Source organism: Eschrichtius robustus, chromosome 12 (assembly GCF_028021215.1).
Source record: "Eschrichtius robustus isolate mEscRob2 chromosome 12, mEscRob2.pri, whole genome shotgun sequence".
Classification (NCBI taxonomy): domain Eukaryota; kingdom Metazoa; phylum Chordata; class Mammalia; order Artiodactyla; family Eschrichtiidae; genus Eschrichtius; species Eschrichtius robustus.
In genome coordinates, this window is record NC_090835.1 from 44,968,467 (window position 1) to 45,039,860 (window position 71,394).

Genomic DNA, 71,394 nt, shown 5'->3' on the forward strand with positions numbered 1-71,394 from the left:
AGATGTGTTTGGATATAGGAACACATGATGCAGGGCCTTGTAGGCCAGAATAAGGAGTTTAGATTTTATTCTAAATACTGTAGAAAGCCACTAAAGCATTTTATTTTATGTATTTATGTATTTATTTATTTTTACATATTCTGGACACAAGTCCCTTATCAGATATTTGATGTGCAAATATTTTCTCCTATTCTGTGGGTTGTTTTTTCATTTTCTCTTTGTTTTGGCTGTGCACCGCGGCTTGCAGGATCTTAGTTCCCCACCAGGGATCAAACCTGCGCCCCCTGCAGTGGAAGCGTGGAGCCATAACCACTGGACCACCAGGGAATTCCCTGAAGTACTTTAAAAAGAAAGTGATGTGATCTGATTTATTTTTTAAAAAGATCCCTCTGACTCGTGAGCAGAGAACAGAGTAAAGGGAGCAATGGAGAAGGCAGGTCACTTAGAAGGCTGCTAGAACAGTCCTGGGAATATACACTGGCAGAGAGCTTAGAGGAAAGGACTGAAATACATTTGGGAATTGTCAGCACAATGATCAACACCTTAAGGATGAAAGTTAACATTGCCATATTGGGACAAAGATATATCCTGCAGGTGTTCTGATGTGATGCATCAAGGACACGGCATTTCTACCAAAAACTGCATAATCTGAATCTAATCATGATGAAAACTACAACAAATCCACATTGAGAGACCGTCTACAAAACCACTAGCCTGTATTTTTAAATGTCAGTACTGTGAAAGACAAGAAAAGGTTTACTAGAGATTTTAAAAGACTAGACGTGATAACTAAATACAAATTGTAACCCTTCATGAGATCATAGACCAGGAAGATATTTTTTCATTTGCTGGAAATGACATAAATGGAACAACTGATAATATTTGAATAAGGAGTGCAGATTAAATAATAGACTATGTAGGAATTCCCTGGCTGGTGAGGATTCTGGGATTTCACTTCTGGGCCGGGTTCGATCACTGGTCATGGAATAAGATCCCTCAAGCTGTGCTGTGGCCAAAAAAAAAAAAAAAGAATGTTATTATTAATTTCATGAGTTCGACCACTGAACTGATTATGTAGAATAATGTCATTGTTTTTAGGAAATATCACATTTAAGTGTGTAGAGATAAAGGAACATCATGTCTGCAATTTCCTCTCAAATGGTTCAAAAAAAAAAAAAGATTAAAAGATAAAGCAACGGTAAAATGTTACCACTTGGGAAATCGAAGTGAAACGTTCATGGGAATTATTTGTACCAGTTTTGTAACTTTTCTGTAAAGTCTGAAATATTTTAAGATGAAAGGTTAATAAAATTACTGGAGTCACTTACGGAAAGAAAAAATCTAGTATTAAGCCATCGGTAACATTTAGACAAAAATCGGGAGAGAACGTACTAAGTAGCGGAAGGAAAGATGGAAGAACGTTAAAATAGAAAGTCGAAAGGAATGAGGACAGAGTCACAGTGGAAAGCACAGCTTCTGCGCCTTCACCCTCAAGCCCTAAGAGACAACCTTCCTACAAATTACCCGCGGTATCAACTAAGCCAATCCCGCGATTCCAGTCAGGGAAAAGGAGCGCGGCTTCGGCACGCTCCAGCAGCCTCCGGCTTGTTTTCCCAGTGAGCATGCGTGCGCGTACGGGCGAACGTCCCAACCAATCGGTGCCCACGTCGGCGTCTCGTTCATCGCAGGGGCGGGGCGGCTTTCTACACATGCGCACGGTTGGGGGGGTTTTCTTCCTTTTCGCCGAACGCCGCCAATATGGTGAGTGTCCGAGTCGTGGGCTCCGGGCCTGCCCGCCATGCCGTTCCATCTCTGCTTGGGTTGGGGAGTGGAGGCGCGGAATGGCGCCCAGTGGGTCTTAGGTAGCGCGCGGTGAGGGTCCTCGGGTGGGCAGGACATGGAGTTGGGAGCTTTCCGGATGCGCGCTTGACGAGCGCGTGTGGGGCCCGGTAGGCCCGGCGCTGCCTGGGCCACGCGTGCGCGCTTCGGCCGCCTGCCCCGGACCGCTGGGGTGGCCACCGGGGCCAAGCCGGGATGGGGCTGGTGATCCGGCCGTGCAGGCCCCATAGGCCTGGAGGCCAGCGGGAACTTGGCTTTTGCCGCCGCCGCCGCCTCTGCGGATTTCGTCCATCTAGGTTGCTCCATGGCACCTGGGCGTGTTACCCTCAACATTCTTTTTCCCTGTTTTTAGCCACACTACCTTTAAGCTGCAAAGCCTTGCAAACTAGGGAGTATATTTAATCAGTTATTCTCCCCCACCTCACAATTTTAGGTGTTCAGGCGCTTCGTGGAGGTTGGCCGGGTGGCCTACGTCTCCTTTGGGCCTCATGCCGGGAGGCTGGTCGCGATTGTAGATGTTATTGATCAGAACAGGGTAAGTGCAAAGGAAAAGCGTCACAGCTTCACATGGCAGTGGATGGTATGCAGTGTAGATGATAATGGTAATTGTCCCAACAGCTGTCTTAGGATAGGATTACCACGGGTGGTAGCTTTATTTTAGGAAACAGCCAGCGCAGATAGGGGTTAGGAGTACAGACTTGAATTGGCGCATACTACTGGGTTTGAGTAATACTTCCGCTCCTTCAGCTAGGCAGAGTTTTTAACTAATTATGGGCTAAATAGGTGAGGTTTAAATCAGTTATTATGTTTAAAGCAAGTTTAGAACAAAGCCAGGCACATAGAAAGCCGTTATTTGCTATTGTCACTGTTTGAGCACCACAACTAAGGGATTGACCAAAGGCTGTGAATAATCATAAAGTTATTTGTTGGGAATGCAAGGGTTAAAGACTTTAAATTATATGTAGTTGGGTTTTATGTTGTGCTACTGTTGCTAAGTCTTTTTAACCTTTAAAAAAAGCATTTAAATATAAGAATTTGATGATTCTGAAAGGACTAATATATAGAATGTCTGCATTTTGAATGCTGTTATATTTTTAGACTGAGTTCCTTGGTTTTACGTCTTCTAGGCTTTGGTGGATGGACCTTGCACTCAAGTAAGGAGACAGGCTATGCCTTTCAAATGCATGCAGCTCACTGACTTCATCCTCAAATTCCCACACAGGTAACTATCCACCAACCGTCACCCCTCCCCTAGTTTTGTTAATGCTAGCAAAAGTTTGCTTAGTTTAATTTAAAAATGTTTTTGCTATTTTGTTGTTTTTCTCTTGAGAACATAGTAAGCAGTGTGAAAGTGAGAGCAATTTAGGAGAGGGATTTACATCGTAGAAGTGGACAGGCATTATTTACTTCTAAAATGCCCTGCGGTCCCGTAGTTCTCTGGCTTTCCCTTTATCCAGATTTCCCATCCTTTTTCTCTTGTCCCCTTTTCTTTCACGTTTTACACAACAAAAGCCTCCCTATATGTGTGGTTCCCCCAACATATGTTAGTCCATTTTAGCTTCAGAACAAAAATAGCAATTGTCTCTTGCAACTCTATCATTAGTTGAGCTTTTTGTATGTGTTGGCTATTAAGTATTTAATGTACATCATCTCCTTATGACAGCCACAAAGAGGTTGTATTCCCAGTTGTTTATAAGGGATTAAGGCAGTCATTCTGTGATTCTTGACGTGATTTAGGTTATAGAAGTGAAACACTATGGTGTGTTGCTGTGAAGTGACAGTTGTTTGCAATGGAACATGTGCTGTGACATATTACTAGTTTATTTTCTAAGCATACTGGGTTTTGATATTTGAAAGGAATTTCAAAATGATTATAATTCCATTTTATGGTGTTTGAACACATCTTTATAAGTGTTATTGTACAAAATAAAAGTATAAGGCATAAGGATTAACTTTACATCATTGTTTATGAAAAGGAAAATGCTTTTTACACATCCACTATTTGAGTGATATTATATACATGATCAGGTGATTTTTAAACCCAGAAAGTGGAATGGTTTGCATATTTTTATTAAAATTGTGTGTTTGAGATTATAAGACATTCTGGCTTAGTGAACACCGTTCAAACAAGTAAAAGATACTGATACATTGTGTCAGGTGGTGTGTTTTCTATGGAGACAACTAGAGCTGGAAGTAGAAAAAATGAGAAGGGTTCTTTTGGCATTTTCCTTATGCTTTTTTAATTTGAGGGGTATAAATTGTGCCTTTTCAGAGGACGAAAAGCTGTCCTTGGATCTCTGTGGCTTCAAAGATGATATCTGTTTGTTTATTTATTTTATTTTTTGGCTGCACCGGGTGTTAGCTGCGGCGTGCGTGTGGGATCTAGTTCCCTGAGCAAGAATCGAACCTGGGTCCCCTGCATTGGGAGCACGGAGTCTTAGCCACTGGGCCACCAGGAATGTCCCAAAGATGATTTCTTAATCTATGGTCTTGGCTCTGTCTAGTGCCCGCCAGAAGTATGTCCGAGAAGCCTGGGAGAAGGCAGATATCAATGCAAAGTGGGCAGCCACAAGGTGGGCCAAGAAGATTGAAGCCAGAGAAAAGGTAATGATTTAGAGTCATTTGAACTTGGACCTTTCCTGGGGAGGATTACAAGGTGGTATGACAGGGATTTTTTTTTTTTTTTTTTTTTTTTTTTGACAGAAAGCCAAGATGACAGATTTTGATCGTTATAAAGTCATGAAGGCAAGGAAAATGGTAAGTTTTTAATTAATTCAGGATTGTTGTATTCCAACCCTAAACTTGTTTGTCTGGTTAATTCTGCTTGCCTAAGCTTATAGACCAAAGTTGACTTCATAGGAGTCTTAGACATCATAAGGGTTGTCTTCTATACATACATATTCCATACATATAAGATAGATATGTGTTTTGTATGCATATATGATAAACATTTCTCTTGAAATTTTTCAGAGGAACAGACTAATCAAGCTTGAAGTTAAGAAACTTCAAAAGGCAGCTCTCCTGAAGGCTTCTCCCAAGAAAGCACTTGCTGCTAAGGGGGCAGCTACGGCAGCTGCTGCAAAGGTTCCAGCAAAAAAGATGGCTGCTACGGGTAAGAAGGCTCCAGCCCAGAAGGTTCCTGCCCAGAAAACTGCAGGCCAGAAGGCTGCACCTCCTCCAAAAGCTCAGAAGGGTCAGAAAGCTCCAGCCCAGAAAGCACCTGCTCCAAAGGCATCTGGCAAGAAAGCATGAGAGCATAAGAGGCTGTTATAAACAGAATAAAGGTTCTTTTTGACATGTTGGCAAATCTAATATATGGATTAAAGTCTGTTACTGGGGCCGGGATTAGGAGGCAGATTGATGGTAGGGTTGTTAACGTCGTCACTGGAGAATCAGTTCCTTAGTCCCACTCTGCCCAGATTCAAAGTCATCACACAAAGTCATAAGTAATGTTCTCATGGGAAATCATGATAATTAGACCACTGGGTTAATTTTTTTCCCTTGTACAAATATATTTCCCATAAATAAGTAAAATCCCAGCTGCTTTTGATGCTGGAATTTAGTAAATTTTCTTATAAAAATAAACTAGGAAAACAAATACATTATACATTGGTTCCTTAAAGTTTCTGGTTCCCAATCATTTCTAATCAAAAGCTGGCTTCTGAGCCTCACTAGGACAAGGAGGACAGCTCATTTTTGCTTGGTGGTATTAATAGGCAGGTGATACAGTGTAATAGTTTCTGTGATAGAGGAAATACAGGCAGTTTTGGGTTACCTGTCCTTGGCTGAGGGGGTTGTCTAAAGTGGAATCTTCAGCTTCCAGCCAAAAGAAAGATGATGTACATCAGGGGAAGGGTGGTATGAACCTTAGGAATATAGAGGACTGGCCAGAGGCCACTGGACCCGGAAGCCAGCTTGGGTCTGTGTTGGGCAGGTGGGGTGTAGGAAGCCATAGGGTGTTTTTAAATGGAATGATACCTGAGATTCAGATCGTGTGCTGTTGAACTGAATGAAACAAGGGAACAAGAGTGGGAAGGTCAGGTGGTGTCAAGCTTGGCAGTATTCCTTACCTTGACAAGAGTCCAAAACAAAGTGGCAGTGGTGATGCCATTTGGTAGTCTTCATATTAATGTAAATAAGTGATGTCTTCTACTAGTGTCTTGGTTTACCACTGGTGCTTCTGTCCCACCTTTTCTTCTTGGATTAATTTTTTTTTTTTTTTTTTTAGTTTCATGAACTGCATTCTATAGTATTCCAGGTAGCGTTCATGAGTAATAAACTTTTGAATGCTTACTTGTCAAAGTATTTTTATTGTGCGCTTATGAGTTTTTACTCACAGCCATCTGATAGCGAATGTATGGGGTTTTTTGTTTTGTTTTTTCCCCCACACCATTTCTCTAACTCTCCACACTTCAGTTCAATTCTGACCCTTAACTACCCAGGTGAGCCTCAGGTTAAGGGGTCTGCCCCGACTTCAGACATCAATTGCAAGTCCCAGGCATCCTGTACTTCTCACTGTGCAGCTGAAAATTGGAGTTCCCATGACTCCCTCCTTAGGTTTAACGGTTTATTAGAGCTAAGGCTCATTGCAGAACTGAGAAATACTTCGTTACCAGTTTGTCACAAAAGATAAAACTAGGGAACAGCCAAGTGGAAGTGCATGGGTCAAGGTGTGGGGGGAAGGGGCATACAGCTGCTGTGCCCTCACTAGCTTAGCACCCTGCCAGCACTTTCATGTATTCATCCTGGAAGCTCTCTGAGCCCCCCATCCCTTGAGAGTTTTTATTGAGGTTCATTAGGTAGGCACGTTTGTTAAATCATTGGCCATTGGTGATTAGCTGGATCTCCAGCCCCTCTCTGCTCCAGGCGGTGGGGCCACGTGGCCCCAATCCCCTGGTGGATTCCTCTGGTGACCAGGCGCCCCCAACTGTCACCTCGAAGTTAGGAGCCCCCAGCTACCGACGTATCAGAAGACACAAAGGCAGTCTCACTACTCCGGAGACTCCAAGGATTTTAGAAACTTCTTGTGTCACAAAGAAGTGAAGACCAAATGTGTATTTCTTTTTTTTTTTTTTAATTTGTTTAATTTTTTAATTCTTTGGCCATGTGGCATGCGGGATCTTGGTTCCCCAACCAGGGATGAACCTGCGCCCCCTGCAGTGGAAGCGGGGAGTCTTAACCACTGGACCACCAGGGAATTCCCCAAATATGTATTTAAATCACAGTATTACAGCCTGTATCTATGTGATAGTTTAGAACCAGAAGTTGTTATAAGTGCTTTGCATGAATTGACTGAGTCAGTTAATCCATGGAATTTATGAGTTTGAAACTATTACCATTCTCAACTGAAAAACTGAGGAAAAGGTTAGTAATTCGCACAAGGCCATACAATGAATAAATGGTGGAGACAGGATTTGAACCTGGATAGTCAGGCCCCAGACTTCATGATTTTAGGTCACAGTCCAGGCCATCAGCCACTAAGCGGGAGAATGGGGCTTTACATTCATTAGGTTAAGCTGCTGCTAGCAAACCTTAGCGCCAGAACTCGAAGCATCACAAGAAGTACAACGTGGTAACTGTCCTTGAGGAAGTGATCGTCAACTTGGGGTGAGCAGCCATAGGGAAGAGCCAGTGAGGGAGCAGTAGTCTGGGTTCTGGCTTGGGGGAACCATGGAGAAGGGCCAGCCTCCCGGCTTCCTAGAGAGGCGCCCAGGGCGCCGGCCTGGAGCGCTTCCGCTTTGGCTCTGTTCGGCTGGGCTGCCGGCACTCAGGGAGCGGCTGGGGATTCCGCGACCCTGCTCCCCAGTAGCCCAGCCCTCCCCATCCCGGAGCTCGGGCGTCAGGGCCTGGCACTCGCCGCGGAGGGGCCCTCGGGGCGCCACGAGCCTGGTCCCAGCCCTCTGCCGGAGAGGCGCCATAGACCTTCCTGCCTCGAAGAGCCGGCTGGATCTCCTCTGATTCGCGGTACTCAGGGTGGGGTCAGGTGACGTTTGGGGTCGCCTGCTTCCCAGGGTGGAGTGTTAAGATGTGGATGTGGTCTCTGGTCCCCATCGCCCACTGGGACGTTGAGCGTCTTACCTTTTCCTCCCGGGGTCAGAACACCCCTTGCATTTTTTTCTGCAGCCGGTGCAGAGGTCCACGGACCCCCCTTTACCCTACTTTCTCTTCAGAAGCTTGTTTAGAGTCTTTGCCATTCATGATCAGTAGAAGCATTCAGTGCAGACTACTTAGTAACCCATTCACAGTGGGTCAGGGATTTTCTTAAAAGCCATGAATACACTGCAGTCCTTGACTTCAGAGATTCTTTCTAGGAATTTCCATCCTCACCAGGCAAATTTGTAGAGTGTACAAAGGAGCAGTTGCAGCGCACAATGAATCCCTAACGAGGGTGCAGTGAGGCCATCCACAGTGTCCTAAGAGTATGTTTCCAAGGATAGTGGCAAGGAGACTGAGGGAGGAAGAGGTGGCAAGTGTGGGAAACAAGACAGGGTCAGTCTCATTGTGGTTCTTTCTCCTTTTAGCTCTGCAGGTTCTTGCTTTTCCAAACAGGGCACCGCGTGAAGCCAGGGGTCATCAGCCATGCTCCAGACATGGTCCCAGGTGAGCTGAGCTTTCTTCCAGCTTTCCATATTCAAAACAGATATGAAAGCGCTTTACAGGACCCGTAGCCTGCCTTGAACAGTCCTGTGCTTAGCTTTGCATCCATCAGAGTATGGCAAAGGAGTGTGTTAGGGCAGTTGATGAGGGAGAGTAGGATAAACTTGGGAGGATCAGGTTGGGAAAGAGGGGAGCACCAGCCAAGAAATTCTCCTAGAAACTGAGAATCTACGTCCATGCAAACTGCAAGTACGGTGCACCGATGAGCAGCTTTGGTCTCACTAGGGGGCTCATTAGAAAGGCAGAATCTCAGATCTCCTGAATCAGAAGCTACATTTGTACAATATCTGGGGAATTAATGGACAAGTTAAAATTTGGGGAGTGCTAGCCTGCGTGACAATACACAGAGGAAGGCTGCCTCCTAAGATTAAACAGGCACACCCACAGGAGGAGTTTACTCTGCAGACCACGGAGTCAGGGTACAATGAAGCCCAAACTGGGAGCATTGGAGGGTGTGGATTGATGAAGGAGGTGAATTCTTGGAGGAATGCTGAGTTTGGAGCTGAAGCCAGTGCCTCTAGCCCATTGCAAAGACTGCAGCTTAACCTGTGTAAGAGGCTGTATCCATTGTTGGCACAAATTCATGCAGCATTGGAGGAAGTTTTCCCTCCAGAGTTTTCTTAGTGGTACAGGATAATTTCAGTAAAGTTTTCTCCAGAGTCCTACATCATGTAATGAGAAAGCTGGGTATATCATGTAATGGATGTATCATATAATGAGAAGGGTCCATCCCAGAAACTTAAGAGCAATGTATATTTGGTTCATTTTTCTGGACACTGGACCATCCACTTCTGTTTCAGCACTTAAGCCAACATTAGTTCTGTGTCAGGAAATGTTTAAACATCTTTTGGGACAGTCTGTTCTCTCCAAGTGCTTTGCCTGGACTATAGTAGTCATGGGGGATTATGTTCCACTAAGAGAACCCCAAGTGACAGTGGCTTAAACAAGATAGAAGCTTCTCTCTCACAGCAAAGAAGTCTGGGAGAGGCAGTGTAGAGCTAGTGTGGCAGCTCCACTGTCATCACACATCAAGGTCCTTTCTTTTTTTAATAAATTACTTTCATTTTAAAATTAATTATTTAATTATTTTTGGCGGTGTTGGGTCTTCGTTACTGCGTGCGGGCTTTCTCTAGTTGCAGTGAGCGGGGACTACTCTTTGTTGCGGTGCGCGGGCTTCTCATTGCGCTGGCTTTTCTTGTTGCAGAGCACGGGCTCTAGGCACGCGGGCTTCAGTAGTTGTGGCACGTAGGCTCAGTAGTTGTGGCTCGCGGGCTCTAGAGCGCAGGCTCAGTAGTTGTGGCGCACGGGCTTAGTTGCTCCGCGGCAGGAGGGATCTTCCCAGACCAGGGCTCGAACCTGTGTCCCCTGCATTGGCAGGTGGATTCTTAACCACTGCGCCACCAGGAAAGTCCTCCACGTTCTTTCCGTCTTTTTGCTCCACTGTCCTAGCACTGGCTCTCATGCCCAAGGTTACTTCATGATCCAAGGTGGCCGCTTGATTTCCAGCTGTCATGTGCATTCCGGCTAGAAGAGATGCTAAAAACTCAAACCTCTCAGCTGAGTTGCTCTCTTTTAGGACCTCTCAGAAGTGAGATAGATAGATAGATATATAGATAGATATAACTGTCAGCCTTTGCTCCAGTCTCTATGAGAAACATTTGTTATTTGGAATCTTTTAGGAAGTTCCCCTAATCTCATCTGTGGTTATAATAAGTGCTGAGATTTATATAACATCATATGCCAGGTGATGTTTGCTTTACACATATTAATTCATTCCATCCTTACAAGAGCCCCATAAGCTAGGTACTGCTGTTGTCCCAGTTTTCCAAATGAAGAAACTGAGGCACAAAAAGTTAAGTGTCTCATCCAAGTTCATACAGCTAATGGCTATAGAGATGGGATTTGAACCTAGGGAGTCTGGCTCTAGAGCAGGGTTTGTCAACCTCAGCACTGTTGACATTTTGGGCCAGGTAACCCTTTGCTGTGGGGGACCCTCCTGTGTCCCCCACAGTAACATCTGTCCCTGGCCTCTACCCACTAGGTGCCAGTAGCATCGCCACCACCCGACAGTTGTGACAACTAAAACCATCTCCGGGCATTGCCACATATTCCCTGTTGGGCACAGTATCTCCCCCCGCCCCGCCCCCCGTTGAGAACCACAGCTCTAAAGTCTGTGCTGTTAGCCATTATGCTGTGCTGCTCTTATCTGCTTCCCACATAGAGGAATCTACAACGCTGTTGATTTAATAACGGAGAAGGAGGAAGTACTAGCAAAGGACCAAAGCAGAGTGATGAGAGATGGAGCTGGATGTTGAGAAGCTGAATGTTGCAGAGAACAAAGAACGAAGGACGCATCGATAATTAGAGAGGAGAGGAGGGTGGAAGCCATAATGTGAAGGAAGAAGGTCAGGACCATGGTCTCAGCGGTTGACTCTCAAGGAAGTAAAGACAGAATATTAACATTCAGGATCAGCAAAGTGTCTGTTCTCTCCACTGTTCAGTAAGGGAGCCACTAGCTACAGGTGCCTATTTAAATTAAAATGAATTAAAATTAGAAATCCAGTTCATCAGTCACACTAGCCATGTTTAGATTTCCTGGTCAAGGTGCTCTCTGACTTCTTCACTGTATGGCTATTATTTTCCCCTTTCAACTGATAAATTCTGTTGGGAAACATTTAAGAGCATGCACATATCCTGCTCCTCAGCAAAATTTCCGCCTAGATTTAGCATCCAGCGATGGTTCTTGTCTGAACCAGTCTTTACAATGATGGCTACAACCCTCCGATACTTCTTTGGTTATTTCCTCCACCCATAAGGGACTAAGCACAAAGAGACGGTTGTTGACATGACAGACTGGGATAGGGGACAGTGTGATTCAGGGAGAGATATTATAGTAGGACTAATTTATGTAAGTGGTCAGTTCATTTTGAAATGTTTGCTTCCTTATTCAACCTTGTAATAAATACTCAGATAAAGAGGACTCACTTTTGTCTATTTGAAAGTGCTTACTATCACTGATCCCCATCATCTAGAAATGGGAATAATAATTCTTACTTCACAGATGTGTTCTAAGGATTGAGCTAATTGATGTGAAAGTAACTGGCACGGGACAAGGCACAACGGCCTAAACAAGCTATGACTTTCCTTCTCCCTTGGGAAGGTGGAAACGGCCCCAGTGGGAGGCAGGAAGAGACACACCTGGTGAAGAGGACAGTGTTGGCAGGTCGGACAGAGCTTAGGTGATCAGGGACAGGTCCATGTTGAAGAATGGAAACTGCCTTTCTGTCCCTGGAGTCAGATGTGTTAGGAAAGGAGGAGGTGACATTGCCTTCATGGGACAAACAGCTTCCTGATAAGGCAAGATGTTGGGAAGAGGAAGAATCGCCCCTCTGTCTATACTAAAAGATATGGAGGGGGCCGTCCAGAGAGGAGCTGAGCGGGAGGCCCTGATGGGGGCTTCAGGATGGGTGGAGGCTGGGCAAAAGATACCTGCTGTGGTCATTTTAGAAAACATGCCAGAAAGATGGACCCAGCCCATGGAACCAGACCCAGGGTTGCTGTGATCACCAGGCAGACAACAGTAGGTGCTGCACTGTGTGCTTGGGATGACAGTAGTGGGGCCCCAGAGGCAAGCACATTGAAAATGGGGATGCTGGCTGAGGGCTGTGCCTGACTGGGGTGCTGCGTGGCTCTTCTTTCCAGTACACACCCTCCCTGGGGTTCAGAGCCATGGACTGCAGGAGATTCCTCCCTTCCCTGGAGTTCAGGCCGCTCCCTCTGCCCCATCCAGGGCTTGAGCAGGAACCTGTTGTTTCAGGAATCAGTGAGCTTTGAGGACGTGGCCATGTACTTCACCCAGAACCAATGGGCCAGCCTGGACTCTGCGCAGAGGACCCTGTACAGGGAGGTGATGCTGGAGAATTATGCAAACGTAACTTCCTTGGGTGAGTCCTCCTTCCTTCCTAAAACTCAGCTTTTGCCATTGTGGGCTCCTGGCTTCCTCCTTAATGGATCTGGGATCTCTAATATTATCAGGATTGATGCTCCATGAGCTGAGCGCCCCAATCCCCAGTTGTAGGAGTAGCTGCTGGAGAAAGATCTGGGTTTACTTTGGTTTTTGTTTCTTGTTTTAATTATTATTTATTGGGCTGTGCCAGGTCTTAGTTGCAGCGTGCGAGATCTTCAGTTGTGGCATGCAGGATCTTTAGTTGCAGCATGCGTGATCTTTAGTTGCATGTGAAATCTTTAGTTGTGGCATGTGAACTCTTAGTTGCAGCATGTGGGATCTAGTTCCCTGAGCAAGGACCGAACCCGGGCCCCCTGCATTGGGAGCATGGAGTCTTAGCTACTGGACCACCAGGGAAGTCGCCACTTTGGTTTTAAACGAGACTTCTCGGGAATTCCCTGGCGGTCCAGTGGTTAGGACTCTACGCTTTTACTGCCGAGGGCTCGGGTTCAGCCCCTGGTTGGGGAACTAAGATTCCCACAAGCTGCAAGGTGTGGCCAAAAAAAGACTTCCCCTCTTTCCCTGTGGGAACTCTCCTGGGAGGGGCTTTGCTCTGGGCACAGAGCACTGAGAAGGTTCCATGTTTGTTCCTTCACTCTTTCAATTCCCTGGAGGAGACTCTGGCCCCGTCTCCTCCGTGTGAGAGTCTCCTGGGGCCCCCCCATACACACTTCCAATGACAGTGGGAACTTTCTTTGTTCTCAGAGCCAGAATAAACTTCCTCCTGAGCAAAACAATTTGAGCCCTCCTTACACCCCAGAGTCTCTCCATACTGGCCTCACTTCATCTCCTAGGACATCACTTCTTTTTCCACCTGGCAAAGCAGAGGGTGGGCTGAGAGGGGTCAGAGTAGACTCTCCTCAGCTTCCTGTTCCTTTTCTTTCTCCTTCAGCGGCATTTCCGTTGCCCAAACCAGATCTGATATTCCAGCTGGAGCGAGGGGAAGCACCAGGGGGCCTGGATCCCTGGACACCCATCAGGAGAGAGGTGAGAGGTGTCTGCACAGGTAAGCAGGAGAACCTACCATGTTCCTCTTCAGCTTTGCCTCCTTCGGTCTTTTAATGATTTAACATGAAAAAGGTTCCCTTGCTGGAGCTTCAGACCCAAACTGGAAAAAACGAGTCCAAACATTTCATTTTCTGTCATTTTTCTTTGTAAAACTAAAGGATTTCAAACCTTTTGTAGTGAAAATAGGTTTCTGTTGGTCAACTTAAGAATATAAACAGAATATAGTAAGAACTTGTTTCTGTAAGAATATTTTATATGGGTGTGTGTGAAACTGTACAGGAGAACGGAATGTTTATGAATTCCTGAACACTAAGTTATAAATTAGCTTTTGGAAGAAAGCCTGTTTATTTTGGGGAGTGTTTTTTCTACTTCTGTAAAAAATACTATTGGCATCTTGATAGGGATTGCATTGAATCTCTAGATGACTTTTGGTTGTATTGACATTTTAACAATATTAGTTCTTCCAATTCATGAAAACGGGATATCTTTCCATTTATTTGTGTCTTCTTTGATTTTTTTTTTTCCCTCAATATCTTGTAGTTTTCCGAGTAGATATATTTCACCCCCTTGGTTAAATTTGTTCCTGAGTATTTTATTGTTTTTGATGCTGTTATAAATGGGATCAATTTCTTTATTTCTCATAAAACTCATTGTTAGTGTATAGAAATTATTCAGATTTTTGTATGTTAATTTTATATCCTGCAGCTTTACTGAATTCATTGATTAGATCTAACAGTTTTTTGTTGAGTCTTTAGAATTTTCTATATAGAAAATCATGTTATCTGCAAAGAGAGACAATTTTATTTCTTCCTTTCCATTTCTGGTACCTTTTATTTCTTTTTCTTGCCTGTTTTCTCTAGCTAGGATTTCCAGTATTGTATTGAATAGGAGTGGTGAGAGTGGGCACCCTTGTCTTGTTCCTGATCTTAGAGGAAAAGCTTTCAGCGTTTCACCCTTGAGTATGATGTTAGCTGTGGGCATGTCATTTATGGCATTTATTATGTTGAGATACGTTCCTTCTATGCCTAATTTGTTAAGAGTTTTTATCGTGTATGGATGTTGAATTTTGCGAAATGCTTTTTCTATATCTATCGAGATGATCATACGATTCTCTTCTTTCATTCTATTAATGTGAAGTATTGGTTGGTTTGCAGAAACCATGATTGGGAATGAGTGGTTTCCTTTTTTGAAAGATATTGAATTGAAATAAGTGTAAAGAACCATCCAGAGATCTGGTGTATAGCCTTTCTCATTCAATTGGCCCTGTTCTTATACTCTCTCAATCGCTAATGCTATTCAGAACCTCTGTAAACCAAATGCCCCTTTATTATTCACCCACACTCTGTTTTCATCGGTACCTTTATGTTGACTCCAGCACTTCAGGTCACCTTGATGAAACCCTTTCCCAGGGACCCACCTGCAGTTGTCAGTGTCTCCCTTTGCCACAGCTACACATTGTTTAGTTAGCCTGCCAACAGCTTTAAACCAGCATTGTCCAGTAAAGCTTTCTACCGGATGGAAGTGTTACGTATCTGCACTCTCCAATATGGTAGCCATTAGCCACATAAGCACCTGAAATATGGCTAATGCAGCTGAGGAACTGAATTTTTAATTTCATTCCATTTTAATTAATTTAAATTTTGATAGCCACATGTGGCTAGTGACCACCTAATCAGACAGTGCAGCCTAAAACCATTAAAAAACAGCCTCCAACTGCCTCTTTTAGTTTCTAGATCAGTGGGTTTCAAACCCTAGTGTGCATCAGAATCACTTGCAGGGCTTGTTAAAACACAGACTGCTGGACACCACCTCCAGAGAGTCTGATTTGGCAGATTGGGGTAGGGCCTGAGAATCTGAATTTCTAACAAGCTCCCAGATAATGATGGTCCTGGAACCACACTTTGAGGACCACTGTTCTTGAGAATCTTGAACTGTGTTTTTAAAATTCTGGGTTGCAACTCCTCACTGAGTTGTGCTCAGCATTTAAAAATTAGACTAGACTGTGCTAGGCTTAAATAAAATAGACCAAACTTGTATAAAATCTGTCATATGTTCATCACTCTTATTAAGGGTATCATTCTGCGAAACTTTTGTTTCTGTTTCAGTTTTGTACGAGTGTATACATTTTTGTGTGGAGGCATGTGTGTACTGAGTGAGTCATGGTCAAAATAACTCAAGAAACACTAAGCTAGAAGTTTCACTTGTCATATCTTTGGTGCCTGAAAAGGCAAAAACAGCTTCCCTGTTGTAGTGCCACCAGTGAGAGTGTGGGTCCCCCTTGCCCGCCAGTTGCCATCTCCAGTCCTAGAAGGGTCTTGACTAGCCATGTCTTTTTTCCTTTCGTGGGTAAGTCTCTCTCCCAGGGGACAGCACATAGGTTTTGAAATTGCGGTCCTTTTATGAACCCCTCACAACTGGCAGTGTTACAAACCGTTTTTTCCCCAGTCAGACTTGCTATAGAGCACATCTCTTTAAAGATTACAGAATACTCTAAAGCATTTGGACAGTTTCTTGCCTTGACAGGGCCTTGAGATCCACTGTTGCGGACAGCATCTCCCAGCCCTCTGGACGCTGTGTGGCATGAGAGCTGCTTACCCAGCTCTCTTTGCTGTAGTTCAGAGATCTCCTTCCTCTACCTCAGCTCCTTCTGCTTTCCCTTTTTTTTTGGCTGCTCTGTGCGGCTTGCAGGATCTTAGTTCCCCAACTAGGGATTGAACCCAGGCCCACAGCAGTGTAAGCGCTGAGTCCTAACTACTGAACCACCAGGGAATTCCCTCCCTCTACTTTTCTTAATTCCTTTCCATTCCAGCAATTTCTCCACCCCATTCCCATTTTTCTTCTTCCATTCGTCTCCATTAACAGTTTCTGCTGTCTGCACTAGTTTTGTTGTCTTAATGGCATTGCTTTCCTTCTCCACCTCCAATATTTTTAACTGTTCCTTCAGGGCACCATCAGGAGGCTATGTCTCCCTCCAAAAAGTACATTTGTCCCGGGCAAGCTAGTACTGCTTAATCCCTTTCTCCTTCTAGCATAAATAAGTGACTGTTATGTTTTCTTTTTTCTTTTCCTTTTGTTTTTCTTTGATACCTTTATCTTTATGTAATGCCCTTCTTTGTTTTTTTGTTACAGTCTTTGTTTTAAACTCTATTCTGTCTGGTATGAGTATTGCTACTCCAGCTGGTATGAGTATTGCTACTCCAGCTTTCTTTTTGTTTCCATTTGCATGGAATATCTTTTTCCATCCCTTCACTTTCTGTGTGTGTGTGTGAGTGTGTGTGTATTTATTTATTTATTTTAATTTTTACTTTATATTGGAGTATAGTTGATTAACAATGTTGTGTTAGTTTCAGGTGTACAGCAATGTGATTCAGTTATATTATGTTTTCTTTTTATCATGCTAGGTGGTAAAACCAAGACTGAGAATGGAGGGCAAACTCCAGAGCTGAGCATTTCTAAAGGACCAGAGTCACACAGACCGATAATGGAGGTACAGCTGGTGGATGTTCCCCAGCACCCTCACTTTGAGAACAGCTTAGAGAAGCTGAAGCTGTATGACATGGGGAAGAAAACAAACTCAAAGAATGGCGATTTCACAGATTTGCCAGTCCAGGATCATACATCTTCCACTGTTGAAAGAGAAGAGATAGCCAGACAACTGGAAGGAAGATGTGGTGTCCACACACATCTCATTGCAAAGCAGGGCCTCCCTAGAGAACAGGTATTTTATAAATGTGAGTGTGGCAGATATTTCAACCAACATTCAGACCTTCACCAGCATCAGAGAATTCACACGGATGAGAAGCCCTACAAATGCAAAGAATGTGGGAAAGCCTTCAGATATAACTCAAAACTGTCACGGCACCAGAAAATCCACACTGGGGAGAAACCGTACCCGTGCGAGGAATGTGGACAAGCCTTCAGTCAAAACTCCCACCTCCTTCAGCATCAGAAACTCCATGGGGGAGAGAAACCCTATGAATGTAGGGACTGTGGGAAAACCTTCAGCTACAACTCAAAACTTATCCAGCATCATCGAATCCACACTGGGGAGAAACCCTTTAAATGTAAGGAATGTGGGAAGGCCTTTCGGTGTAGCTATGACTGTGTCGTCCATGAGCGAATCCACACTGGGGAGAAGCCATACGAATGTAAGGAGTGTGGGAAAAGCTTCAGCTCAAATTCAGTCCTGATTCAGCATCAGAGAATCCACACTGGGGAGAAACCTTACGAATGTAAAGAGTGCGGCAAGGCTTTCCGCCGGAGTTCAGTATTTCTCCAGCACCAGCGGTTCCACACTGGGGAAAAACTCTATAAGTGTCATGAATGTTGGAAAACTTTCAGCTGTAGCTCACGCTTTATAATACATCAGAGAATCCACACTGGGGAGAAACCTTTTGAATGCCAGGAGTGTGGGAAGGCGTTCAATCAGAAAATCACCCTGGTTCAGCACCAGCGAGTTCACACTGGGGAGAAACCTTACAAGTGTAAGGTGTGCGGGAAATCTTTCAAATGGAGCGCAAGTTTCATTCAGCATCAGAAACTGCATACTAGGAAGACACCTGCCCAAGTTACAGGGCCATCCCTGGTTAAGCCCCACTGCCCCACTTCAGTCCTCTCCCCTCCACCTCCCCAACATGCGAGCCCTGCCCCAGCCATGCCAAGGTCTCCCGTCTTCTCCACATGCAGTGCTGCTTCCTCTCTCTGTGCCTCTCTTTGTGCTGCTCCCCTCATCTGAAATGGCCAAGTCTTCACCTGTCCAAATCATGCATTTCTTCCAGGATCTTGCTTCTCCTGGGAAGTCATCCCCTCATAGCCTGAACCCTTTATCTCATTCCCCATGAGCTCCCTCATGTTCTCAACTCCATTGTCCCTAAGGTAGCAGACTTTCCTGTGGGCTCCTGGTCATGTCTTTAATGATACTCTTCTGGTCTTCCATAAGTAAATCATTATTGTTTTCCCAGCTCCATTTAAGTTTCATGCTTAAGGACCGTGTTTGATTACCCTCTTCTATCCCCCGGGTAGCAAACGGTAGTATTTTTTTTTGGGCCATGCCTTGCAGTTTGCAGGATCTCAGTTCCCTGACCAGGGATTGAACCCGGGCCACAGCAGTGAAAGCTGGGAATCCTAACCACTAGCCCACCAGGGAATTCCCTGTAGTATTTGCTCTTTATCATGCCCAGTTTTGGCCTACCATCAGTCTGCTCCTGCCTTCTGGGGCTACTAGAGTTGGAAGAGTTGGCAGAACATTTTGGGCTTTAGGGGGATGGCATTACAATGAGATGGGCCATCGTAATTCAACAAGTAGGGAAAACGCAAAGTCTCTGGGAGGAAGTAATCAGAAAAAGTATCCAATGATTACCTTCAGGATTTAAGGAGGCCCGTTTGGTGGGGCCAGTAGCAAATTTCATTGTGGGGAATCTGAGCCTTGGATTTTCTATTACCTTGATAATGACCATTATGAGGATCTTGTGTAACTAAGCTATAGTGCAAGGAAATAATCAGTGACAAGAATATGATTGAAAGGGGATGTGCTTTTTCTGTTTGGGTTTCTTTGCTGTTCCCATCCATATCATTGTTTACTTTTAGTGCCCACTCAACTATGTAGGTACAAAAAGTGACTTGGGCTTGTGCAATTGAGGGCAGGTGCCTGGGTGTATATCTAAATTATACATGGGGTGATGCTGTTGGCATCACACTGGGGAACGCCAGAGGGAAGGAGAAGAGAAACCCAACAGTGACTTGCTGTAGCTCCTGCCTTAGAAGAGAGCTCATTCCTGATCAGTTACCATACGTGCCTCAGCCTGTTATCACACCTACTCCACGTCCCCTATCATTCATTTGTGAGGGGTGGTGCTTTTGAATTAATTTCCTAATGAACGACTTTGGTAACATCAAAGAGAAGAGTTTAAAGGACGCTAATCTTACCAGATGTTATGATCTCACTGGCTTGGCCACACTGTCCATCCAGTGGTTAGAGGCCCTGACCTTTCTCAGAATCACTGCTTCAGGAAAATGTAGTGACATGGAAGGGTACTTTAAATAATTGCATGGGGGTAAGTACTAAGAAAAGGATACATACATTGTCATTATAACACCATAAAATTAAGTCTGTAAGGGAGGGCAAAGAAAGGCAGTTTTGGTTTTGGTTTTGGTTTTGGTCAGGCTTATTGAGATATACTTTATAGACAGTAAAATTCACCCTTTTAAAGTATACAGTTTGGTGAGTTTTGACAAATGAATACATATGTGTAACCAAGATACAGAAAAGTCCTATTACCCCAAAAAGTTCCCTCAGCACAGGGAGAAATTTAAAAGGTTGGCAGGATGTTAAGGATATTTTCTTTATTTTCATTCCTTGATAAAGTTTGTGCAATACATAGAATTCAGGGGACTAAAAGGCAGAAACCAAACTTACTTACCCAGCTGTGGTCAGAGCTTCCAGAATATGCAAAGATGCCTCATCCAGAATCATTGTTAAGCAGTCAAAATATAGGAAAATGACAATAACTGTGGTTTCTTTATCATACGTATTTCTGACACATGCACACATATATATGTGTGTGTGTCAAAAACATATATATATTTATATGTAATATGTGTGTATATATGTGTGTGTAACTATATAAATTTTGTCCTATTTATTTTCCCAAAACACCATTAAACAGGAAGGGGCTCAGGGCACCTGGGAGGATTATAGCAAGGAAGGGTGGGGGTGAGAGACTCTAAACTAGCCAGACTTCAGAAAAGGGGAACTTCTAAATATAGTTTGGAAGGGAGCAGATTATACCATGAGAAGAAAGCAAGGAGTGAGGGAAAAGTAAACAGATCTGCTCTGGGCTGAAAGTGGCTTTTGAGTGCTCACAGCCAAGAGATTTATGGGTTTCTGACTTTGGTGACTTTTATTTTCTCATTTATTTCCTCCTTTATTCATTAATTCAACAGGCATTTAGAGTTTTTTCCTGTTTTTAATTGAATGTTATTACACAGCCTCCACAGCACCTACTAGGTGCTGAAAGGTGAGCGACGTGCCGTCCTTTCTGATGCAGGGACCAGCATTGCCAGGTGTCTGGCACTTAATTAGATACTCAGGAGTTTTTTTGAAAAGGGCCATAATGTAGCTCACAGAAAGGACACGTGTAAAAATAAACTCACACATAACTTAGTGTTCTGGGGCTTCCCTGGTGGTGCAGTGGTTAAGAATCTGCCTGCCAATGCAGGGAACACGGGTTCGAGCCCTGGTCCGGGAAGATCCCACATGCCGCGGAGCAACTAAGCCTGTGCGCACAACTACTGAGGCTGCGTGCCTAGAGCCCGTGCTCCACAACAAGAGAAGTCACCGGGCTGAGAAACCCGCACAGCGCAATGAAGAGTAGCACCCCCTCACCGCAACTAGAGAAAGCCTGTGTGCAGCAATGAAGACCCAATGCAGCCAAAAGTAAATAAATAAAATAAATAAAAATAACTTAGTGTTCTTTCAAGAGTTTCTTTTTTCTCTGAAAGTGAAATAATATAACCAGCTGACCGCCCCGCGCCCTGCAATTTGCATGAGGACTGCCTGCTTCCATCTAGAAAGGTATGTGGGTGTCATTTTACCTGAGTTATTCAGTTTTGAGACTTTTGCCTTTACCAGTGGCTTGGCTTAGTACGTTATGTAGGACTCTGTTTCAGAATAGCAGAGACCTACTTGAATTAACTAAAATATACTTAATTTATTATAAGGACTCCTGTGTGCATCCTGACACCCAAGGGCAAGACTGCAGCCGGGAGGTCCGGAGGCTGGAAACCCAAGCAATCAGAACCACAGGCGGCACAGTCGGGCTCAGCGTCAGCAGGCTCCTCACTTCCCATCTCCTCTCCCCTCTTTGAATTCCTGTTTTCTTCATCCCCAGGCACAAGGCAGAAGTTGCCACAGGTCCCACAGTTCACAACTCCACTCCAGGGGCCAGCCTGAATTGAGACTCTCCCAGACTTAATTCCAAATTCCTAGGAGAGAGAGTCTGAATTGCCCAGTTTCGGTGTTCACTTCTGGCCTACTCTCCTCTGGTGGGGGGTTGGGGGGTGGTTCATACAGTGTAATGAGGCTGCTGGGGCCCCACCCTGTGGTAAGGGGGCAAATATCCAAAAGGTATTTGTTGCTGACTTCTTCGATTACAATCTTCCCTCATTTCTATTGCTCCATGTCTCCTGGCAACGAAGATAACTTCAGGATATTTTTTTCCCTACTGCTTGGAATCTTTGGGCAATTTATCTTTGATAGTCTTCCATTGGATGTGTTGATCATCCTCCATTAACATTTCCTGGCTCACAGTAAGCTCCGTCTGTGCATTCAGACTTTCGTTTGTTGTTGGCTTGTGACTGGCTGGTTTGGGGGTAGATTTGCTGGTGGGGTTATGTAAAGTGATAACCCCTCTGATTTCCTCTGTGCTCTGTGTTTGGGGTAGACAGGTACTTCTGGCTATGGGTTGAGTGAGGGTGAATCTCTGTGGCTCTTGGGCCTTTCACTTTGGGGTGTATGTGTGTAGTGGACCCAGCAGTGGCAAGGCTGGCTGCCTGGTTATAGCTCTCCATCTAGTTCATTTCTGGTTATAGTTCTCCCGCTTTTCCTTCTCTGTTCACAGTCACTCCAAAGTGGAAGCTGGGTTGTTGATCAGAAAAACAATGTGGCTGCATGATTTCTCCCTTAATCTAGCTACCACTGCCACACCTCTGGAAGGAATAAGCCTCCAGCAGGGTATTCCCTGCTTCTCCCTTAACTGCCCCCGCCCCTGCCCTCATCCCGCCAAGCTGAGACTTCTAAGCAGCACCTTCAGGGAGATCTCATTCTGTACACTCCCTGTACCCTACACATAACAGAGATTAGGCAAGCTGTGAGGCAGACCTCTGTCTGCTCCTACAGTTCAGTTTAAATTGTAATGCGCTCCGCTGACAGTCCTCAGCATTTATAGTGTGAAATCGAGCTAATTCTCTAGTTTCTAGCCTTCTCCGGGAAAGTTAGCACTTAGTATGTGAAATTTTGCCTTGTTAACAAGTTAGAAGGAACAGCGATTGAGCCAACTTCAGACTGTTAGGTTAATCTTTACCAGTCCACTCTTGGTCTGTGTCCTAGGAATAGGGAGGGATTAAGAAGAGATACAAACATTTGTTTCCATATATGATGTCACATCCTGGAGGCCAAGAATCCCCGCTTTTCGATCACAGTTGCACCAGCCTTGCTGCGGCCCCATCTGCAGCCAGCCGCTGAGATCTAGGCAGGCAGGGTTGCCACAAAAACGTCGCTGCCGCCACTGGCCATCTCCAACTTGCGAAGATAGGGCCAGGCGAAGCGGGAGGGTCACGTGAGCGCCCTGGACCGGCACCACCGAGAGGAAACCTCCGGGCTTCCTAGAGCGGATGGTGGGCTCCCGCCGTCTTTCCGGCTCGGCGCTGGCTGGGGGAGCTCGCCATCCGGCGGGAGAGTGGACGCTTGTGCTGGACGTCCGCCGGGGTGAGCCCAGTCTCAGAGGCGAGGTGGCTCGGCGCATTCGTGGTCTTGGCTGGCTTGAGAGCCTTGACCTGGAAGAGCCTGGCCGAGGAGTCCCGCGCCCCTGCCCGCGGTGGCGGGTTCGTTCGTCTTCCTCCGAAGGGCTTTCTGTGCCCGCCTTCTTTGTTGGCGGCTGGAGATGTCGGCGTCGCCTGCTTCCCGCCGGTCCGAGCGGCCGTGCGCCCAGCATCACCCACCGGTCTACTTGAGCATCTCTTTATCCTGTTTTGACCCGCTGCCAAGCCTCCACCTGCATTTTGTGCTGTAGCCCCTCTCGGTCCAGGTGCCCTCTTTCTCTCCAGAGGAGACCTCTCTTGGTCATCGTGTCAAAGTGTCCAGGGTGAACTGAACTCAGCTATCGGCTTGTACAGAAGTGATCCGGTCTTTGAAAGGGAGAATGAGAGAGTAGAGAGGGGGCGAGTGGAGACTCAGTAAAACAGGGAGGTCAAGTGAAACCCGTCTGGGTTTGCTAACTGGCGCTTATGGAAGTTAGGCTCCTACCCCCTCCCACAGAGACTGGGAGACAGAGGCCCTATCTTTAGGAGTTGGGTGGAACAAGCACTACATTCTTTAGACAACCTTGAATTTTCTCAAGCAGACCCTCTAAGAGGGGGTAGGGTCATCCTAGGGATGTGGTCTTGAACTGCTAGAGATGATGTTAATGTCTTGTTCATGTCTTCATAGGCCAGGGTTTGAAGGCTAGCGGAGAAAGGGCTCAGAGGAGCCTGCCAAGAGTCTGGTCGAGGACAGAATCTTTGTCACTGGTCAGGGTCACTGGACATATTCAGTAAAAATTTTCTGTTCCAACCCAAGCAGTCACTGAGGCCAGGATTCTCCTCTAGCCGAGACTCAGTTCTGGATAATGTAGTGTTGTGGCATATTTTGAGAAGCCTTGTGCCTTGCCAGCAAGTGGATGGAGCAGTTATAACTCTGTGGGTGAGGGGAGGGGCCAGGCTACCATGGAGTGATAGGGCAGTCATTGTCCTAAGAGTTAAGGGAGTCCAGGGATGGTGGTGAGAGATGTGAAGGGGAGTAATGCACATACGGGCTGCGAGAGAGGGGCAGTTTCACTTGGAGCTCTTTTCTCCTTAGATCTGAGACTCTTCCTCTTCCCAAATCAGAGAGCAGTGCAGGAAGCCAGGGGACGGCAGCCATGCTTCAGACAGCGTGGTCCCAGGTGAGCTGGCTTCCTGACAGCTTTTCTTAGATCAGCTCTCAGAGACGTCTACGCCAGACTCGGGCCTGACTTGGGTTCCCCTTTGCCAGGCAGCTGTGGATGTGTGTCTGTGCGGGTGAGGGTGTGTTTGGGGAAAAGTGGTTTGAGGTGAGATGAGATTATCCCCAGTGGGAGATACCTTTGGCTACAGAGAGGACATGATTTTCAGAAGATCCATTTAATTGCATGAGGTGGAAGCACCTGCCAGAAATCCACATCAGTTTCTACAGATGAAGTCTACCAACAGGCAGGTCTCCTGTGCCAGTAGTTCGCACCTGTCCTTGGAGGCCATGGAACTTAGAAGAATTTGGAAGACACCCTGGGAATGCTAGATGAGTAGAGCATGAATCTAGGAGGGGCAGGAGGAGGACTGCAAAACCGATGACATTAGGCAGTTCAGACAATTATTGGGGAAATAAAGGAGGACTGAGTAGTGCAGCAGAGGCTGTGGGGTGTGGAGCCAGAGAATTCTGTGTCATGTTTCCATGGTGTTTAAAATGCTTTCCAGCTCCCAGGAGAAACTGCATGGGTATTGGTTAATGGGCTTTTCTAGCTGTGTGGTCTTGGATTACTTCTAAACCTCTTTGGCTTCCGTTTCCTCAGTTGTAAAGTGAGGAACGTAACAGTACCAATCTCAAGTGAAAATGAAAAGTGATGATGCTTATAAAGCCTTAGCACAGTTTCTAGCACCTATTAAGCTCCCATAAATCTTAGCTATTATATAAAGACCATTTAAGTGACTAGTGCAAGGAAGTTTAATTAATGAATATGAATTGATTGCAACAAAGTAATACATTTGTTTAATGTATTTAAAAACATACTAGTTCTTCCTTTTGGATTGCAGTTGCTGTCTAGATGATTCTGTTTGGTTTCAATATCTATTTATATGTGTAGTTACAAAAGGGAGCTGGGCTGGAGCAATGTGCAGCAGATGCCTAAGTGCAGGAGACTCTGGTTACACGGTGCGTGAAAGGCCCCCATCATTGGGCATTTGAGACAGCAGAGGAAAAGTCTCTGGATACTGTAGCACCTGTGGTCACAGAAGAGAAGCCATTCCTGTTACCATCCAGGCCCTCTGTCATGTAGTTGAACTAACTGAAGATGCCTTTGTAATTAAAACCTTTCTGGGTAGAAGCACTGAATTTCTCCAGGTTGGGCCTGGAACACACATCTGGGTATACGGTGGGAAAGGGCTCTAAGGCTAAATGTTAATAGCTGTTTCCCTACACTGTGTCACACATTGGAGCCCAAGCAGCACTTGTATCTCTAAAAACAACACAAACTTATAAGCACTTATTACGTGCCAGGCACTACTGTAAACACTTTGCCAATCCATGAATTCATTTAATTATTAACCTTCAACAGCCCTTTGTGGTTGGTACCACCATCATACCCATTTAACAATGAAACAGGCAAGGCAATTTGCTGCTGGTCCCACAGCTAGTAAGTGGTACACCGGCCAGGTTTTTGGACCAGGTGCTCTTTGCTCTCAACCCATACACATCTGGCTGTTGAAGTGATGGGCTCCACTCTTCCAATTTCCAATCCTCCCACATTGGTGTAGCTACAGAACCCAGGCCTCTTGGGCACGTGTGGAGCAATGGTCCCCTCAGTGCCTGGAAGGGCAACCAGAAGTAGTGAACGCCAGAGAACCCTGGGTAATTCCCAGGGTTGAAACCATTCTGTGGCTTGAGCCAGCCAGACTACATCCCCCGGAGGAGCTACCGAATGGGGGCGCTGCAGGATCCGAGCCTCCGGCCAGCAGCTCTGTCCTTTGCCGTCTCCCAAAGTACGGACAGGACGGCTGCAGCTGCGATAGGGAACCACAGAGATGGGAAACTTACCAGGTTCCTAGAGAGGAGGCGAGACGGTTAACGCACTTGCCACTGAACCTGTTGGAAGCTTTCCCAGAGGCCGGCTGCAGTCCCATGCTTTCTCTTCGCTTGCACCGCGCGGGGTTAGTGGCTTCCTGGGATGCGGGTGCCGGTGTCCGGGTAACAGATTCGCTTTCCCCGGGTGTCGTACCGGGTTCTCCAAACCCTTTGCCTTTGTGGTGACGGGGTAGCGGAATGGAAAGGGGCCGAGGCGGACAGAAGGTATTTGCAGGGTGCGAGGCAGCATCACTCTTACCCGTGCCTCTGTATTTTCCTTTCAGTGTCACATCTCAGGACCTGGAGGGCAGTGTGCGAAGCAGAGACGCCTGCCATGCTCCAGATCACCTGGCGCCCGGTGAGCGAGCATCCTTTCAGCCTCTGTGGTTCCCCTTCCCTGCCCTCTCACCCTTTTGATGTCAAGAGAGCAGGTGTCAGCTCTGCATCCAGATGCAGGTCCAGGCCTGTGGCTTCCGTTGTGCATCTGTCATTGCCGGGTGTGTTTGGAGAAGGGGAGGAGTTAAGGGGAGTGGAGAAATGAGAATTCCCAAACTAAGACATAATCAGGATGGAAAAAACAAGTGAGTGTGGGGGATTGATTGGGATAGATTTGGCAGTTTGGGCTGAAAAATGGAAATGCACTAAAAAGTGGAAATCTGCATCACAGCATACAAGGAAGACCCTTTTCACTTCTGTCCACAAGATTGAAAAAGTCTTTGCTTGGATAAAGCAATTCTAGTAGTGTCTTTGTAGAATTCTGGGGCTCACCTCTCTGCTTCCCATCTCTCAGGAATTGGTGTCCTTCATTGCCTGATACCCAGTATCTTGAAAACCATTGTTTTATGTAATTTGTCTTATTTTGATTCAGGCAGGAGGATAAATCTGTTCCCTTTGACTCCATCTAGATACGAAGTGCAAGTTTTTCCTCAGCATTTAAAAAACATGATTCCTTTTACTTTGCCATCTCGACTCCCAAGTCTTCATGTGTGTGTTGTTTTCCTTCTCTGAAAGCCTTTAGGATCTTTTTTTTTTTTTTTTTTAAATATTTATTTATTTATTTTTGGCTGCGTTAGGTCTTCATTGCTGCGCATGGGCTTTCTCTAGTTGCGGAGAGGGAGGGCTATTCTTCGTTGCGGTGCGTGGGCTTCTCATTGTGGTGGCTTCTCTTGTTGCGGAGCACAGGCTCTAGGAGCTCGGGCTTCAGTAGTTGTGGCACGCGGGCTCAGTAGTTGTGGCTCACGGGCTTTGTTGCTCCGCGGCATGCGGGATCTTCCTGGAGCAGGGCTCGAACCCATGTCCCCTGCATTAGCAGGCAGATTCTTAACCACTGCACCACCAGGAAAGTCCTAGGATCTTTTTTTAAGTCTCTTTTTCTGAGGCTTCTCAGTGATGTGCTTTTGTGTAGGTATTTTTCATTCATTCCCTATATACTCTGGGGGTCCTCTCTCCTCCCTGGTGCTTTGAAACAGAATGTGTTACCAAGTTATAAGTCAACTATACTTCAATCAGAAAACAAAAAAACCCAAAAAACAAAAAACTTCCTTTTAAATAAATAAAAACTCAAAAAAAAAAAAAGAATATTTTACCAAGTTACAAAAAGCAGTTCACACTTTAAAAATATCCAGAGCTCATCCTTTGTTCTGTGGTGTGAATCATGCTCCTTTTTGTTTGCTACCTCCTCCACCAGCAGTTAAGATTCAGCTTTCCCTTCTCTTCTGTGTCAGTTATGATTTATCCTTTTTCTGCCTTTCAAAATTCTGTTAATACCTCTAGTCTGATTTGACTCTTCTCCTGTTGGGCCTTTGTGTTCCAGTGACCTTAGCGGGATTAGGGAGGGAGTAGAGATCAGTACAAAAGTGCTGTGGGCTGTGTTTATACAGATTTCCCTTGTGCATGTTCACACAAAACCCACGTAGGGGAGAGGAGCCAGAGGGACCCATAGGCACACGGAGCAGGACACAGCAGAGTCGACACAGAGATCAGCTGGTGAAGGAAGGGCTGTTTGCTGGGGATGACCACAAGGGATGCAGTGAGTCCGGGGGTCCCCTATTGATGAGGGCAATGCTGGCTGAGGGCTGGCCCCTGCGGAGAGGGGTGTAGGGGGCTTGAGCACTGGATAGCTGTCCTCGGCAATAACACCAGCCCCAGTAAGTCTCTGCCCTTTACTTAGGCTCCTCTGCCCTCACACAGGGCTGGAGCAAGAACCTCTTGTTTCAGGAGCCAGTGACCTTTGAGGATGTGGCTGTGTACTTCACCCAGAATGAATGGGTCATCCTGGATCCTGCGCAGAGGGCCTTGTACAGGGAGGTGATGCTGGAGAATTATGCAAATGTGGCTTCCCTGGGTGAGATATCTTTTCTCCCTGCTCTTGTCTGCCTCTGCCCTTTGAGCATCGTGGCTTCTTTCTTCCTTTGACTTTGTGGGGTCTCTAATAACCCTTGTGGGCAGTTGCTCTGGAGGCTGAGCTCCCCAGAGGCTACTGGGTTGGGAGAGCCCTGGGTTCCCAGGTTTTGAAATCACTGTCCTCTAACCCTGGGAGGGACTCTGCCCCATGCGTGGAGGGAAGTGAAGAGCTGTCAGGAGCTCACCAGAGCCTTTGCCTCTGTCTTCAAGTTCTCTGAATATTTGGAACTTGAGTAGAGGATTATTCCAAGACTCTGCCCTGCTTTGTGGGAATTTTCTGTCCTCTAAGATGCACAGGCTGACTTCACTTTGTTTCTCTCCACCTGGCTCACTGGAGAAAAAGAGGGCTGAGAGGTGACCCTGCTTCATGATTCCCTCTACCTTTGTTTTCCTGTTTCTTTCTCCCTGGGCAGCTTTTTCATTCACCAGACCTATTCTGGTCTCTCAGCTGGAGCGAGGGGAACTGCCATGGGGCCTTGATCCCTGGGAACCCGTGGGCAGGGAGGCCCTCAGAGGAGTGTGTCCAGGTGAGTATGAGACCCTACCTTTCTTGCTTAGCCTGCTTTCTTGTTTTCACATTTCAATATGCACAGAGTGTTTCCTCTCTTGTGAGACTGTTTTCATTCCTCTGGAATCGTTACATGTGATGCTCTGCATTCATAGTGGTTGCCTCCCTCAAGTGAGGAAGGGCCTTTCTCTTCCAAGAAGGGTGTGGGTGCAAGATTTCTTCGCGTGTTCACATTTGCCTCTCCACCTCACCATCTGCCAAGGGACACTGAGCAGCTCTTTTCATCCCTGTCATGTGGAAACATTTTATTTTTCCATCAGTTTGTTTTTCCATCAGTTTGTTTTTGCAAAGATGAGGATGTCAGCCACCTTATGAGGAAAATAGACTTCTGGGGGCCTGTCTGGCAATCTACGTATGCATAGGGTACATTATTTGTATGGGAAATTGAAGTATGTGTTCCCAAACACTAACTTAACAAATATTAAAAATTTATTTTTATAATGCACATTTTCACACATATGCAGACACCAGCCCAATGCACCCAGTGTACCCCTCACCTCAACAGTCCACCTATATCCTGCCATTCTTGTTTCATCTTGCCTCCTTGGACAGTTAAAAATATATGGATACCTCCCTGGTGGTCCAGTGGGTAAGACTCCGCACTCCCAATGCAGGGGCCCTCGGTTAGACCCCTGGTCGGGGAACTAGATCCCGCATGCATGCCGCAACTAAGAGTCCGCATGCCACAACTAAGAAGTCTGCATGATGCAATGAAGATCCCCCGTGCTGCAACTAAGACCCAGTGCTGCCTAAATAAATAAATAAATAAATAAATAAATATTTAAAAAAAATATATATAGATGTATTTTATAACAGATGAACTTTTGGAGCAAAACTTGTAAATGAAAGTGAATGGCTTCCTCATTTTGAGAGGTATTGATATGAGAATTAGAAATAATAACAACATAGTATATATATATATATATATATATATATATATATATATATATATATATATATATATATTTTTTTTTTTTTTGCCTTTGTTATTGTGCTTCACCCATTCTCTGCCTGTTAAAATTTCCTGTGCTCTTCAGACTCTTTACAGAGAATGTCCATTAATAATGCACATTGCAGGACTTCCCTGGTGGTCCAGTGGGCAGGACTTCCCTGGTGGTCCAGTGGGTAAGACTCCGTGCTCCCAGTGCAGGGGGCCTGGGTTCGATCCCTGCTCAGGGAACTAGATCCCACATGCCACAACTAAGAGTTTGCATGCCACAACTAAACATCCCGCATGCTGCAACTAAAAGATCTCGCACCCCGCAACCAAGATCCCGCGTGCCACAACTAAGACCCGGTGCTGCCAAATAAATAAATAAATATTAAAAAAAAATAATGCACATCGCTCCCCACCGCCTCCCCGCTCCAGCCTCGTGTGCTTTTCTGGAAGACTTCAGGTTGTCTGGGTTAAAAAAATATTTTCTAAACAGTTTGCTTGTAAACACATGAGGTTTTTCTCTGGCCCAGTGCTGATGATTATATTAGTTTTTCCTTTTTAGTTAGTTTAGGATTTCACATTCCATGTTGTCGTGTTAGACTGTATATACATCCTGTATAGAGTTTTAGGAAAAAGGACAACAATCATTACGTGGTTGTCTCTAGGACTGATGTCCATTCTTGGAAGGGTTCTTCACGTGTCCAGTGCTCTTTTCTTTTAGAGGCAAGCCTGCACATCTTCCCCTTCCTTCTGGATGCTGTGGTGTTTGCCCTGCGTGGTCCCCTCAGCCGCAGCGTAGGAGCCTGCTGCTTTACTAGAGCCAACTTGATGACAAAGATTATGACATGGATAACATTTTAAAAAATAAGCAGCTCTTAAGGAATTTCAGCCTGTGGGACCTTTTGTAGTACTTGAGCTGCTCGACTGGCCCTTCTTCTCCACTCTCAGTGGTCTTTCTCTCACCTCGGGCTCTCCATTCGTCACTTCTTTACATCTGCACTGATCCATCTGATCCCCTTGGGAGACAGCAATTGGTCCTTCTGCCCTAGTTAACAGACTCTGCTGTTTTCCAGTCTTCACGCTCTTCACGGGAATGCTCCTGGCCTCGCTGGCCTCCCTGGCCTCTTTCACAGAGTTCCACTTGTGGGGCTCTGCTGTGTGGTGGTCTTTGACCATTTGGTGTACATATTGGAAAATATCCCCTTACTCAGGGCAAATCAGAACCACTTGATCCTGTTTCCTCTTTAGCATAAGTATTTTCTTTTTGTGATATTGGGGGCTGACACTTGTATTTTCTTTTCATGATATCAGGCGGGGAGACCAGAACTGACAAGGAAGAATCAATGCCAAAAGAACACATTTCCAAAGAAGCAGAGTCCCACGGACTGACATTAGGAGAGCTGCCAGGGAATGTTCCCCAGCACCTTGGCTTCAGGAGCCGCCTAGAACAGCACAGCCACGGGATGATTAAGAGGACAAAGTCAAAGAGGAGAGATTTCACAGATGGGTCAGCCAGGCATCAGGAGGCCTGTGCTGTGGAGAGCGGGGAGAAGTGTGAGAAACTGGGAAAATACATTAGTGTTAGCACACAACTCACTACGAATCAGACAGTTTCTAGCGGTCAGCTATCTTATAAGTGTGAAAAATGTGACAGATGCTTCATTCGGATGGCAGACTTCCACAGACATCAGAGATGTCACACTGGTGAAAAGTCTTTTGAATGCAAAGAATGCGGAAAATACTTCGGATATAATTCCTTACTTATCCGGCATCAGGTAATCCACACTGGGAAGAAACCATTTAAATGCAAAGAATGTGGGAAAGGTCTCAGTTCAGATATGGCCTTGATTCAGCATCAGAGAACCCACACTGGAGAAAAGCACTATGAGTGTCGGGAGTGTGGCAAGGCCTTCAGCTGCAGCTCCGTCTTCCTCCAGCACCAGAGGTTCCACACTGGGGAGAAGCTCCATGAGTGTGACGAATGTTAGAAAACTTTCAGCTGTAGCTCAAGTTTCATCGTCCATCAGCGAATGCACACTGGGGAGAAACCCTACGAATGTAAGGAGTGTGGGAAACGATTAAGCTCCAACACAGCCCTGACTCAGCATCAGCGGATCCACACTGGGGAGAAACCTTTTGAATGTAAGGAGTGTGGGAAGGCCTTCAATCAGAAAATCACCCTCGTTCAGCATGAGCGTGTCCACACTGGTGAGAAACCTTACGAGTGTAAGGTGTGTGGGAAAACCTTTAGCTGGTGTGGAAGTTTCATCCTGCATCAGAAACGCCACGTGCAGAAGACATCTATCCAAGAGTAGCACTCTCCACAGCTAGGCTCACAGTGCCTCTTCTTGTTTCTCCCCATCTTCATGCTTTTGATCAATGTCATCACTGCCTTTTCTGAACTGTGCTAATTCTATTTATTTATTTATTTATTTATTTATTTATTTATTTATTTATGGCTGCGTGGGGTCTTAATTGCAGCACGCAGGATCTTTCGTTGTGTCGCACCAGCTTCTCTCTAGTTGTGGCGTGGGCTCCAGAGTGTGCAGGCTCATTAGTTGTAGCTCGCAGGCTTAGTTGCCCTGTGGCATGTGGGATCTTAGTTCCCTGACCAGGGATCGAACCCGCATCCCCTGCGTTGGAAGGTGGATTCTTAACCACTGGACCACCAGGGAAGTCCCTAACTGTGCTAATTCTTAAACATCTGCTGCTTCTCTCTGCATAACTGCAACGCGTGCTCCTCTGGCCTGTCCCACTAGGATGTTTAATTCAGACTCAGCTTCCATCATGAAACTTTCCTCAGGTTCTCTTAACCCTTGTTTCCCCAAGATGAACTCTCTTTACAGTTAGAAAAGACAAGAAACAAACCCCCAAACTTAAAAACATCAAAGGAAGGTTTCCAGATTGAAAGGATACACCAAGTGCCCAGCAAGATGGATTGGGGGGAAACCTACATCAAAGACCATCACTGTGAATGATCAAAGCACCAGGTTTAAAGAGATGTTAAAACGTTTCTAGAGAGGGAAAACAAAAGATCAGGAGTAAGAATAGCATTGGATTTCTCAACAGCAACCTTGACATATGACAATGGTGTATGCCTTTGACATTCTAAGGAAAATGATTTCCACCAGAATTTTATACCCTCAAGTGTGAGTATAGAATAAAGACATTTCAGACCTTGTACCTCTTAAAACTTTATCTCCCCTGCATCCTTTCTCAGATGTGCAACCCTAAACAAGTGTTAAGAAAAAGGCAAGATATGTGGACCCTCTATTACAATCTGTATATTGGAAGTCTCCTAAACACAAAAATAGAGGGCCCCTGTCTGTGTGGAGCCATCTGCATCTTGGAAGGACAGTCCTAATAGGGTGCAGACTTCCAGAGACCTACCTTGGGTACAGTGCCCACCCTCACTACTTCTGACTCTGCAGTGACTCTTCACTACTCAATTGCAGTCTATGCCTTTGCAAAAAATGGGGTGTTTGTACACTTTGAATCAGATGCAAGGCCCTATTTGTCTTAAATTTGTCCATCTCATTACTGTTCCAAGTGACCTCCCATCAGCAAACATTCCCTTGCAATTTCATCTAGTTATTTTTTATGATCTGGAAGAAGCCACCATTATTTTATGTTACCTGTGGTTACAAGAGAAGTAAATATGTTCTGTTGTAGCATCCACTCGTGCAGACAGCTTGACTTTGCCCACTGCAGGAAGCAGAGGGTAGTGGTTAATCATTCGGAGCCAGGCCAACTTTGGTATGAACCCAGGCGTGTGACCCTGGTTAAGTTATGGAAACTGCACTAATTTCCTTATCTGTAAAATAGGGATGACCGTCTACCTCACAGGATTGTGCTGAGGATTAACTGCATTAATACACACAGAAGTGGTTAGAACAGTGACTGGAGCATAATAAAAGTGTTATTTATTATCATAATATCATTGATAAGTTTTGACTTATCATGTATATACCAGTGAAACAGTCACCACAATCAAGATAATAAACATAGCCATAACACCCAAAACTTTGCTTATGCCCCTTTGTAATCCCTCCCTCTTGGCTCTCCCCCAGCAACCACTGATCTGCTTTCTGTCACTGGGGGTTTTTTTTGTTTTTGTTTTGTTTTTTTGTTTTGGCTGCGCCTTGCGGCTTGTGGGATCTTAGTTCCACGACCAGGGATTGAACTTGGGCCCTTGGCAGTGAAAGCGTGGAGTCCTAACCACTGGACAGCCAGGGAATTCCTTCTGTCACTTTGGATTAGCTTTCCTTTTCTAGGATTTTATACAAATGTTAACACCTTGTATGTATTCTTTTTGGTCTGGTGTCTTTCTCAGCTTTTTTTTTTTTTTTTTTTTGGGCCAAATCCTAACCACTAGACCATAGGGGAACTCCACTCAGTATAATTATTTTGAGATTCATCCATGTTGCATAATATCAGTGGTTCATTCCTTTCTATTGCTGAGTAGTGTTCTACTACTGATATACCACCATCTGTTTGTCCATTCACCTCTTGATGGGCGTTTGGGTTATTTCCAGTTTTTGGGTATTACAAATAAAGCTGCTGTGAACATTTGTGTTCAAGTCTTTGTAAGGATGTACACTTTTATTTCTCTTAGGTAAACACCAGAAGTGGAATGGCTGAGTCATAAGGTATGTGTATATTTAACTTTTTAAGTATCTTCAGATTGTTCTACCAAGAAGTTGTGCCACTTTACCTTCCTACCAGCATTGTGTGAGAGTTCCATTTCTAATACATCTTTGCCTACACTTGATGTTGTTAGCATTTTTAATTTTAGCTATTATAATAAGTGTGTAATGCTATTTCATTAAGGTTTTAATTCGCTTTCCCTAATGACTAATGATGTTGAGCGTGTTTTCATGTGCTTACTTGCCTTCCATTATGTCTTCTTTGGTAAAGTCTCTGTTTATATCTTTTGCCTATGTTTTTACTGGCTTTTCTTTTTATTGATCTTTGAGAGGTTTTTATATATTATAGATACGGGTCCTTTTTCGTATATGTGATTTCCAAACATTTTCTCCCAGCCTGTGGTCTGTCTTTTCATTCTCTTAACAATATCTTTTGAAGAGCAGAAACTTTTAATATTGATGAGGTCTAATTTATCAGTTTGTTCCTTTATGGATTGTGCTTTTAGTGGCATATTTAAGAAATCTTTGCCTTACCCAATTTTACAAAGGCTTTTTCCTATTTTTCCTTCTAGGAGCTTTATAGTTTTAGATTTTACATTTAGTTCTGTCATCTATTTTGAATTAAACTTTGTATAGGGCATGAGGTATGGATCCAAGTTCCTTCCTCCCTCTCTCTTGCGCTCCTTTCCTTTTCAAATGGGTAATTTGTTGTAGCACCATTGTCCATATATGTGTGGGTCTAGTTCTAGATTCTGTTTTGTTCCGTTGATCTGTTTGTCCATCTTGATGCCATTAACACACTGCATTAATTACTATAGTTTTTCTAAGTATCGAAGTCATATATTGTTAGTCCTCCTACTTTGTTTTTTGTTGGTTTGGCATTTCCAGGTCCTTTGCATTTCCATATGAATGTTAGAATCAGTTTGTCAATTTCTACAAAATATATCCTGGGATTTTGATTGAGATTGTATTTAATCTATAGATCAATTTTGGTATAATTGACATCTTAATTATATAGACTCTTGATTCGTGAACATGGTAAATCTCACCATTTATTTAGATTTTTATTAATTTCAGCAATATTTTGTAATTTTTACTGTATAGTAACTAACTCCTGGGATAGAGTCATATATACAGATATCTAGGGTCATTCTGTCTTCTAGCAGTGGGAGGCCAATTTCCCCTTTTAGCTCTGAAGTGCTTGGTGAGTAGGAACCATATATATGGAACTGTGTTCAGTAGACCTATCAGTGGTCAAAGAAAAAGTCTGTTCATGTTGGCAACAACACTGGCAAGAAGTGGTCACTGAAGTAAGGCTACTGTTGACCCATTGATTTTCAGAAGCATCGTCACTGTAGTGAGGCATTTGCTGGTTAGCTGTTGTCCAGTGGGTAGGACTGTCATTGATTGGCTAGCTTTCAAGGGCATTTGTCACTGATTGGCTCATGTTCTGAAGATTGGGGCTGCCATTGATTTGATAACTCTCAGAAGCATAGTTGCAAGGGTCACCAAAGTGAGACTGTCACTGGCATTGGCTGATTTTCAGAGCATGTGTGTTGACCCGAAGTTATGTAAGTTAACGGCATTTACTTGTTCTTAAGGGCAATTACTCGTTCGTGGCTTGGAACTTTGGTCAAAGAACAGTCTTTTCCTTTCTTGAATCTGAAAAAGTCCTTTTAATGTTTCAATTCTCAGCGCCGCCCCCCTTTCCTTTCCTCAGCCAAACCCGCCGGAGAGACTGTAAGGGATTATCCAGATCTTCAGTTGTGGAGGTATGATTGTTTTTTTCAGCCAGTGTTGAAATTTAAGTTACTTGCCAGTTAACTAGGCGGAATAGCTGTAAACTACGGAAGTTTTGTACTACATTGAAAAAAGCTAAACACAGGACATTTAGGGCGTCCTGCCAAAGTCAATACAGGACAAAAATCATTTAATATAGGACTTGTATAGACAGGATGCCTGGCAACCTTAGTCACTGTTATTTTGGTTGTTAAATGAATCTGTCCTAAAAGGTCCCACACACGCCTAGGTCCTAGGAAGGGAGAGGGCTTTAAAAAGGTAGATGGGAACCATGGTTCTCCTAAGGGCTGCCCAGCCTAGGACCCAAGCAGGATGCCTGGCGTGGGCCTCTAGGAGATGACACAACAGAAGCCATTCTCCCCACACCTGCACAGCCCAGGCTCCAGGTGACCCAGGGAACAAAGGGGCCGACAGCTGATGGGGCAGTCGGTTAACTGGGGCCGCACCTAGGTCTAGAGGCCGAGATCTGAGTAGAGCAAGGTGCCATCAGGACCCTCACAGCCCGCCCTCCGTCGGCTCATCGGTTGAAGCACAGGAGCGGAGGCACCCGCCGCTAGCACGGCGGTGCGGCGCCCGCAAGTGACGTCACGGGCAAGAGCCCGCCCTAATCCCTGCCCCTCGGGTCACGTGAGGCCGCCCCGCGGGGACCACCGAGATGGGCCGCCTCCGGGCGGCCTAGAGAGGCGCTCGACGCCCGTGCTCGGTTCCGTATCGGCATTCGGAGACTCACTTCTTGGGGTTCTGAGGGAAACAGGCTCGGTTCAGGCGAGTTCTTCGTGCCAGTCTCGTCCGGCGCCAGCTTCCTCGCTTTCCTTAGCGATTCGTCAGCACCCCGCCCCTGAACTCGCCTCTCTGACCCGGTGCTCGGGTGTCTGGGCCTCGCAGAAGCCGCCGAGGTGGCGGCGGGGCCTCCTAGAGCCCTGGTCCAGTCCCTTGCCCACCGAGGCGTGATCGTCTTTTTTGTCCTAAAGAAGTTGGCCCAACTGCCTCCCGTGCCCGGTACCGAATTTTCTGATGTTTGCGGTCTCCTATCATCATCACCCACTGGAACACTTGAGTATTCTAGCTCAATCCAGATCCAACCACCCCTGTCTCCCTTCTCCAAAGGCACCCTTTTTGGGGTCAATGTCATGGTCCCTCTAAGCGCTTTTTTAGGTTTTTGTTTGTTCAGACCCAGCACCGTAGGGACAGGATTCGTCTTGGATCCCTAGGTCCGCTCAATGTGAATGGGCCCCGGAACGCTCTTGGGCAGAGCAGGCAGGTGGTGGATTGTCCCGAGGACCAGGCAGTGCAATTCATGAGGAGTTTGGGGCGATCAGCCAGAGCGGGGCTGATAGTCTCCTGCCAGTGCTCGAAAGGAAAAGACGGAAGACTGTAGGCGGTTGTGGGTGACGTAGCACAGGGACTATTGCACTCATGGCTCTTCTTCTCTTAGCTTTTAAGGTTCTTGCTCTTCCAAACCCAGAAGACAGTGCACGGAGCCAGGGAACATCAGCCATGCTCCAAACCACTTGGCCTCAGGTGAGCTGAGCTTCTTTTCAGTCTTTTAAAAATCACATTAGCTATCAGGTAATCAGGAAAGGACCAAGAAGGCCTAACTTGGCCAGGCTATGGTTTCCCTCTTGCGTCCATCCCCAGGGCTATGGTTGTAAATACGTGGTGGAGGAAATAAGAGTCTTGTGTGTACAGAGTGGTAAGTTTGGATGAATAGGTTTAAGTGGAAAAAGGGGGACCCAAGCCAAGAAATTCCCCCTTAATGTGGAAATCCAGATCATGTTCTACAAATAGAAGTTGCAAGCACAGATATAGCAAACAGCCTTACCAAAGGGGAAATGAGTTGGGGGTGGGGGATAAATTAGGAATGTGGGATTTAAAAAAAAAAAGGTTGCCTGCCGAGATCAGAGAAATTCTTTTTTTTTTTTTTTAAATAAATAAATAAATAAATAATTTATTTTTGGCTGCGTTGGGTCTCCGTTGCTGTGTGCAGGCTTTCTTTAGTCGCGTCGAGCGGGGGCTACTCTTTGTTGAGGTGCGCGGGCTTCTCATTGCGGTGGCTTCTCTTGTTGCGGAGCATGGGCTCTGAGTGCACGGGCTTCAGTAGTTGTGGCACGCGGTCTCAGTAGTTGTGGCTCACAGGCTCTAGAGCGCAGGCTCAGTAGTTGTGGCACACGGGCTCAGCTGCTCCGCGGCATGTGGGATCTTCCCGGACCAGGACTCGAACCGGTATCCCCTGCATTGGCAGGCGGATTCTTAACCACTGTGCCGCCAGGGAAGCCCCAGAGAAATTCTTTATTGAAGAGATTGCTCCACAAGTAGTAGATGTATCCCAGAGAGACCAGCATTGTTTTTTCCATATGTGCTTTCTAAATGCTAGGTGCATAGTACTGAATAATGCAGACAGGTTCCCTTTTCTCATGGAGGGTACTTTTACCAAAAACAAATAAGTTACCATAATTACCTGTTGCTAAAGTACAGTGCTTCGTAAAAGTGTGGTCCATAGGTGGGCAGCATCAGGATCACCTGGGTGCTCATTAGAATTGCAAATTGTTAGTCCCACCCTAGACGCGGAGTCAAGATTGGGGAGGAGGGTAAGTGGGGTCAGGAATCTGTTGTAACAAGCTCTCCAGGTGATTCTTACGCACCTTCTCAAATCTGAGAAGCCCCAAAGAAGCTACCTTTGAAGGTAGTGGTCAGGGAAGCCCTCATGGAGGTGGTCACATGATATTGAGACCTCAAGGATGAGGTAGAAATAGTCTTGAAAACTACTGGAGAAGGAAGTAAAGAAGAGCTTTCCAGAGAGGACAGCAAATGCATCGGCCCTGGGCTGGGAGAGAAAGCTGGGTGTACTTTGGAGACAGGGAGAGGTTGGAGGAAGTAGTTCATTGTGAGGTGGGACAACTAGGCACATGGCTTGGAGGTCACTGTGAAGACTTTGGTTTCTATTCTGGGTTCAGTAGGAAGACACTAAAGTATTTTGAGCATGGGAGTTGAAAGGGTTGGATTTATATATTAAAAAGGTTTTCAGCCCGTAGTGATGCATTGGTTGCAGAAGAGTGTGAGTCAGGATGATATTGCAGTCCAGGTAAGAGATTAAGTATTGCTCTCCCTGCCCCTTTCCCTTTCTTTTTTAGTAGACTTTATTTTTTTAGAGAAGTTTTAGGTTCATAGCAAAATTGAGCAAAAAGCACAGAGTCCCCACATGCTTCCTGGCTCCACACATGCAGAGCCACCGTCATTATCAGAGTGGTACATTAGTTACAATTGATGAACCTACATTGACACATCATAGTCACATAAAGTCTGTAGCTTGCATTAGGGTTCACTCTTTTTTTTTTTTAATAGATTTATTTATTTAATTTATTTTTAATTTAATTTTTGGCTGCGTTGGGTCTTCGTTGCTGCACGTGGGCTTTCTCTAGTTGCAGCGAGCGGGGGCTACTCTTCGTTGCAGTGCGAGGCCTTCTCATTACAGTGGCTTCTCTTGTTGCGGAGCACAGACCTTCTCATTACAGTGGCTTCTCTTGTTGTGGAGCACAGCCTCTAGGAGCACAGGCTTCAGTAGTTGTGGCATGCGGCCTTCAGTAGTTGTGGCTTGTGGGCTCTAGAGCGCAGGCTCAGTAGTTGTGGTGCACGGGCTTAGTTGCTCCGCGACATGTGGGATCTTCCTGGCCAGGGCTCGAACCCATGTCCCCTGCATTGGCAGGTGGATTCTTAACCACTGTGCTACCAGGGAAGCCCAGGGTTCACTTTTGCTGTTGTACATTCTATGGGTTACAAATGTATAATGGTATGTATCTATTATTGTAGTATCATACAGAGCCTCTTCACAGGCTCTAAAAATCCTCTGTGTTCTGCCCTCCCTTCCTGGCAACTATTGATCTTTTTGCCTTTTCCAGAATGTTGTATAGTTGGTATCATACCTTTTCATATTGGTTTTGTTCATTTAGCAGTATTCATTTAAGGTTCTTGTGTGACTTTTCATGGCTTGATAGCTTATTTCTTTTTAGTGCTGAGTAATATTCCATTGACTGATTGTATCACAGTTTATTTCTCCATTCACCTACTGAAGGACATCTTGGTTGCTTCCAAGTTTGGGCAATTATGAGTAAAGCTGCTATAAACATCCTGGTGCAGGTTTTTGTGTGGACATAAGTTTTCAACTCATTGGGAAGATACCGAGGAGCATGATTGCTGGATCATATGGTAAGAGTATGTTTAGTTTTGTAAGAAGCTGTTAAACGTCTTCCAGAGTGGCCGCACCAGTTTGTATTCCCACCAGCAATGAATGAGAGTTTGTGTTGCTCCACATCCTCGCCAGCATTTGGTATTGTCAGTGTTTTGGATTTTGGCCATTCTAATAGATGTGTAGTGGTAGCTCATTGATTTAATTTGCATTTGCCTGAAGACATATGTTGTAGAGCAGGGGTCCCCAACCCCGAGGCCAAGGACCGGTACTGGACTGGTCCTGTTAGGAACCAGGCTGCACAGCAGAAGGTAAGCGGCAAGCAAGCAAAGCTTCATCTGCCGCTCCCCATCGCTCGCATTACAGCCTGAACCACCCCCCAACCCCCCTGTCCAGTCCGTGGAAAAATTGTCTTCCACGAAACTGGTCCCTGGTGCCAAAAAGGTTAGGGACTGCTGTTGTATAGCATCTTTTCATATACCTGTTTGCCATCTTTATAACTTCTTTGGTGAGGTATATGTTCAGGTCTTTTGCCCATTTTTTGAATCGGGTCATTCATTTTCTTACTGAGTTTTAAGAGTTCTCTATATACTTGGGATAATAGTCCTTTATTATGTCTTTTAAAATATTTTCTCACTCTCTATGGCTTGTAGTCTCGTTTTCTTGAAGTATGGTCCTTTTTTTAAAATTTATTTTATTTTTTTAAATTAATTAATTAATTAATTTATGGCTGTGTTGGGTCTTCGTTTCTGTGCGAGGGCTTTCTCTAGTTGTGGCAAGCGGGGGCCACTCTTCATCACGGTGCACGGGCTTCTCACTATCACGGCCTCTCTTGTTGCGGAGGACAGGCTCCAGACGCGCAGGCTCAGTAATTGTGGCTCACGGGCCCAGTTGCTCTGCGGCATGTGGGATCTTCCCAGACCAGGGCTCGAACCCGTGTCCCCTGCATTGGCAGGCAGATTCTCAACCACTGCGCCACCAGGGAAGCCTGAAATATTGTCCTTTTAAGGTAGGGTTTAATTCCCCCTCATCTTTTCTTTCAAAAATGTATTTCCTTCAAAACCTTCTCAGCTAGTCTTTCACACTTAACTTTTTTTCAGATTACTCTCAATGATCCCCTACCCCTGTATAAATCTCATTGATTTTTTGGTGGGGGAGTGGATTTTTTTGAATTCATAGGCAAAATTGGAGTAATTGACTTCTTTACAAGTTTGATTCTTCCCATTCAGAAACACTGTATGTTTCAGTTAATTCAGTTCCTCTTTTATTTATTTTAATAAACATTTAGTTTTCTTGTCTTGGTTTTGCAGGTTTTTGTTAGGTCTGTTCTTAGCTATTTTCATATGAATGGCATCTTATTTTCTCTTTTTTTGTCTTCTAATTGTTTATGGTGGTATTTAGGAAAGCTAATCATTTTTGTTCACTTACCTATATCTAGCTAACTTAATGAATTATTTTGTCAGTTTTAAATGTTTTTTGTTTATTCTCTTGCGTCTTGGATATTTTTTAGGCAGATAGCTATTTCATCTGCAAGCAAAGATGTTTATGTTTCTTTCCTATATTTATGCTCCTTCCCCAGTCTTTCACAGAAAGTAGAACCTCAGTGCGTGGTAAATTATCAACCATCAACTTTAATGGATGTGCTCTGGCACTTCACTGTTAAGGTGGTGTTTGCTGTTGTTTTCTGACCTTCTTCATAAGTGTAAACATTTTTATTGGTGATCAAACCATTTTTGAAATTAATTCTTTCAGCAGATTCATATTAATCATCTTGCATCTGCCAGACAAATGTACTGTGCGCTAGTAAACCAATAATGAACAAAACAGAATCCTTGCCTCATGACTTACAACCTGGTGGGGGGAGATAGACAATAAAAGTATAATTTGTCAGATGATGAAAAATACTGTGGAGAAAAATAAAATAAGTTGAGGTACATAGGGACCATCCATAGGAGGAAGAAGAATGTATCAACAACCTAACTGTCTTGAAAAAGTAAGTTCTCCTTTAATAATAGGCATTTTTTTGGACTCATGATACCTGGGGTTACTTGACAGCAGATGGGAAGAACAATTTGGGGAGGAAGATGGTACTGGGTGGAGAAAGTTGTGAGAACAGCTCTGAAGATGTGAGGGAGTGAGGTTTGACTTGCTGCACGCAGAGGTGAACTTTGGTTTACCTGTGAGCCTGTGGTCGCTGTCCTCAGAAGCCCTTTAATGCCTTGTTGTTGAAGCAGTGATTACTCACAGGACATCATGGTTCTGTCTGATGTCTGGATTTGGGGCTCAAGCTATTTGGGGGGCCCTTTGGACCTTGTCATTGCCCAGCTTAAGGGTCAACTCTCTGTTTGAGAAGTTTCTAAATTTGTTTTTCTCTCAATGTCTCCCTTTGAACTGAGTTCCCTAGTTCTTGTTTGCAAAGGACCCCCTCAGAAGGACCTGAGTGTAGCGCCAGTAGAGTGGCTGGGAGCAGTTTAAGTTGCCAGCATTGATGCTTGGGGTATGTTTCTTCCCTGCTTCCCTCAGGAGCAGTTGTGAGAGCATTCCCTTCTCCCTGTCCCCTCTGCTGACTCCAGTGCACAGGCTGCCGGGAGAGACTGGGACACTCAAAGAGTAAGGGGCTTAGCTGAGCCCCTGTGGGTAGGTGTCTTCCTTTTCATTGGGCTGAAAAGAACAAGGCTGACTGCATAGGGTGGTGAGAATCTCCTAGGAGATGGAATCATCTGTGGGGTCATGAAGGTGAGAAGGTGCAGAAGGCAGGAAACCCCTCCAGGCTGAGCCAGTCTCTGTGGTCTGCACTGTGCTGTCTATAGAAGCAGAGAAGGTAGCCAGTGGACACCGTTAGAAACTGCTCCTACATCTCATGGAAGATGCAGAGGCTCTGGCTCCTAGGATGGTATGTGTGGTTTTGAAATAGCTGATCCCTCAGTGTTGATTGGGGGAGGGGCCCCATGTGGCCTGGAGGGAGCACAGTAAAGGTGGCTTGATAGGTAATTTTGGAAGTTGGGTTTGAAAAGATGTTCTCCGAAGATGGGGCAACACCAGGTTATGATGAGGTTCAGGGGTTAGCCATGTGTTCGGAGAAGTTCATGACCCCGTGTCGGAGGCAGCATGCTATGTGGGAAGAGCCCAGGTTTGCTGTTTGACAGGTTTGGGTTGAAGTCCCAGCTGTGTCACTTCCTGGCTGTGTGATCTTGGGCAAAGTAATGAATTTTTCTGAATCTTAGTTTCATCCTTTGAAAAATGGGAGTAACAACTCTGACTTCATATATATGTTGCAAAGAGTAAATGAAAGAGAAGATTTTTTTGATGTGGACCATTTTTAAAGTCTTTATTGAATTTGTTACAATATTGCTTCTGTTTTATGTTTTTGGTTTTTTGGCCACGAGGCATGTTGGATTTTTAGCTCCCTGACCAGGGATTGAACCCGTACCCACTGCATTGGAAGGCGAAGTCTTAACCACTAGACCACCAGGGAAGTCCCAAAGACAAGATTTAAAAGTACCCACCCAATGGGGCTTCCCGGTGGCGCAGTGCTTAAGAATCCATCTGCCAGTGCAGGGGACGTGGGTTCGAGCCCTGGTCCGGGAAGATCCCACATGCCGCGGAGCAACTAAGCCCGTGCGCCACAACTACTGAGCCTGCACTCTAGAGCCCGCAAGCCACAACTCCTGAGCCCACGTGCCACAGCTACTGAAGCCTGTGTGCCTAGAGCCTGTGCTCCACAACAAGAGAAGCCACCACAATGAGAAGCCCGTGCACCGCAACGAAGAGTAGCCCCCGCTCACCGCAACTAGAGAAAGCCCGCACGCAGCAACGAAGACCCGACGCAGCCAAAAATAAATGAATGAATGAATGAATAAATAAAGTAAAATAGATATATTAAAAACAAAAAAAAGTACCCACCCAAGAGCCTGATGCCCAGGGGCTAATCCACAAATATGAGTTCCCTTCACTCTTGGGAAGATGGAGGTGGCCCAAGGGAGACAGAGGGGGTACATTTTGGCAGTGGGATGGAGCTCAAGACAGGAGGACATGCCTGTGCCCAGAGATAGCACATGGCCAGCCTTCTTTGAAGACAGGTGGTTTGGAGGAGAGGCCACAATGGGCAGGCTGCAGGTTTCCTTCAAGAGAGCTAGCTTTCTGATAAGGTAAGAAGGTATAAAAAGAAATTTGTAAAATACTGGGACTATTTTTTTATTTTAATTTTTTTAATATATCTTTATTGAAGTATAATTGCTTCACAGTACTGTGTTAGTTTCTGTTGTACAACAAAGTGAATCAACCATATGCATACATATATCCCCATATCCCCTCCCTCTTGAGCCTCCCTCCCACCCTCCCTATCCCACCCCTCTAGGTTATCGCAAAGCACCGAGCAGATCTCCCTGTGCTATGTGGCTGCTTCCCACTAGCTATCTATTTTACATTTGGTAGTATATATAAGTCCATGCCACTCTCTCACTTCGTCCCAGCTTCCCCTCCCCCACCGTGTCCTCAAGTCCATTCTCTATGTCTGTGTCTTTATTGTGCCTGCCACTAGGTTCATCAGCACCATTTTTTTTTTTTTAGATCCATATATATGTGTTAGCATACGGTATTTGTTTTTCTCTTTCTGACTTACTTCACTCTCTATGACAGCCTCTAGGTCCATCTGTCTCACTACAAATAACTCAATTTTGTTCCTTTTTATGGCTGAGTAATATTCCATTATATATATGTGCCACATCTTTATCCACTCATCTGTTGATGTACACTTAGGTTGGTTCCATGTCCTGGCTATTGTAAATAGTGCTGCAGTGAACATTGTGATACATGTCTCTTTTTGAATTGTGGTTTTCTCAGGGTATATGCCCAGTAGTGGGATTGCTGCGTCATATGGTAGTTCTATTTTTAGTTTTATAAGGAACCTCCATACTGTTCTCCATATGTATGATATTGATTTTGTAAATGTATCAATTTACATTCCCACCAACAGTGAAGGAGGGTTCTCTTTTCACCACACCCTTTCCAGCATTTACTGTTTCTAGATTTTTTGATAATGGCCATTCTGACCAGTGTGAGGTGATACCTCATTGTAGTTTTGATTTGCATTTCTCTAAATAATTAGTGATGTTGAGCATCTTTTCATGTGTCTCTAGGCCATCTGTATGTCTTCTTTGGTGAAATATCTACTTAGATCTTCTGCCCATTTTTTAATTGAATTGTTTGTTTTTTTGATATTGAGCTCCATGAGCTGTTTGTATATTTTGGAGATTAATTCTTTGTCCATTGTTTCATTTGCAAATATTTTCTCCCATTCGGAGGATTGTCTTTTCATCTTGTTTATGGGTTCCTTTGCTGTGCAAAACCTTTTAAGTTTAATTAGGTCCCATTTTGTTTATTTTTGTTTTTCTTTCTATTACTCTAGGAGGTGGGTCAAAAAAGATCTTGCTGTGGTTTATGTCAGAGTGTTTTTCCTATGTTTTCCTCTAAGAGTTTTATAGTGTCTGGCCTTACATTTCGGTCTTTAATCCATTTGGAGTTTATTTTTGTGTATGGTGTTAAGGAGTGTCCTAATTTCGTTCTTTGACATGTAGCTGTCCAGTTTTCCCAGCACCACTTATGAAGAGGCTGTCTTTTCTCCATTGTATGTTCTTGCCTCCTTTGTCATAAATTAGGTGACCATATGTACGTGGGCTTAACTCTGGGCTTTCTATCCTGTGGGTCTTTTTCTTCTCTTCTGTTTCCCGCCTAGAGAAGTTTCTTTAGCATTTGTTGTAAAGCTGGTTTGGTGGTACTGAATTCTCTTAGCTTTTGCTTGTCTGAAAAACTTTTGATTTCTCTGTCGAATCTGAATGAGTTCCTTGCTGGGTAGAGTAATCTTGGTTGTAGATTTTTCTCTTTCATCACTTTAAGTATATTGTGCCACTCTCTTCTGGTCTGCAGAGTTTCTGCTGAAAAATCAGTTGATAACCTTATGGGGATTCCCTTGTATGTTATTTGTTGCTTTTCCCTTGCTGCTTTTAACTTTTTTTCTTTGAATTTAATTTTTGTTAGTTTGATTAATATGTGTCTTGGTGTGTTTTTCCTAGGGTTTATCTTGTGTGGGACTCTCTGTGCTTCCTGGACTTGGGTGACTATTTCCTTTCTCATGTTAGGGAAGTTTTTGACTATAATCTCTTCAAATATTTTCTCAGACCCTTTCTTTTTCTCTTCTTCTTCTGGGATCCCTATAATTCGAATGTTGGTGTGTTTAATGTTGTCCCAGAGGTCTCTGAGATTGTCTTCAATTCTTTTCATTCTTTTTTCTTTATTCTGCTCCTCGGCAGTTTATTTCCACCATTTTGTCTTCCAGCTCACTTATTCGTTCTTCTGCCTCACTTATTCTGTTATTGATTCCTTTTAGTGTATTTTTCATTTCAGTTATTGTGTTGGTCATCTCTGTTTGTTTGTTCTTTAGTTCTTCTAAATCTTTGTTAAACATTTCTTGTATTTTCTCAGTCCTTGCCTCCATTCTATTTCTGAGATTCTGGATCATCTTTACTATCATTACTCTGAATTCTTTTTCAGGTAGATTGCCTATTTCCTCTTCATTTATTTGGTCTTGTAGGTTTTTACCTTGTTTCTTCATCTGTGACATATTTTTCTGCCGTCTCATTTTTTTTTTTTCCTTTTTTTTTGTGAGTGGGATTGTATTCCTGTATCACTGGTTGTTTGGCCTGAGGCTTCCAGCACTGGAGTTTGTAGGCTGTTGGGTAGATTTGGGTCTTGGTGCCAAGATGAGGACCTCTGGGAGACCTCACTGCGATGAATATTCCCTGGGGTCTGAGGTTCTCTGTTAGTCCAATGGTTCAGACTCAGAGCTCCCACTGCAGGAGCTTCAGCCCAACCCCCAGCTCGTGAACCAAGATCCCACAAGCCGCGCAGGGTGGCACAAAAAAAAAAGAAAAAAGAAAAAGGAGAACAGTAACAAAGTAAAAAATAAAATTAAACTAGGAAACTAACAGATATGTTAGAAAAAATATAAAAATAAAAATGTAGATGAAACAACAACCAGAAGGTAAAACAGAACCACAATAGTAAAAACAAGGAGGAGAAAAAAAAAAAAGGTGGAAAAGGCCTTGGCTCTGGAAGGCACGGCCTAAGCAGGGGTGAGGTTTGGGCGGTGGGCAGGGCCTATGATTAGGACCCACAGGGCTGGAAAAGGCCCTGACGGGTGTGGGGGGTGGGGCTTAGGCTCAACAGAACAGAAGGGGCCCAGGCATGCCTCCCGCCTCTGGTTTCAGAGGGTGGGTGACCCCACTTGGGAGCTCAGCAGGCATCCTGGGCCCCATTGGGCAGGACAAACGCCCTCACTCCTCTCCTGCTCCTCCAGTGCCGGAGGGCCCCTCCCGCCTGCCTCTCCTGTTCTCCCCGGTCTCCCTCCCCAGGACCCATGTGGCTTGGAGTGGGCTTTGGAGGGCTGGGGAATCAGCCTGGGAGCTTAGCAGTCTCCGTGGGCCCGAGTGGGTGGTGCACAGTGCACACGCCCTATGCTCCTCTCTTGCTCCTCTGGTCCTGGAGATTGGGCAGGGGAAACGCTGGGTGTGCTCCCCATGATCCGAGGCCCTGAGGGTCCCACCAGTCATGGGAACCCCTCCCCCCTCTCAGCCACCCTTCAGGGCTGCCGGTCCTATCCAGCCTCCACTTCTCCTACCCCCTCAGTCCCCCCACGTCCTACTGGTTCACTTGGGGCTTCTTCCCATCTCCTTGGGCATTGGGGTCCCCCACCAGCATCCAGCAGGTGCCCTAGTTGTAGGGAGATGCAAACTCTGCATCTTCCCACACCGCCATCTTCCTGATGCTTCCTAATTTTTATTTTATTATGGAGTATAGTTGATTAACAATGTTGTGTTAGTTTCAGGTGTACAACAAAGTGATTCTGTTATACATATACAAGTATCTTTTCCTTTTCAAATTCTTTTCCCATTTAGGTTATTACAGAATATTGAGCGGAGTTCCCTGTGCTATACATTGGGTCCTTGTTGGATATCTGTTTTAAATATAGCAGTGTGTACATGTCAATCCCAAACTCCCAATCCGTCCCTTCCCCCCACCGCCAGTCCCCTGGTAACCATAAGTTCATTCTCTAAGTCTGTGAGTCTGTTTCTGTTTTGTAAATAAGTTAATTTGGATCTTTTTTTTTTTTTTTTTTTAGATTCTGCATATAAGCAATATCATATGGTATTTGGCTTTATCTGTCTAACTTACTTCACTTAGTATGATAATCTCCAGGTCCATCCATGTTGCTGCAAATGGCACTATTTCATTCTTTTTAATGGCTGAGTAATATTCCATTGTATATATGTACCACATCTTCTTTATTCATTCTTCTCTCAATGGACATTTAGGTTGCTTCCATGTCTTGGCTATTGTAAACAGTGCTGCAGTGAACATTGGGGTGCATGTGTCCTTTCGAACCATGTTTTTCTCCAGATATATGCCCAGGAGTGGGATTGCTGGATCATATAGTAGCTCTATTTTTAGTTTTTTAAGGAACCTCCATACTGTTCTCCATAGTGGCTGTTACCAGTGTACATTCCCACCAGCAGTGTAGTGGGTTCCTTTTTGTCCACACCCTCTCCAGCATTTATTGTTAGTAGATTTTTTGTTAATGGCCATTCTGATTGGTGTGAGGTGAATCTCATTGTAGTATTGATTTGCGTTTCTCTAATAATCAGAGATGCTGAACATCTTTTCATGTGCCTCTTGGCCATCTGTATGTCTTCTTTGGAGAAATGTCTGTTTAGGTCTTTTGCCCATTTTTGGATTCGGTTGTTTGTTTTTTTAATATTGAGTTTCATGAGCTGTTTGTAAATTTTGGAGATTAATACCTTGTTGGTCACATCGTTTGCAAATATTTTCTCCCATTCTGTGGGTTGTCTTTTTGTTTTGTTTATGGTTTCCTTTGCTGTGCAAAAGCTTTTGAGTTTAATTAGGTCTCATTTGTTTATTTTTGTTTTTATTTCCATTACTTTAGGAGACGATCAGAAAAGATCTTGCTGTGATTTATGTCAGAGAGTGTTCTGCCTATGTTTTCCTCTAAGAGTTTTATAGTATCTGGTCTTACATTTAGGTCTTTAATACATTTTGAGTTTATTTTTGTGTATGGTGTTAAAGAATGTTCTAACTTCATTTTTTTACATGTAGCTGCACTGGGACTATTCCTAAGGAGTGGCTCCTCTGCGCATAGTGGAAGCTGTTGAGGAAGGCCAGGAGAAGCTGGGGCAGGGAGTACATGCAGCCGTGCATATGTACTTCGGCTGAGTGGAGACAGAGAGAGTGGTTGGTGTACAGAAAATTAGGTGACAGGTTAAGAGTACATGAGGGCAGCAGGTGCTAGAGGGACAGATCCATGGAGAAATGAACATAGGTGTTGATGCAGTTACCAGGCAGGAGAGCCCCAGATGCCAAGTTATGAGGTTAGGATGACAGTTCGGAGCCCAGAGCTGAGTAGGTGGGAGAGCATTGGCGTTCCGAGTTTGGAGGTGGGAACACTGGCTGAGGGCTGGCCTCTGGCTGGGGTGCTGAATGCTCTTGTCCGTAGAGCAAACCTTCCACGGGGCTCAGAGTCACAGACCCTGGCAGGTCCATCTCTTCCCTGCAGCTCAGACTGCCCCCCTCTGGCCCTCGCTCAAGGCTTCAGCAGGAACCTGTTGTTTCAGGAGTCAGTGACCTTTGAGGATGTGGCCGTGTACTTTACCCAGAACCAGTGGGCCAGCCTGGAGCCTGTGCAGAAGGCCCTGTACAGGGAGGTGATGCTGGAGAATTATGCAAATGTGGCTTCCCTGGGTAAGGTCTCTCTCAGTGGCCCTCTGTGATAGTTCCACCTCTTCTCAGATGTCTTGGGGATTCTAGTAGTCCTTAGGTTTGATGGCTCCAGAGGGGAGTTCTGCACTCACCGGCCTTTGGAGATGCTGGGTGGGGAAATCCCAGGTTCCCTTTGGCTTTGAAATTGGACGTCATTACTTCCCAGGGAAGAGCGTGGTTCTGGACCCTGAGGGAGAGGATTCTCCCGGGTACCCCTGGGAGACCTCTGTTCCTCCGTCCTTCCAGTGTTGTGGGATGTGGGCCCTCTCCTGTGTGGAGGAGCCTCCCAGGATATCAGTACATACATCCTTCCTGAAGGGATTTCATTTCTTCTGAGTCAGGGTGAGCTTGCAGTTTCTCCCTGAGGAGAATCACTATCTCCCTGGCCATACCTTGGAGTGCAGTTTGGACCCCTTCCTCAGAACCCCTGGTGGCTCATTGGTCTCCTGGGCAGTCCACTTCTCCCCTCCCCAACTAGCCCACAATGGGGTGGGCAGAGATCTCAGGAACAGCTCTGGATGTCTCCCCTCAACTTGTCTCTCTCTCTTTCTTGCTGGAGAAGCACTTCCATTCCCCACACCTGTTCTGATCTCCCAGCTGGAGAGAGGGGAAGCACCATGGGGCCCAGATCCCTGGGAAGCAGAGATTTTGAGAGGCATCTGTCCAGGTGAGTAAGAGGACCTAGTGCTGTCTGGTTTTGCCTTCCTGGTTTACTAGAAATATTTCTCCTGCACAGAGAACAAAGCTCCCTGTAGTTTTTATAAGGTAGTACTCAGTACACTCTCTGACCTCTGTTGAGTTCCCGCACTGAGCCCGGAAGGACCAGTCCCTAGGAGTGCATAGCTGCACGCTGTCCACATCCACGTGGCTATCCTCCCACGGAAAAGCTGTGACCCACTACCTCTGAAACCACCTCTTTTCTCACTTACCAGGGAAAATATTTAATTTTATGCCAATTTTCATGGCAAAGAAGTAGGGTTTCAGCCATACTTTAAGGGAAATATTATTCTGTGGGTCAAACTGATTTATCTGTGCCATAGCTATGATTTTATTTGCCTCTTTAGTGTTTAAATCATGTTTAGTATTTAAAAGTTCCTGATGTCATAATCTTGAGGTTTACGATGTATTTGTTTTCTATAGGGCTATAGAGGAAAGGGCAAGAATATTCCCCCAATACCACAACCAACACACCCACCCACCCTAAAATTTCCCACAGACTGCTTACCAGTTCCAGGAACTTTTGTTTACTTGGGTTTTCTTTCTTTTAGGAAGAAAGTTTCCAGGCCTCTTTTCTCACACATACTGTGACATTGTAAACAGTGGTTCCTTTAGCAGTAATACCACAGTGGCCTACAGCTCTCCGATCAACTTGTGTTCCGGCTGACTTTCTGAAAGAACTAATGTTTCATCCCAGAATATTATGCGGATTTTTTTTTTTTTTTTTTTTGGCTGTGCTGTGCGGCTTGTGGGATCTTAGTTCCCCACCAGGGATTGAACCTGGGCCCTCAGCAGTAAGAACACGGAGTTCTAACCACTGGACCACCTATGTGGGATATTTAAAAGTAGAATTATCAGGCCATTATTTAGAATTCGGAATAGGGGGTGGTTTCCTGGTTTCCAGGTGGGGCATTGGGATCCATTGTGTCTCTGTGTGTGTTACCGCGCTGCTCAGCCGCTCATCTCACGGGTGTCTTTTCCCTTCTTTGAGGTCTCCCTCTCTCTCTTTTAAAACCTGTTTCCATTTCTTGCTGATTCCTCTCACCTCTCCCACTCTTTTTTCTTCTTTTTTTCCCCTCCTGCCTCTTTTCCTTACCCGCCTCCCCTTTTTTAACTGGCTGTGCCGCATCGCTTGCGGGACCTTAGTTCCCCAACCAGGGATTGAACCTGAGCCCCCTGCAGTGGAAGCATGGAGTCCTAACCACTGGACCGCCAGGGAAGTCCCCTTCCCATTCTCATTCTGCACATTTCACCTGCCCTGGTTCATTCCCCAGCCCTTCCTTATAAGAGGCACTTCCTGGACTGTTTCCGGTGTTGTCACTTCTCCAGTTATACGTTATTGTTTTTCTTTTTCTCTCTCATCCTCCTTTATGGATGCTTGTAGCCATCTTATGGGTATATTTTTAAAAAATCACTTCCTACGAGAGAAAATCAGGACCACTGGATCCTGTTTCCCTTCCAGTTCAGTAATGAGGAACACTTGTGGTTTCTTTGGTCAGGTGGTGAGTCCTGGACTAAGACAGAAGAGCCAGTGGTAAAGCAGGAAGCCCCTGAAGAAACAGAGGTGCACAGCATGCCAGTGGGAGGGCTTTTCAGAAACGTGTCTCAGCACTTTGATTTTAAAAGCAAGGCACCATGGCAGACTTTCAGTCTGAATCCCAATCTAATACTTCGAGGTGGAATGAAGTTCTACGAGTGTAAAGAATGTGGGAAGATCTTCAGATATAACTCAAAGCTCATTCGGCATCAGATGAGCCACACTGGGGAGAAGCCCTTCAAATGTAAGGAATGTGGCAAAGCTTTCAAGTCCAGCTATGACTGTATCGTACACGAGAAAAATCACATCGGCGCAGGACCCTACGAATGTAAGGAGTGTGGCAAAGGTCTGAGCTCCAACACAGCCTTGACCCAGCATCAGCGGATCCACACGGGCGAGAAGCCCTATGAGTGTAAGGAGTGCGGCAAGGCCTTCCGTCGGAGCGCAGCCTACCTTCAGCATCACAGGCTACACACTGGGGAGAAACTCTATAAATGTAAGGAATGTTGGAAAGCTTTTGGGTGTAGGTCACTTTTTATCGCCCACCAGAGAATTCACACCGGGGAGAAACCCTACCAGTGTAAGGAGTGTGGCAAGGCGTTCACCCAGAAGATTGCTTCCATTCAGCATCAGAGAGTTCACACCGGAGAGAAGCCTTATGAGTGTCAGGCATGTGGGAAAGGCTTCAAGTGGTACGGCAGCTTTGTTCAGCATCAGAAATTGCACCCCGTGGAGAAGAAGCCTGGCAAGGCCCTCGGGCCATCCCTGCTGTGTCCCCAGGGCCCCTCTTCAGCCTTAGCTCCCATGGCTTTCCAGGGCCCCTGCTCTGCTCCGGCTGTGGCCATGCCTTCACTGGCCTTGCCACACGCCGTCCTCATCCCTGCCTCTGGGCCCGTGTTCATGCTGCTGCCCGCCTCTGGAGTCCCTTCTTCTCCTGTCCAAATAGTACGAGTCTTCCAGGGTCTTCCTCCCACTGTGAAGCCTTCCCCAGTTATTCTGACCCCTTCTCCTCACCCCTCGTGAGCTCTGTCTTGGCACTTCTGTGGCTGTTACACACAGCAGATCTCCAACCTAACTTAAGCTTGATTTGTGGCTTTTACACCGTACATGTGTTACAGCTGTTTCGGCATAAACGCCATTGTAATCGAGATATATTTAAAGACTGTGTTTGTATAATATATTCTGTTTTTTTCTGGGTAGAAAATGGAAATACTTGACCTTCATGTTGGTCCCTTTCAGGCTTGAACAGTAACGGCCGTGTCTACATTGTCAGGCTGCTGGTGGTCGAAGTGCTAATAGGACGCTTTGGTGAATTAGGGACGTTTGAGAGAGAGGACATCCCCGCATTAGGCCCCTGTGATTAGAGAGAAGCAGCCTGGGAGAAACAGAGGAGGCATTTAAGACCTGTCAGAGTTGAGAATTGGAATGAGCTTCCAACCATAGCCTTTAGAAATGAATGCAGATTGTTCAGTGGGCGAAGGTGTTGTGTATTGATGCAGTTGAATGAGCTTTGAGTTGGGTTGCTATTGACACAGATCATTGAGGATCTTGTACGTCTCTGCAAAAGATCATTTGAAATAACCAGTTTAAAAACAAAAAAAAAAACATGCAGTGATAACAATTATTTATATGATCAATAGCAATCATGTCTTTAAACATGAAGTTGTTTTTTTTAATCTTTAGTTTTGCTCTTGATATCTAAATGTTTCCTTGTAACTTTGGTTTCCTAAGTAAATATACACCAAGGCATTCATCTTTGCTCCATCTGTTGCATAAATTTTTCTTGGTGTGCATTCTGGTTTCCTGTTTGCAAGCACTGGTTTCTACATTGACTTTTCTCCAAATTGTAAACATGAACTTTGGCAAATTACTAAAGAAATAGGAGCAGCTGATTTGGGGGAAATCTGAATATGCCTGCAGAATTGTATTTTAGGAATAAAGAGGGCTATGTAACGGGTCAGTGGTTAAGCTTATGTGGCAGGTTAGTGAAGTGGAATTTTGGATTGCTCTTGCTTTTGACCTTAGGTGAGAATCTTTTATAACTGTGCAAAGGACTGTGTGAAGTAATTCCTGGAAAAAGAACTTGAGTTATGCATTACAGGCACACCTTGTTTTATTGCACTTCACTTTATCCATTTCGTAAATACTGTTTTTTACAAATTGAAGGTTTATGACAAAACTGCATTGTTGGATAATGGTTAAGATTTTTTAGCAATAAAGTATTTTTTAATTAAGGTATGTTCTTTTTTTTAGACAATGCTATTACATACTTCATAGACTATAGTGTAAACAACTTTTATATGCACTGGGAAACCAAAAAATTCGTGTGGCTTGCTTTCTTGCTATATTTGCTTTATTGTGGTGGTCTGGAACTGAACCAGAAGTATCTCTGAGGTCTGCCTGTGTTAGCACTAATATAAAGTAAATCCTTAAATGTTGATGGAAGGGGCCATACATTTTTTTAAAGTTGCTTTTGCTGTCTACATGTGTCTCCAACCTTTACATTATTGGTTCTTAAACTTTACCATGTGTCTGAATAAGCTGGTGTAAAAAGAGTAATTTTCTGGCCTAACTCTCGGAGATTCTGATTTTGGATATCCATGGTGATGCCCAGACCTTTAGTGTGGACCACACTTTGAGAGAGGTGCCTTGAGCAGCAAATGCCTGGGGGGTGTACCTTGATGAAGAGCTTGCCCATTTCACAGTGATCTTCAGGAGAGAAACCTCTAAAAGTAGTTTGGGTGGTATCAGTTTAGAAGAAGAGAGAAAAGTAAGTGAAATTTGGTCTGTAGGGAAGAAAAGAAAGGGGCAAAGAGAACTGATGTAGCTTACGAAGAGTTCTTGAGGTCTCCACTGCCAGAAGGTTCGTGGGGGTTGACATTGGTTACCTTTTGCTGTTTTTGTGGTTTATTTGCATGTTGGATGAAAGAATGAGGAAAATTTTTTTCTTATATAAAGTTAGTACACTTCAAAATAGCTCTTGGGTTAAAGAGAGCGCAAAGTGAAAGCTGCAGATGATTTAGAACTGAACAGCAGTAAGAATAGATCATAGCAGGGTCTAGGGGATGTGGCGAAAGGTGGTACTTGGAGCAGTGTTTACAGTCTTGGATGCATTCTTTAGAAAATGAGTTTGAAGGCTTGCAATTCAGAAGGTTGGGGTGGGGGGTGGGATGGTGGTGGGAAACAAAAAAATTAACCGAAAACTAAAAACCAAACAAACAGACCACCAGCCCCCTTCCCAATAAACTTAGAAATAAGATACACAACAGAGTTTGGTGTTTGTTTATTTATTTATTTATTTTATTTATTTTTGGCTGCATCGGGCCTTAGTTGTGGCGCACGGGATCTTCATTGAGGCAGGCGGGATCTTTCTTTGTGGCACGGGCTTCTCTCTAGTTGCGGCATGTGGGTTTTCTCTTCTCTAGTTGTGGTGTGCAGGCTCCAGGCCGCGTGAGCTCTGTATTTGTGGCGCGCAGGGTCCAGAGCACGTGGGCTCTGTAGTTTGCAGCACGCAGGCTCTCTAGTTGAGGCGCACGAGCTCAGTAGTTGTGGCGCATGGGCTTAGTTGCCCCGCGGCATTTGGGATCTTAGTTCCCTGACCAGGGGTTGAACCTGCATCCCCTGCATTGTAAGGTGGATTCTTTCCCACTGGACCAGCAGGGAAGTCCCCAGGGTTTGGTAAAGATGGCAGTTGAACATGTTAGCATTTACACCCTCCTGAAACTCCACTAAGATAGTAAAGAGATTAAAAATTAAAAAGCATAAACTCAGAAGGACAGTGAAAATAAGCTGATGACAACATTTTGGAAGCTCAGAATCAGGTGAAAGAGTTGTGACTTTTAGCAGAGCTGAGAAAGGTAAATCCTAAGCCACATTGCAGGAAGCTGAGCAGCACCCCCATGTGGCAGAATTCCCAGAAAGGCTTAGGAACTGAAGATTCAGAAACCTCTGAAAGAAGGGGATGCTGGTGGGGTGAAGAACAGGAAAATTGGCTAAAAGTCTTTAAGAAGCACTTAGATTCCCGGTCACTTCCCCACCCCTCTCTTCTCTGGAGCAGTGTAGCAGGAATTTTGAATGTTGGGGAACCACACTGAATGTTAGGTCCTTCTCTGTCACCCCCTCACCTTCTACTCCTGGTTCTATCCAGAACCTGCTAATAGACTTGTGCACCTTCTAGGCTGGAAATCAGAACTTTCTTTGGGAGATGTGATCAAGTCAAGTGAAGAGACCAGTGATTCCTCAGTAAAATAGCTCCACACAGAAGTGCCAACTGTGCACGCAGAACTTCTCACCAGCTTTTTGATGCTCCATTTTTAAATATAAAATAAAAAACCAAGGATGTGCAAAAGGCTGAAGCAGGGGGGGAAAAGAAGCCCAATTGAAACGGACTATGCAGGAAGAAGAAAATTTAGCATCCTAAGGTTACAGAAGATGTTTGCAACTAACCCTGAGAAAATAGATTGCTGTAAAAAAGGAAAATTCAGAGAACAAAAAAGAACTCTTGAAAACTGAAAGTTGATATCAGAAATGAGACACTCAGTGTCAGCATTGGAAAATAAAGTCAAGGGAATCACCCAGAAAGTATAACAAGAAGAGGTGAAAGTGGTAAAAAGAGGTCCAGGATAGGTGACCTAATAGTTAGCAGTAAAGAGAGAAATAAGAGACATGGGAGAGGAGAAAGTCATAAAAGAAATATCAGTACTTCAAGGAGATTTCCCAGAATTGAAGTCTAGGGCTTTGTGCCTTCATCAGCCCGTATTAAGAGGAGGCCCCAAGTATTGGAGTAAGACTACCCTGTCCTCAGGCCTCAGGCGGCAGGAATGAAGTGAGAGCCTCTCTCCCTAGGGGTCCAGACACCCCCACCATCCTGCAGTCTCAGCCTTCCCATTGTTAACAGTCCTGAGACTGTCAGAGCATTCTCAGCACGTACTATGTGTTTGTCTCAGTCACCACAAGGAACCCGGAACTCCAGGGTAACCTCCACCTCCTGCAAATGTAATCCTCTACATCTCTGCAATTCCCCTTTTTGTCTTCGTGTGTTACCTTTCTCCAACTCCTGAAAACTTCACTCCACTCTCTGAAGCTGGCGGCCCATTGGTAGTGAAGGTGCCTTCGTGCTCAGCATCCCTAACGTGGCCTTTACCTTCTCGCTGTAATCAAAACCTGCTCGTCCCTTGAGGGTGCTGTTTCCCAGGCACCCTCTGAAATGGTGGTTATATTTCTTCCACATTCCTAATATCACATAGCTTGGGTCCTCCTCTTTCTCTGTGCCAGTTTCAGGCCATTCTTCACCTCTCCCTTTTCCCCAAAACCTCCACCTTTGAATCTTATGTCATCAGGCTGGAACCTCTGGGTCACATGCCCTCATTCCTTGAAGATGTTAGCTTGTGGCCTGCTGTCACTCTGTTCAACATTAATCTTTTTTTTTGGCCTTACCATGTAGTTTGTGGGATCTTAGTTTCCCCGACCAGGGATTGAACTCAGCCCCATAGCGGTGAAAGCACGGAGCCCTATCCACTGGACCACCAGGGAATTCCTCAGAATCCATTTTAACACATTTAAGCAGAAAGGGATTTCCTACCTACCACTAGGTAGCTTACAGAATTTCCAAAAAGGAAACAAGCTGGGATGCCACATAGACAGATGCCAAGAAAAATGACCAAGGACAGTACCAAGAGACTCCAATAGAAACCCAACAGCTGCTGGTGCCTGCTACTAGACTGCTACCCCACCCCACTGAAGAGAGAGGCTAGACCTCCAGGAGGTTTGCTACATATTCTGAGAAAAAGCAAGTACACCCACAACCATTTTGGTAGGATACTGACTGTATGGTCTCATGACCTTTATTTCCATCTTCTGAGAAGCTATACCAGCTCAGTGGAAATTGGTTGTACGTGCACGTCTAAGTAGCAAGGGCTTCTGGGAAATAGTTTTTGGATTCTACCTGGGAAAGTGAGATTTATAATGTGGAGAAGTCCTAAAATGGGGAAAGGATTTTCAAAATATTTTAGGCAGCTATAAAATAGCAGATATTCATCACAGGCATAGAAAAATGACCGAAATCTCTGAAGAATGTACTATATTCATGGGTAGAGAAGGTCAATACCAAGATTACAATTTTTGCCAAGTGAATTTATACGTTAAAAGCAGTTCCAATCAAAATTACAAGGGGGTTTGTGTGTGTGTGTGTGTGTGTGTGTGCGCGCACACACGTGCAACCTTACAAATTGATTCTAAAATTTATACAGAAGAGTAAAGGACAAAGAATAGCTAAGACAATTTTGAAGAAGGTGGGAGATTTTGTGCTACCAGATATTAAATATATTGATCATCAAAACAGAACAAAACAAAGCAAAAACAAACAAAGCAAAAGCAAAATCCCCCAAAACCTAAGATACACTGTAATATGATTTATGTGAATTAAAACAACAATATACTTTTAGAAACAAACACATTTTATGCAAAATTATACACATTTATACAAAATACAGAATTATAGAGAAATAAAGTGTAGTGGGATCAAGCATCAGTGGCACAGGCTGAGAAAATATACTTCTATTCCTCTCCCCTCCTTCCTCCTTTATTCTCCTCTTACTGCTTCTCTCATTCTATCCCAGATTCCAGGAACCCAGTCCCAAATGCTGCCCCCCAGTGGTCCAGCACCCCCCCCGCCTTTGCCCTATCTCTTTTCTGAAAACAATAGTAGATATTTTGTTTCTAAAATATCTTGAATTAATGATTCTCAAAGTACTTTACAAAATGTGTTCTCTTAACACCCTTATAAGTAGATCAGTACAAATATTTCATGGCTGTCCAGAAAGAAATTATGTGATTTGCTGTAACCTAAATACATTGTTTTAAAAGCTAGATAATATAGAAAAGAATATATTGCTTAAAGAAAACATTTTGAAACTTTTATTACATGAAGCCCAATTATAAGGCTGGCTCATATATTTCTCATAAATGAATCAGTAATGAATGTTATTTCATTTCTACCAATCTACCTACTAGTTACAATAGATTTGTGGTGTTATAGGAAATTTCGGTTGGTCAGAATTTTCAATTTACACCTTTGCCACCTCCTCAAGGACACCTTGGATTTTACTAATGATAAAAATATATACTTGCCCTGTGCTGTTTACCATGCAATATTAAAGCACAATGCACTGCAAGTTAGATTTTCTTTTTTTTTTAATTAATTTATTTTTGGCTGTGTTGGGTCTTTGTTGCTGCGCACAGGGTTTCTCTAGTTGCCGCGAGCAGGGGCTACTCTTCATTGTGGTGCGCAGGCTTCTCATTGCGGTGGCTTCTCGTTGCGGAGCACGGGCTCTAGGCACACGGGCTTCAGTAGTTGTGGTGCACGGGCTTAGTTGCTCCACGGTATGTGGGATCTTCCTGGACCAGGAATCAAACCCATGTCCCCTGCATTGGCAGGCAGATTCTTAACCACTGCACCACCAGGGAAGTCCCCAAGTTAGATTTTCTATCTCAGGTTTGTATAAAAAGAAACTCCAGAGATGGTAAATGATCTTGCTTAAGGGACACAGTGGCTAGAGACAGAACTGAAGCATTTCGATGCCCACTTTCAGCTCCGATTTAAACTTTCTAAGAAAAACAGTCTCAAGTATAGCAGGAGTTTTCAATGTATCAAGTAATTACTTACATGGGATAGATTATTCTTTTCTTGCCGTTGTTTTGCAGGCAATCTTAGCAGCTTAGTTGCAATTTGTTCTTCAGTGACTACTAGCAAACTGGTTAATTATGGAAGGAGTGATGTCCATTAGATTGCAAAAGTGCAAATAATGAGTCTCAAATGTATGGGTAGCAGAAATGTGAAGCCAAATTGTGTCCGTTCCTGAGAAGGAGGTTCTCTTTGTAGCCACTGTTGTGCTGGGGCAGGGCAGTTTTCTTGTACCTTCTCAGCTCTCTCATTTTCCATAAACAAGATGTCTGATTATTTTATAAACAGTTGAGAAGAGGTGTCTACATTATTTCCACTTTTAATCTCTTGATCATATAAAATGGCTTTTAAATTTTTTTAAGTTTTTTTTTTTCTAATTAGAAATACATGTTTTGAGCAAAAATCTTGCCTAGAAAAGTATCTAGGCCTGAATTTCACCACCTTTAATACTTTGGTGAACACACAAACACACTTAATACTTTGGTGAACACACAAACATACGCGCACACACACACAATGAATGTGCATTCTGTAATATGCGTATTCTATCATAGACTCCTTTTTTCAGTTAGCAGAATACCATGCGCATGTCCTAGTCGACAAATGATCTATAATATCATGTTTAACAGCTACATAATATTGTACTGCATGGATTTCTCTTCTTCGTGGAACCAGTCTCTTATTAATGAACATTTAAGATATTTCCATTTTGAATCTCCAAATACTTTGATGAACACCTAGTACATACATGGTTGACACAGTCATGCTTTATTATTTTTTAGCTCATGTCTACAGTTTTTTTTTTTAAATAAAAGAAATAGGACATTTCTCATAAATTAAGGGTTCCTTTGATACCGAGTCCAAGCTCGTCCAGCTCGCTGCACAACAGGCCAATAAATCGGGAGATGAGTTGGTGGTGCAAGGAATAACGGCTTTAATGGGAAAGCTAGCAGACCGGGAAGATGGCAGACTAGTGTGACAAAGAACCATCTTCCTTCAGTCAGAATTCGGGCCCCTTTTACACAGAGGAGGGGGAGGGGGAGGGGGCCTCTGCGATGGCAACCAGTGGCCGAGCGGGACCGCTAACAGATGCTCGCTAACGGCCCTGCACTAACAGCCATGTGCCCACCCTGCCCCTATTATACCTTTTGTTCTGTTTCACTCTTTTATTATTTTTCCAGAGCTAATCTATAAATAGTAAATGGCACTACTTTTCACATTTGAGAAAGTTGATGTCGGTGCTGTTGTCCCAGAGATGCAGGAGACAGTTATGCCGTGTGCAATCATGTACGCTAATTCTCTCTTCATCTCTGTGGGTTATTAGTCTCTCCCGTTTTTCAGCAACACCGCAACGAGGAGTAGCCCCCGCTCGCCGCAACTAGAGAAAGCCTGTGCACGGTAACAAAGACCCAACGCAGCCAAAAATAAATAAATAAATAAAATTTAAAAAATATTAAATTTACTAAAGATAACAGTATTGTTATTATGTAAGAGAATATTCTAAGGAAATATACCCACTGAAGTATTTATGGGTAAAGGGCCACAATGTATGCGAATTACTCTTAAATATTTCAGAAAAAATTGATCATCTATCTATCTCTGTCCATCCATCCATCCACCCACCCACCCATGAGAGAGAGAGAAGGAGGGAGAGAAAGAAAAAGCAAATACTAAAGAATATGGAGCAAAATGTTAATAGTAGGTGAATGTGGGTAAAAGGTAACAGGTTTCATGTACTGTTCTTATTCTTACAACCATTCTATAAGTTTGAAATATAAAGTAATATACATGTATTTTTGGATATTCAAGGACTAAATAATTTAACCATGATGTTACAAGAATATGTGTGCTTCGGAAAAATGAGGAAGTAATGTAGAAAAAATACAGAAGATCTAGGAAATTGGAAATCCAGCACAGGAGAAGGAGAAAGGAAGCCCCAAGAAGGCAACAGTAACCAGTCCAGACTGGAATAGAAGGATAAAGCATTGTGGGAGAGAGAGCTGAAAAACAAACAACAAACAAACAAGGAAGGAACTGATAGGGACTTCCCTGGCAGTCTAGTGGCTAAGACTCTGTGCTTCCACAGCAGGGGGCACGGGGTCAGTCTGTGGTCGGGGAACTAAGATCCCGCATGAGGCGTGACGTGGCCAGGAAAAAAAAAGGAACTAATAGATTACTTGAAGTGTTTTGAGTGTTCAGAAAACATATTGTTTCACAGATCTGTGGGAGAATTTGGAAAAAAATAATAAGGGGTAATACAAAACAAAGCAAATTACAGAAGAAAAAATCCAGGCAACTGTGAAGTACAGGAAAAGCAAAAAGTTGAGTAAGAAAATGTAGTCATAAATCATAAAGCACACCTTGGCTTATCAAGTAACAATATTTAAAGTCATGATAAATAAACACTATATTTTTTTATAACCAAAATTTGTGCTATAATTATATTGGGAGAATGATGGAATATAATGAGATGTAAAAAATTACATCCTCAATGAACACAACCAGATAGAACTCAACAGATTCTATCTAAAATTAATAACTCTGTGAAGAGCAGTATAAACATATGTGGCAGCTACTGTTGGGTGCCTACAAAACAGCCAATCCCTTTCTTCCTTCTACCCAGATTTTGTTCAGCATTCCCTACTTCCACTGGCCACATGTAACAGGGGACATCTCCAAGGAGTAAACGCTGCTTGGTACAAGTTGATCATGCTGGGCCCATACCCCCTTTTTTTTTTTTTTTTTTTTTTTTACCAGCCAGGGCATGGCAATGTGCTGTAATTCTAGCTGATGACACGCTAGGGAGGGCTTCTCAGGGGTTTCAAGGAGTACATTTTTCACTCTTAATGAAAGAGACACATAGCAAGTGGCCTTTAGGTATTGTCACGTCTGGATGTGGTGCTCAGAGCTCCTGCAGTCATCTTGTGAGCCTGAGGGGAGCCAGACAAGATGGCAGAGGGCAGAGCCCTGGGAGTCCCAGAGGAGGGGAGCCCTGGTCACACTACACCTTATCCTTTCTTTTGAAATATCTTTTAAAGATACAATTAACATAAAATAATACACAATTAAAAAATAGAAAATTGTACTCTTCACCATCTGAATCCTTCGTCTATATGTTACTGTGAACAGTTAGAGTGTACGTTATTCTGGTCTTTTTGCATATGTTTACATGTGTGTATGTATGATTTTTTAATATACGTACGTATGTATGAGTGTGTATACACATACTCACAATTTTTTAAATCCCCAATGGAATTATACTATAGACCAGTTCTTCTCAAACTTGAACGTGTTAAGAATGATCCAGAGGACTTCGTAAACACAGATGACCTGGTGCCATCCCCAGAGATTGCCACACTGCAGGGCTTACGGCTCAGTCCTCCCAAGGACCCGTGGACAGACTCACCTGCAGTCCTGCCACCTCAGACCCTATGAATATGCACGACTCGTGTCCCCATCCCTACCATTTCTCTTTCCAATCCTGGGGGAACAATTATCTTCATTCTAGATTTCCCTCCCAACCAGAAAAGCACAAAGCCTGCATTGCATCCTCTCCCCAGTCTAGTTAATGCCCTCAACAAATTTATACTTTTAACAGCAAATGCCTATTCTTTACATATTGTTTTCATGCTAAACTCCGATTTGCAGTTCCTCTTTTTTCTTTCTTTCCTTTTTTTTTTTTTTTTTTTAAGAAAAACACTTATTAACTGCCCCCATAGGGAGAGAAAAGTCCAGATTTTAGTTTGTGAGATACCTGGCTACTGTCCTGGGAGAGGATAAACAATTATCATCACTTCTTGATGATTGACAGCATCAGAACAACAAAACTAAAAAAACCCCAAATCACAAGCCGCTTTCTTAATCACCCTCCCACATCCACGATATGCCAAGATGCTGCAGTAAGCTCTGATAAGTCATTGGATGAGCCTTTGCATCATGTTTTCTGCCTTGTCCTTGACTGATTTACCATGTTCTTTACAACATATATCCCCCCAGAAAGATGACATGCTCATTTTATTTGATTTTTCTACCTACCCCCAAACCTAGGTCTGTTATGGAGACACTGAGAAACAAGCTGGCAGAGACCTCCAGGGAACATCAACTGACCCGAACCTAAAATGCTAGCTGTTTCTTAGAGAGAAACCTCAACACTCTTTGATGCAGAAGAGCCGCCAGGTGGTGCTGACCTCCTTCCTGCTCCTGCTGTTGGGACTGGGGAGCAGGAGAGGAACAGCTTCCATTTATTCCGTGTCTGCTTTAAGCAGGTCCAGGGCAGGTTTATTTTCTCCTCCTTATGAGATCACAAGTAAGAGTGCTGATCCTGACTGGTGTGGGCCTGGAGGCGGCACATCTCCAGGTATTCCCAGCACCACCTTCTTCCTGCCTGGATTCCTGTTTTTGGTCCCAGGAGTCTAATGTGAGCTTCATCTACTGTGCCATCAAGGGCCCTACTTGTGTAGGTAAGCCACTGGCGGGATGGCCAGGCCAGGCCACCAGCCAGGATCCAGTGTCCTCATGTTCACAGCGGGCCCTTTTTGGACCCACACCTTGCTCCATTTCCCTCATCTCAAAGGAAAAGCCCCTCCAGCATCCTCGAACTCCCAGTCCCCTTGGGAGTTTGCTCAGGAAGTTTGTGCCACGCAGGCCTGGGGCGCCATACCTGGGCCTGGGAAAATCACTCCTTGCCTATCTGTGTCTTAACTTATTCTTGGGCCCTGGGGCTGCTGGGTTCGTTTGTTTTGTGCTAATACAAGGGTAGTTAATTAAAAAAAACATTGTCTTGTAAAATGTCCCCCAGTCTTGATTTGTATGGTTACTTCCTCTGGGGATTGACTTGTTCCTCTCTTCTCTATTTCCTGTATCCCGGAAGTTTGTCTAGAGGTTTGATTAGGTTCTGGCAAAAACTTGTGATGGTGATATTGTGTCTTTCATACTGCATTTCAGGAGGCACTAAATGCCAAGACTCCCTACTATTGATGACCCTAAGTTTGACCATTTGATTAAGGTGGTGACCACTAGATCTTTCCATTGTAAAAGTACCTTTCTCGTTGAAATCACTATATAATTTATGGCATGATACTTCAACATCATGCTAATTTCTTATTCTGCAACAGTCTTTTGTATAATCGTTTTAGAATCCATTAATGATTTTTTTCCTGAATCGGTCACTGGGGATCGCAAGAGAGTACTTTTCCAGTTCTGTCATTTCTTCTATGTTTATTAGCCAGTATTCTTCTGTAAAGAAGATCTTTTTAGGGAATTCCCTGGCAGTCCAGTGCTTAGGACTCCACGCTTTCACTGCCATGGCCCGGGTTCATTTCTTGGTCAGGGAACTAAGATCCTGCAAGCCACGCAGTGTGGCCAAAAAAAAAAAAAAAAAAAGGATCTTTTACTCTAAGTATCACTGTGGACTCATGCTTTTTTACAAAATTATCATTCAATGTATTATAATCAATTATAATTCTTCCTCTTATTATTCTTAAATTATCCCACATTTGGCCACTGGGAGCCCTTTCAATCTGGCTTCTGTGTCCTCTGGCCATGTCCTAATTAGTCTTTGATCATTTTTGTGTTTTCTGGCTGATAATTCCCATCCCCAGCCCTGAAATCAACCATTCCTCCCAGGAGCCCTGGTTTGGGGAAGATTATTTAGAAACTGAGAGCTGGGAGCTATGTGTTAGCTTGACCATGAATTGTCCAAGGCTGGGATTTGTTATATTTAGTCTAGTTCTTGGCTGTGGGGCTGTTGGACTTTTTTCTGGCTTTCCAACTCACTCTTCACCTGGAAACCCAAACTGAATGATAAGTAGATCTCTGTGAACCTGGTGCTGAAAGATGGTGATCAGGAGGCGTCAATTGTTGGTTCTCATTTGAACTTGCAGCCATTGTGGTGGTTTTTTGTTTTGTTTTGTTTTGTTTTTAGTATAAGAAAAGTAAATAATCCATGATTGGCTGACATGACTAACTCATACAGCTATCTCATTCCAAATAACTGACAGAGTGCCTGACATGTTGAAGGCTTTCAATAAGTGCTTTTTTTTTAGATAAAAAATTTTTAAAAAAAATTAATTATTTATTTTTGGCTGCGTTGGGTCTTCATTGCTGCGCGCGGGCTTTCTCTAGTTGCAGCGAGTGGGGGCTACTCTTCGTTGCAGTGCGTGGGCCTCTCATTGCGGTGGTTTCTCTTGTTGCGGAGCACGGGCTCTAGGCACGCAGTCTTCAGTAGTTGTGGCATGAGGGCTCAGTAGTTGTGGCTCACGGGCTCTAGAGCTCAGGCTCAGTAGTTGTGGCACATGGGTTTAGTTGCTCCGCGGTATGTGGGATCTTCCCAGACCAGGGATCAAACCCGTGTCCCCTGCACTGGCAGGCGGATTCTTAACCACTGCGCCACCAGGGAAGTCCCTCGATAAGTGCTTTATGAAGAAATAAATTACTAAACCATCTTTGTATAGTTATTACCCTCATCCTAATTCAAGCTGTAACTTAATGTCACCAGAAGACTAAGCAGTAAATATATAGAGATTCATGAGCTTTAAATTGTAAAACAGCCCTCACTACATATTAAAATACAAATAATATCTACAGATCCTAGTCTGTTTATAAATTGAACAAACTGCTCCCACAATGATAGGATTAGTATAAGGACATGCAGAAAAGATTATCTTAAAACATTAAGCAGGGACTTCCCTGGTGGCGCAGTCGTTAAGAATCCGCCTGCCAATGCAGGGGACATGGGTTCGAGCCCTGGTCCAGGAAGATCCCACATGCTGCGGAGGAACTAAGCCCGTGCACCACAACTACGGAGCCTGCACACCACAACTACGGAAGCCCACACGCCCGGAGCCTGTGCTCTGCACCAAGAGAAGCCACAGCAATGAGAAGCCTGCACACCGCAACGAAGAGTAGCCTCTGCTCACCGCAACTAGAGAGCCCGCATGCAACAATGAAGACCCAATGCAGCCAAAAAAAAAAAGCAAATATATATTAGTAGATGAGTGCTTGTTATTAGCAAAAGGGAAATGAACAACGTGAGAAGCAGCACGTTTAATCTTTCCTTACTGATGAGGAAGGGAGCAAAATTTGGCATTGTTTACAACTTCATTTTACTTGTGCCTAGATTTTAAGCATGTGACATTTCTAAGAAAAAAGTGGTACTGTTATGTGAGAGAGCACATTAGCCATGGAAACAAAGGGAAAAAAATGAAGGTGATCTGAGTCATTTTAGGTCCTCTAGCTGGACATGCATAGACCCAAAAACCAGTTCAATTTGTTCCTGTTGGGATCAACTGAGAATTCTTCTGACTTTTTCTGATATGAGAGTGATCCAGAGAGGGGATGAGCCTTGTTCAGATCTCCACCCTCATTTTTACCCAATTTGAGAAAAGATTCACACAGATTCACCAATTATGTATTAACAGTTTCCATATTTGGTTTATCATCCTCTCTCTTCATATGTATATATGTGTGTGTGTGTGTGTATACATACATGTGTACACACACTTTTTTTTCTGAACCATTTGTGAGTAAATTGAAGGCCTCCTGTCCCTTCACCCTTAAATACTTCCATGGGAATACCCAAGAGCAAGAATATTTTCTTACGTAACCTCAACATAGTTGTCAAATTCAGGAAATTTAACATTGATCCAATACTATTTTCTAATTTATGGTCTACATTCCAATATCTCCAATTATCCCATTAATGTTGTTTATAGCTATTTTTATTCTAACCCAGGATCACACATTGCATTTAGTTTTCATGTCTCTCTGGGGTCCTTTAATTTGGAACACTTCCTCAGCCTTTCTTTGTCTTTCATGACTTTGACATTATATAACTTGGGTTTCTATGACGTTTCCTCGTTACTAGATTCAGATTATGCATTTTGACCAAGAATATCCCAGAAGTGATATTGTGTCCTTCTCAGTGTATCTTATGAGGCATACATTGTGGGTTGATTTCATTATTGATGCTATGAATGTCGATCATTTGGTTAAGGTGGTGTCCATCAGATTTTTCCACCATTAAATTCCTGTTTTTCCTTTTGTAGTTAATAAGTACTTTTGTGGGAGATATTTTGGGTTTATGTAAATATCCCGTTCCCTTCTTGCCTGAATCGTCTCCCTAATCTTTAATCTCTCTCTCTATGTATAATCTGTGGAGCACAAGACAGAATGTGAATCAAGTTTTATAATTCTACTGAATTATCCTCAGCAGGTGAAATGGCTGCAGAATGCCAGCAAACTTCAGTAGACTGAATTAATTCAGTAGACTGACAAAAATGCCAATCAGGTGAAAGCTGCCAGATATTTTTTTTTAATAAATTTATTTATTTATTTACTTATTTTTGGCTGTGTTGGGTCTTCGTTGCTGCGCGTGGGCTTTCTTTAGTTGCAGCGAGCGGGGGCTACTCTTCGTTGCGGTGCGCAGGCTTCTCATTGTGGTGGCTTCTCGTTGCGGAGCACGGGCTCTAGGCACGCGGGCTTCAGTAGTTGTGGCACACGGCTCAGTAGTTGTGGCTCGCGGGCTCTAGAGCACAGGCTCAGTAGTTGTGGAGCACAGGCTCTGTTGCTCCACGGCATGTGGGATCTTCCTGTACCAAGGCTCGAACCCGTGTCCCCTGCATTAGCAGGTGGATTCTCAACCACTGCACCACCAGGGAAGTCCCAACTGCCAGATATTTTAAAGCTATAAACAACACCAGGGGAAGAAGGAATAAATTCAGGCTGAGACTAGAGCTTCTAAGTCTTCAGGTCACAATTGTCCTGCTACTCAGAGCCAGGCTGACCTTGACTAAGGTGACCCTCTAGGTGATCCAACATTATTCTTAGGACTGGGAAGATCCTCCTTCTCTCTGTTGAGTTACTGAATGTTTATTTTCAAAATGTGCTTAGCTTCCAAGGCTCACGTTCTTTCCTGGGGAACAGCTTCCCTTCTTCATGAAGAACCCTTAGACTTGTGAGGGGTGTGTGTGGGTCACCTCCACCCTAATGCCCTCCAGTGCCTGGCAGTGAAGGGCAGAGAGGTCCCTGGCTTCACCTAGACAGCTGGGTTTGGGCTTTCTCTGGCTCACTGCATATGGTGCATTTTGGCCTCTCAAATGAGAACATTCATTTTATATTCATTGATCCTGTGTGATATGGGTCATTGATATACCTCGTAAGAAAAAGTGGTAATTCAGAATGAAGATTCCCTAATTGGGTGATTTGTTAGTGACGAACTCCTGCTGGGTTTTTCTAAGTTTCTCTGGCTCCAGAACAGAATTACTCTCATAGCTAAATAACAGTGTAGTTATTTTCATTCATTTCTTCACTGGCAAGGAAAATTAATGCCTATGGGCTTGCACAGAGATTTATGTACAAAGAGAATGTCCATAGCATTAGTCATGAAGAAAACCGATGGCCAGAGTAAGTGTTCTTTAAGCTAAAAAATAACTATTATGATAACAAGAGACTAAAACCTACTTTTATTGACGTATAATTAGTATATAATGAAAAGCACATATCTTGAGCATTTGATGAGTTTTGACAATTATCTACACCTGTGTGCCATCAGCAAGACAAGATGTAGAACATTTCAATCATCCCAGAAAGTTCCCTCCTGTCCCCTTGCAGTCAATACCCACCACCCAGAAGTAGGTACTATTCTGATTTCTATCACCATCACTCCCTGCAAGGCATTCTAACCACTATTCTAACTTGTTTCTCAAAAGGTTGGTTTTGCCTGTTTTTGATCTTCATCTAAAGGTAATCATACTCTTTTGGGGTGTAGTTTCTCGACTCAACATTGTCTGTGAAATTCATCCATTTGTTTGCTTGTTTTTAAAAATTGCTATGTAATATTATCCAATATTATTTTGAAGCAAATTCCAAATATATCATTCCATTAATAAATATTTCAGTAGGGGACTCTAAAAAATAAGTAGTTTAAAAAGACCCTATATTATCACTTCTAAAAGAAATCAGCACAAATGCTCTGACATACTTCTGATCCTCTGTCTTAGGGGGCATATTGGGGGTTGTGGTTCAGGCTGGGTCAGGAACACAGGGGGTTGGGGGCTTGCCCAAGGCAGAGGGTACAGAGTGGAAGGAAAGCATTTATGAAACCTTAGTGAGGTGCTGGGGAAGAAAAGGCACAACGAATGAGGTAGGGAGGGTGACATCATCCCGTGGTCCAAGTTGGGTCATGAACACCAGGGGCTTGGGGCTTGCTAAATGTACATGGAATAAATGAGTGACAACATCAGTACCTGGGATGGCAAAAATGCCCTGTTTTCTACTCCTTCTGCCTTTTATTTTTGGGCTTCCAGCCGTTGAACCGTATACATTAAGAAGCATTTATTCTCCTTATGTGTGTTTATTATGCTTAAAGATTCAACGAGCCTGCCTTAGGACACACGGTATCTCTCAACCCCAAATACCTTTTCTTCTCTTTGTTTAAAATGGGTCTTTAGGACTTCCCTGGTGGCGCAGTGGTTAAGAATCCGCCTGCCAATGCAGGGGACACGGGTTCGATCCCTGGCCCAGGGAGATCCTACATGCCGTCAAGCAACAAAGCTTGTGCGCCCCAACTACTAAGCCCGTGCGCTGCAACTACAGAAGCCCACGTGCTCTAGAGCCCGCGAGCCAAACTACTGAGCCCATGCCCCCTGCGCCTAGAGCCCGTGCCCCGCAACAAGAGAAGCCACCGCAGTGAGAAGCCTGTGCCCCACAACACAGAGTAGCCCCTGCTCGCCGCAACTAGAGAAAGCCTGCGCGTAGCAACGAAGACCCAACGCAGCTAAAAATAAAAAATTAAATTAAAAAGAAATAAATAAAATGGGTCTTTATTCACATACCCACCCCCTCTTTTTGTGGGGATTTAATTTTGGCTGGAAGAGATTGGTCCCGTTCCCAGGTTATCGTGAATCTGCCTGCATACTCTCTTCTCTTGTTCATTAAAAAACATGCTTTCTCATTTTCTACTCCAAAAATGGTGTGTAT

At 44.3% G+C, this 71,394-nt stretch overlaps 2 protein-coding genes across 2 annotated transcripts; both read left to right on the forward strand.

Moving 5' to 3' along the window:
* Positions 1–1,696: 1,696 nt before the first annotated feature.
* Positions 1,697–5,151, forward strand: RPL14 (ribosomal protein L14). The gene is made up of 6 exons (XM_068557894.1): positions 1,697–1,761; positions 2,273–2,374; positions 2,967–3,061; positions 4,344–4,443; positions 4,543–4,596; positions 4,810–5,151. The coding sequence occupies exons 1-6, from the start codon at positions 1,759–1,761 to the stop codon at positions 5,089–5,091; spliced, it is 636 nt and encodes a 211-aa protein (XP_068413995.1). The 5' UTR covers positions 1,697–1,758; the 3' UTR covers positions 5,092–5,151.
* A 2,457-nt stretch (positions 5,152–7,608) lies between these two features.
* On the forward strand, positions 7,609–55,971 carry ZNF619 (zinc finger protein 619). The gene is given in 17 exon segments (XM_068559168.1): positions 7,609–7,803; positions 8,361–8,439; positions 12,314–12,440; positions 13,395–13,508; positions 16,912–18,178; positions 18,180–18,342; positions 22,896–23,229; positions 24,130–24,207; positions 26,402–26,475; positions 28,335–28,461; positions 28,934–29,047; positions 31,337–32,336; positions 36,251–36,443; positions 37,907–37,992; positions 50,280–50,464; positions 51,045–51,149; positions 52,699–55,971. Coding segments are annotated over 16 exon segments (5,049 nt in total). The 5' UTR covers positions 7,609–7,803; positions 8,361–8,418; the 3' UTR covers positions 53,760–55,971.
* The last annotated feature ends 15,423 nt before the right edge of the window (positions 55,972–71,394 follow it).

What these genes read in the sequence shown, in the direction of transcription:
- RPL14 (XM_068557894.1), top strand. An exon ending in ATCCTCAAATTCCCACACAG is followed by an intron (nt 3,062 to 4,343) that starts GTAACTATCCAC and finishes GGCTCTGTCTAG; the next exon opens with TGCCCGCCAGAAGTATGTCC. An exon ending in TCATGAAGGCAAGGAAAATG is followed by an intron (nt 4,597 to 4,809) that starts GTAAGTTTTTAA and finishes GAAATTTTTCAG; the next exon opens with AGGAACAGACTAATCAAGCT.